The 60948-nt window shown below is 38.3% G+C and overlaps 1 protein-coding gene across 1 annotated transcript; it reads right to left on the reverse strand.

The window, feature by feature from the left end:
- Positions 1 to 19986: 19986 nt before the first annotated feature.
- On the reverse strand, positions 19987 to 49271 carry IFI44 (interferon induced protein 44). The gene is given in 9 exon segments (XM_052638013.1): positions 19987 to 20031; positions 20033 to 20073; positions 34468 to 34642; positions 36702 to 36802; positions 38041 to 38212; positions 44716 to 44862; positions 45015 to 45210; positions 46141 to 46177; positions 48830 to 49271. Coding segments are annotated over 9 exon segments (1356 nt in total).
- Between the last annotated feature and the right edge of the window lie 11677 nt (positions 49272 to 60948).

Consider the following 60948-nt stretch of genomic DNA (forward strand, 5'->3'; position numbering starts at 1 on the left):
GGCAAAAACCACTACAATATTGTAAAATAATTAGCCTCCAATTAAAATTTAAAAAATAAATAAAGAAATTGCAGGGACCTCCCTGGTGGGTCCAGTGGTTAAGAATCCACCTTCCAATGTAGGAGGGATGGGTTCAGTCTTTGGTCAGGGAACTAAGATCCCATATGCCTTGCAATAAAATAAAAACAACAAAAAAAGATAAAACAGAAGCGATATTGTAACAAATTCAATAAAGACTTTTAAAATAGTCCACATTAAAAAAAATTTTAAGGAATTCTCTTGTAAAATATTTCTGAAAAACAGTAAAGAGGACCTACTTTATCTCAAAATAAATAAAAATTAAAAAAAAATAAAATTCAAGAAACAAAGATCAGGGCATCCAGTCCTATCACTTCATCACAAATAAATGGGGAAACAATGGAAACAGTGACAAGTTTTATTTTCTTGGGCTCCAAAATCACTGTAGATGATGACGACAGCCACAAAATTAAAAGATGCTTGCCCCTTGGAAGAAAAGTTATGACAAACCTAGACAGTACATTAAAAAGCAGAGACATTGCTTTCCCAACAAAGGTCTGTATAGTCAAATCTATGGTTTTTTCCAGTACTCATGTGCTGATGTGAGAGTTGTACCTTAAAGAAGGCTGAGTGCTGAAGAACTGATGCTTTCAAATTGTGGTGCTGGAGAAGACTCTTGAGAGTCCCTTGGACAGCAAGGAGATCAAACCAGTCAATCCTAAAGGAAATCAACCCTGAATATTCATTAGAAGGACCGATGCTGAAGCTGAAGCTCCAATACTCTGGTCACCTGATGTGAAGAGCTGATTCATTTGAAAAGAGCCTGATGCTGGGAAAGATTGAAGGCAGGAGGAGAAGGGAACGATAAAGGATGAGATGGTTGAACGGTATCACTGATTCGATGAACATGAGTTTGAGCAGGTTCTGGGAGATGGTAAAGGACAGGGATGCAGTCTGTGGGGTCACAAAGAGTCAGACACGACTGAGTGACTGAGCAACAACAACAAAGTAAAAGATATAAGGAAAATTCTCTATATTGTTTTTGCAACTTTTCTATAACTCTAAAATTATTCCAGAATAAAAAAAGTTTAGCTTTTAGCATAGAAGTAAAATTGAGAAATATCAGTAAGGGGATATGCTGAGCCAATAAAAGCAATCTTAATTGAACAGGAGAATGATGAAAGATGGTAATTGCAAAGAAATAAAAGAACAAAGTCAGGAGAGAAAGAAGGAAGTGGGGAGGGAGGAAGAAAGAAGGAAGGAAGGGTAAAAGGAAGTAAATTTTTCTAGTTTCCTCCTAACCATAGAAATATAGGGACATATTTTCCCTAAAACCACAAACTGTCCAGGTCCTACCGTATGAAGTGTTATTGTTCAGTCGTGTCTGACTCTTTGCAATGTCCATGTCCTAAATTTACTCATTTAATCCTAAAAATACAATGAAGTAGTTGTTTTATTACCCCCATTCTAGAGATGATTGAGCTGAGCCACAGAAAATTTAATTACTTGCCTAAGCTCCTAGGATTTAAACTAGGATCTGATAAATACCAGTCTTTGCAGCAAAAGAATGACTGGCTTTCCTTTCTGTGAAACTCTGATGGACTTGTGCCCTTTAATGATTTACAAAGTGAAGCAATACTTTTCTTTCAGTTTTTGCTTGCAGCCGTTTTAGTTTCCCTACTTATGCAGGAGGCTGAACCCAGAATGGACTTCCTTTTTTTTTTTTTTTTTAATTTTAAAATCTTTAATTCTTACATGTGTTCCCAAACATGAACCCCCCTCCCACCTCCCTCCCCATAACATCTCTGTGGGTCATCCCCATGCACCAGCCCCAAGCATGCTGTATCCTGCGTCAGACATAGACTAGCGATTCAATTCTTACATGATAGTATACATGATAGAATGCCATTCTCCCATATCATCCCACCCTCTGGACTTCCTTTAAAATTGTTAAGTTTTACTCACAAGTATAGCTTTGAGTGTTGCCTAAGATGAAGTTAGGTTGCTCCAGGCAGAAACTGAGAGACTATCCCATTCTGCATATTTTACCACTTAGGACTTCAAGTAAAATCTCACAAAACCCTCCCAAGGAAAGATCTCTTAAGTTTTTTCATTACAGCTCTCTTTCTCTAAAGCTCAGATTTAGTCAAAGAGGCAGGACCAGGTGATAGATACACTACTTTGTAATTAATCCTTTCCATCTTACTGCTTGCTTCATCATTTTCCATTTTCCTGTCTCTCCTACTTCTATCTCTGGATTTTTCAGTTTCTTTCCTAGAGGCCACCTGATCCTCCCCACATCAACAAAAGCAAATTGGGAGTTGTGGGAGCCAACATGTCAATTGACCAGCCTCTCCAAATCTAGGAGTAGACTCAGCTGGGACATCCTCCTTTGTAAGCTAATATGTGGGCAAGCATAAGGTAAAGAAGAAAGGGTAATATTCTTGTGAATTTAAATAACTGTGGTTTCCTAAGAGGCTAAATATCTATGAATAGAAGCATCTTTCTGTACACCTGGAAAAAATTCAGTAAATATCCATTGCTATTTAGCAACTTCAAATTTACAAATAAAGAAGAATGATGTTTGAAAAGGTGCCGTATTTTCCCTAGGGGCTTCAGCTACATAGATACCTGTATTTCCTAACCCTGCTAAAGTAACAAACCCAGGAGACATAGCTCATTAAGTGGTGAAATATATTCACACTTCCACAGCTGCACATGAGCTCAACCCCAGAAGGTCACTGTGAGAATTAAATGAAATGATGTGAAAATACTTGAAAACACTGGAAAGTCTTATCATTGTAAACCATTATTGTTGTTAAAGTACATTTTCTTATCTCCTAGGATTAGTGAGATGGGATGCTACAATGAGATATTAATTGGCAAGTTTTTCTCTACCTTCTTTTTTGCCTTGTGTTCATCTTTCCTTAGGGTACTTTATTACCCCGAAGGTCTCCCCCATTGCAGGCAGATTCTTTACCAACTGAACTATCAGGGGAGACCTGGGTTCAATACTCAGGCTGGGAAGATCTCCTGGAGAAGGGAATGGCAACCAACTCCAGTATTCTTGCCTGGAGAATCCCACAGACAGAGGAGCCTGGAGCGCTCCAGTCCATGGGGTGGCAAAGAGTTGGACACGACGGAGCGACTACACTTTCACTTTCAAGGCCCATGCAAGTGGTTTGAACAACTTGCTGGATATCAGAATAGGGCAGGACTTCTGTCCACTGACACTGCAGCAGCTGATCACTGCCCCAGGACTGAAAATTATAACCAAGGAGAAGAAAGACAAGGGGCGGGGGGGAACCAACTTTAATTTCCTTTTAGTTTAAACTTGAAATGACCTTCAAATAAATCCCTGAGTTGGACTGAATTTCCCCGCAAGCATAAGGAGGAAAATAAAAACCTTCTCTGCCTTCAGATGGAATGCAGCTTGAAATAGAAATTAAAATCAGTTATAAAAAAAGGTAGGGAATTCCCTGGTGGTCCAGTGGCTAGGATTCTGTGCTCTCATCCCTTATCAGAAAACTAGATCCTGCATGCCTCAATTACCACTAAATTTAAAAACAAAAAAGAAAAAGTAGTTATATTCTGTATGAAAGATATTATGTGAAAATTAATATTTGCTATGTGTTGAATCACAAAAAAAGCAAGAGAATTCCAGAAAAACATCTGTTTCTGGTTTATTGACTATGCCAAAGCCTTTGACTATGTGGATCACAATAAACTGTGGAAAATTCTGAAAGAAAAGGGAATACCAGACCACCTGACCTGCCTCTTGAGAAACCTATATGCAGGTCTGGAAGCAACAGTTAGAACTGGACATGGAACAACAGACTGGTTCCAAATAGGAAAAGGAGTGAGTCAAGGCTGTATATTGTCACCCTGCTTATTTAACTTCTATGCAGAGTACATCATGAGAAACACTGGACTGGAAGAAACACAAGCTGGAATCAAGATTGCTGGAAGAAATATTAATAACCTCAGATATGCAGGTGACACCACCCTTATGGCAGAAAGCAAAGAGGAACTAAAAAGCCTCTTGATGAAAGTGAAAGCGGAGAGTGAAAATGTTGGCTTAAAGCTCAACATTCAGAAAATGAAGATCATGGCATCTGGTCCCATCACTTCATGGGAAATAGATGGGGAAACAGTGGAAACAGTGTCAGACTTTATTTTTCTGGGCTCCAAAATCACTGCAGATGGTGAATGCAGCCATGAAATTAAAAGACACTTAGTCCTTGGAAGAAAAGTTATAATCAACCTAGACAGCATATTCAAAAGCAGAGACATTACTTTGCCGACTAAGGTCCGTCTAGTCAAGGCTATGGTTTTTCCAGTGGTCATGTATGGATGTGAGAGTTGCACTGTGAAGAAAGCTGAGTGCCGAAGAATTGATGCTTTTGAAGTGTGGTGTTGGAGAAGACTCTTGGGAGTCCCTTGAACTGCAACGAGATCCAACCAGTCCATTCTGAAGATCAGCCCTGGGATTTCTTTGGAAGGAATGATGCTAAAGCTGAAACTCCAGTACTTTGGCCACCTCATGTGAAGAATTGACTCATTGGAAAAGACTCTGCTGCTGAGGGATTGGGGGCAGGAGGAGAAGGGGATGACAGAGGATGGGAGGGCTGGATGGCATCACCACTCGATGGACGTGAGTCTGGGTGAACTCCGGGAGTTGGTGATGGACAGGGAGGCCTGGTGTGCTGCGGTTCATGGGGTCGCCAAGAGTCGGACACGACTGAGTCACTGAACGGAACTGATGTGCTATTTCTGGTAAGACAATGTTAAAAATGGAATAATAATCTTTCACTCAAAAATTCTGCTTCATATCTCTTGCATGCGTTTCTGTTCTGGACATACTAGCACTACTTTAGCTCATATGGTAAAGAATCTGCCTGCAATACAGGAGACCTGGGTTCAATCCCTGAGTCAGGAAGATCTCCTGGAGAAGAGAATGGCAATTCACTCTAGTATTCTTGCCAGGAGAACTCCACGGACAGACCACAGTGTCCCAAAGAGTTGCATACAACTGAGAGACTAACGCAACTGATGTTTTACCTAGTCTGTAAGTATTATCACATCAGTAGATGAAATTTTAAAAAGGAACAATAAAACGATTACACGGAATTTTCCATGATGTTTATTTAACTAATATTTTGAAAGCCTTGTTCTTCATTTAGTCTCAGCACCCCATCTCCATAATTTAAAAAATTCTCCCCTAAATGTATTCTACTGAAGCCCTCCTTTCTGGAGGCACCAATATATAAAATGGAAACATAAATATCTAGAGAAATTTAATTCTGCTTTTAATCTCATTGGTATCAAGTAGTTATTTTTCTTCCCTGCCCCACTTCAGGAAAAGCCACACAGGATGGTTTTGGGCCAACGGGATGTTAGCAAATGTGACACAGAATGAGGCTGGATGGGACCTTGGGAAACTGGTTTTACTTACTTGTGCTTCTGATATCAACATAAGAAGAGCCTCCCCAGAGTAGCTACTGCCCCTTCAGCCTGGGCCCAGAAAAAACACAGATGGAGCAGATATGGGTTCAACTCTCCAAAAGAGCCAGCTCCAGCTTCATCCACAGCTCAAACTAGAGCCACCCCATTTCTCTCACCCTACACCTGTTCCTTCCCAGGCCACCCATGTGCTCAGTCACTCAGTCGTGTCCAACTCTGTGCGACCCCATGAACTATATAGCCCACCAGACTCCTCTGTCCTTAGAATTTTCCAAGCAAGAATACTGGAGTGGGTTTCCTCCTCCAGGGGATCTTCCTGATCCAGGAATCAAACCCACGTCTCTTATGTCTTCTGCACTGGCAGGTGGATTCTTTACCACTAGCACCACCTGGCAATTCCATGGGCAGGAATAAATTGTTTGGCACCTAAATTTTGGATTAGTTTGTTAAATAACAATAACTGATAACATAAGACCTTAGAGTCACTTGATTCTTAACCCTTTTCTTGTAATTACAGTAACTTTGCCCAAAATAGTTGGGTAACTTGTCCATAGTTGTTGTTGAGACAGTGGCAGAGTTGAGCTCTATGCACACCTGCACTGCTAATGTTCATAAAGCCACATTTCCCAGAACTGAATGGACAGTTTTATTTTAGAAAATCTTAAATAACCAAGGGAGAACTATGTTTCATTTCCCCCAGCACTGTGCATGGGCCTGGAGCCAGCACCACTGCTAAAGGTAGAATCCACATCCAACTCTAATTCCCAGGATCATCTCACATGATGCTCAGTAAGCAATAGAGAGGGGTGCTGCCTCCCACAGTGAAGATTACTCATGCCTTGGCTTTAATTGAAAGGTACAAGTGTACAGTCCTCTCAATAGTGAGCATCAAGTCTTTATTAGGGGGAGAAGGAAAGAAGGAATAGGGAGGAAGAGAGAGACATACAGAGAGAGGGAGGGAAGAATGAGAAGGGAAAAAGAAAGGAAAGGAGAGGGAAAAGGGGGGAGACATAAAGAATACTGACAAGAATATGTCATGGAATTTCCCTGGCAATCCAGTGGTTAAGCAGTGGGTGTGGATTCCAACACAGGGTGTGTGGGTTCAATCCCTGGTTGGGAAGCTAAGATTCACATATGCCTCATGGCCAAAAAAAAAGACAGACATAATATAGAAGCAGTACTGCAATAAAATCAATCAAATCCTTAAAAATGGTCCACATCAAGAACATCTTTAAAATATACATATATATACAAATATAACGTTACCTTTCTCCAGCTCTACTGCTTTGATGGCAAATAAAATGGGTGAAAAGCATGACAGTCATTATTGTATTTTTGGCACCATACTTGTGATTGTGCCCATGTAACAGAAGGCACCTAGGTGCAAGAATCCGTGTGTCTTAAGAGGAGCCAGGAGTGCGGCTGCTCTGGAAACATGGCTAGCTGGAATAGTGAGTGAGTAGGTTGAGACGGAAGGAGAAGGCAATGGCACCCTACTCCAGTACTCTTGCCTGGAAAATCCCATGGATGGAGGAGCCTGGTAGGCTGCAGTCCATGGGGTCGCAAAGACTCGGACACAACTGAACGACTTCACTTTCACTTTTCACTTTCATGCATTGGAGAAGGCAATGGCAACCACTCCAGTATTCTTGCCTGGAGAATCCCAGGGACAGGGGAGCCTGGTGGGCTGCCATCTATGGGGTCACGCAGAGTCAGACATGACTGAAGCAACTTAGCAGCAGCAGCAGGTTTAGAAGGAAAAGGGAATTTGCATTCTAACATGTCTCATGTCCCATGTAAACATAACCCAGAAAGTTCACAGACTTCAGACATTATCAACATACACACAGACATATGCACAAATAAAATAACAATAAAACAGGGTGAAACATATCATGAAATTGGGAGATGGGAGTCTGTAGGTTCTATGAAGATTGTTCTCTTGAACTTAAATCTATCTTTAAACAGATGCAAGCTGTATTACTATTTTCTTAGAAATATGATCCTATACTAACTTTTTTCAAAAATAACAAAGATTCTAAGGTGACTAGTAGCAACCTTATATATATTTTGTAACATAAAATATAAAGAATAGGATGAAAATTTGCCTGATATGGCATCCAATCATACCATAAAAAATGAGTTTTAGAAACGTTCAAGGAAATAACAAAGGCCATATTTTCCCTTTGCCATGTGTAAGGGATTCCCATTGAAGTCAATGGGATTTTACATAAAAATCAATGGCAAATTATGGTCCTTAATGAAAGAGGAAATTATAATTATAGAGCTGCTAGTAGCATCACTAGAGTTAAGGCTGAGCAGTCTTTTCCATTATCACTTATCAGGATTTAATAGCTCAGCTGTTTTGAGTTCTACTTGGCTGGAATGTGATATTCAACTCATCAGGCTGGGTGTAATTAGTTATTATTATTGTTATTACACAAATAAATATTTCAGTTAGTAAAGCATTTTTTAAATTATGAAGCTTAAAAGGAATGTTTTTTCTAGTGACAGGTGCAAGGGTGGAGAAAGAGAGAGAAAGGATACATTCTTCAAAGAAGGTAAAATGTTGGCATATCCCTCAACTGGAATAACTCACTTTCTTTTGATTGTGGCTTCAGTGTGATCTTCTAGGAAACAGTATCTCCTGGGGGAAGGGTCAGCACTACAGAAGACTCAGCGAAGACCATTTGCTGGTTCCTCTCCACCCATTTTTCTATTATGTGGGTAAGTTCATATGTAGCTTCCCTGGTGGTCCAGGGGTGAAGAATCTGCCTGCAAATGCAGGAAACACAGATTCGATCCCTGGGTCAGGAAGATCCCCTGGAGAAGGAAATGGCGACCCACACCAGTATGCTCGCCTGGGAAATCCCACGGACAGAGGAGCCTGGCAGGCTATAGACCTTGGAGTCGTAAAAGAGTCGGACACAACTTAGTGACTAAACGATGAAGTGCATAAAAGAGCAACACACTACGAGGCGCCTAGAAATTCTCAGATTCCCACTTGGCAAGGCCAATCCTGCTTTGCTGCTTTAAAGTACATCTCCCTTGGCTTATACGTGTTCTCCTGTTGCTCACAGGCTGTAGGAATGTCCATCTGAGATGTAGACAGACCTTAGACCAGAACCTTTTGATAGATCCCAAGCAGAGTTGTCAGCATATGTGGCCAGTATCCTCTCACTCTCCCAGGTGGGTGGCCTTCGGAGACCAAGTTACAGACTGCACATCAAGCCCAGTGAGGAAACTAGAGCAGCAAACTCTCTCTTTTTTCTTTTTAAAGTAGTTTTTGTATTCACAACCCCAGAGTTTCTGGGCACTTGCAAAGGCCACCTATGGATCCTTACATGGAAATGTTCACAACCTACAGAAGGGGTGGATCAAGGGAATAGAATGTGAAAGGAAAAAAAAATCTTATGTCTATTATATGCATAATGCACTTTCCGTGCATTGCTTAATTGAATCCCATAACTACTGTAGTGTGTAGCATTTTATCCCCAAATGTGTAGCATTTTATTTACAGAAAAGCAAAATGAAATTCAAAGAAATTAAGTGATTTTTCCCAGATGGTTCAGTTAGTCCATGGCAGGGATGAATGTCAGTCTCAAATCTTAGAAGGCAAATCCAGTACTTATCCTATTTCCTTCCTAACTTCCAAATCCAAACCTCTACTCTCTCTTCAACACGGTCCACTGGGGGTTTCCATCCTGTTCTCTTAGACAAGTGGCTCTTGTCAGGTCTACTGACCACCTCCATTGCCAAATCCAGTGGTCGGCCTCCATCTTCATTCTTCACAACTTCTTGTCAACACAAAGCAATTGGAAATCCTCTCTGACTCTCTTTTCCAAAATGACTGCTATCCTGTGGTAAGTTTTCTTCCTGCCTCCCTGAAAGCTTTTTCTCGGTGTCTTTTGATGGCACCTCCTCCCTTGCTCAGCCTATAAATGCCCCCAGCCTCAACCCTTGGCCCTTTTCTTCTCTTTTGTCTTGCTCACTCCTGCCCTAGGGGCTTCCACTCAAATTCTTCTTTTATCTCCATATAAAAGATAATATCATTCTACACTGAGATGTGGACTTGTATATATAACTCCCTATTCAATAATTCCAGGCATTTCTAATAAGCATCTTACATGCAACATTTCCAAAATAAACTCTTACCTCCCCCACCCAATGGAAAAGACTCTATCCCTTCTCTATTTTTCCCATCTGAGTGAATAGTGCTGCCCCTTTTATTGCTATTGAAACCACAAATAAAAACAGTATGTCATCCTGTCTTTCTCTTGCTCTCTATTATGACTCTATCAATAAATCTAGATGATTCCGCATCTAAATAATGCCAGAGACTTACCCATGCTTTCCAGCATCGATATTCCAGGTCTGCAATTATCTACTAACTAGACTCCCAGCTTCCACTCCATTAGGTAGCCAAAGTGATTTTTTTCAGCAGAAATCAGATGAAGTTACTTTCAGCCTTTAAAGTGTTCCAAAAAGAAATACAAAGTTAAACACACACACCAAAACTACCCCACAACCTTTAGACTATAATCCAAGTTCCTTTCCAAAATCGCACCAGGACCTCACCCTCCTCATTAGCCTGCCTTGTTTCATACATCTCACACTCTTATGCCAGACTGTAAACCAGACACTGGTCCTATTGTTGTCCCTATTCTCTTGTTCCCCGACAAGCAGGATGCCACTTCCACCACCTTGAGGACTTTGCACTTAATGTTTACACTGTCAGGAACACCTTGAGTTTTGCATAATTGGATCCTGCTTGTGATTGATTTCTCAGCCAACTGTCAGCCTCTTAGAAAGGCATTCCAGAATAAGCCTTGTAATGTTGGTCCTGGCACACAAGCCTAAAATATTTATTATCTGCACCTTTGCATTAGTCAGCCCGGGCTGCCATAATAAAACATCATAGACTGAGTGGCTTAAACAACAGAAACATTTTCTCACAGTTCTGGAGGCTGGAAGTCTGAGATCAGGGTACCACTAGGTCACACGCTGGTGAGGGCCCTCCTCCTGGCTTGCAGAAGGCTGACTTCCTGCCAGGTCCTCACGTGGTAGAGAGCACACTCTGGTGTCTCCTCCTATTATGAAAGAGTACTGGTGCTAGAGAATTGGGATTCTACCTTTATGCCATCATGTAACTTAAATTGCCTCCTTAAATGTCCTATATCCAACACAGTCACATGGAGAGTTAGGACTTCAACACGAATTTGGAGGAGCACAATTCAATTTGTTGCATCAAAGACATGTAGTATTGCCCATCTATCTGAGAAGGGAAGTTTACCAATACTTCATGCTGCAGAATGCATGTGCATTTTCCATTAAAACATTTTATAGATGTAGAGCAGAGTAAGATTAGGAACAGTCATGATGTTGGTTATAAAGCTTGAGCCAGTTATTTTAATTTCCTAAAATTCTCATTTTCGTTCTCTTTTTAAAGCACATTGTTTGAACAAGAGAAAACAAACTTAAGAGTAGAATGAACATAAATATCTCCTTGGTTTTTAAACTTGTGCTTGATAAAAAAAAAAAATGTGAAAAATAGTAATAATGAGAATCAGAAAGCCCTTCTAGAAGGCTTAAAGAAACAGAGCAAAGAACTGAAAATGTTTTTCCCAACAACTGTTTCCTCAGTTTCATTCACTGTTTATCACATTTTTGGAAGCCATTTTACAAAGTGTGATTTTTCTAAAGTCTGACCATGCCCTAAGAGAAGAAAAGAGAAAAACAGAAGATTACCCTCAAACAACCAAGATCTAGTTTTGTCCATCACTAAAAGAATAACCAAGTAATATATAATAGGTATATACTGTGAAGAAAGTTGAGTGCCGAAGAATTGATGCGTTTGAACTGTGGTGTTGGAGAAGACTCTTGAGAGTCCCTTGGACTGCAAGGAGATCCAACCAGTCCATTCTGAGGGAGATCAGCCCTGGGATTGCTTTGGAAGGAATGATGTTAAAGCTGAAACTCCAGTACTTTGGCCACCTCATGCGAAGAGTTGACTCACTGGAAAAGACTCTGATGCTGGGAGGGATTGGGGGCAGGAGAGAAGGGGATGACAGAGGATGAGATGGCTGGATGGCATCACGGACTCGATGGACGTGAGTCTGAGTGATCTCCAGGAGATGGTGATAAACAGGGAGGCCTGGTCTGCTGCGATTCACGTGGTCGCAAAGAGTCAGACAGGACTGAGCAACTGAACTGAACTGAACTGAACTGAATAATAGCTAGCAGTCAGAGCTAATAGCAGCTTGAACATTTCTTAGAAATGGAGTATTGAGTGAAAACAAGAAACAAAGATCAATGAAATATTACTATTCATAAAAACTAAAAATATATGCACATGCATCAAACATCACATAGTTTATATGTGTGCATATACCGTCAAGGGTAGGTATCAACTACGCTCCTTGAATACCTATGGGGAAATCTATCTGGAAGTTCAGGGAAAGAAGGAAAATGAGAGAAAGAGACAGATTTTCATCCTGTGATGATGGTTAGCATAAAGTAATTCACTTAGATATTTGCACCTGAGGTTCAGAAGAAGGAATGAAGGGAGAGGAGGAGGGAAGGAGGCAAGAAGGAAGGGGAAGATGAAAGAAGGGAAGGAGGAAGAAAGGGAAATGAGCATAGGGACAGAAGCAGGGAAATTATAATGGTAAATCCGACTCTCTTCTGATCACATCATTTCATTGAGGTCCCAAGTCCCCCGGGATGTGCTCATGGACCCTTCCTGAGTGTGGAATAAAATTGAAGCCATAACTCAGAGGGTCAGATAGGATCAGAGAGGCAAACAGTACAAGCTTAGATCGTGAAAGCAAGGGGTTGCCAAATTACCCTTTTTCTTTCCTTGAGCCTTGAGTCTATCCTGACATATTGATGCCATCTACTGGTCCTTTCAATTAATAGCCTTTGCAAAATTCTTGCTTGACTTGGACAACTTTATATTTATTTGGGAGCCAGTAGTGAGTCTTTTCACTTAAATACTCCATTTCTTGCTAAAGATATCTTCTCTGAAGCAACCTCTTGACCTCATACTGGTATGTTTCATCTTAAGCCTTTTCTTTGTTAAAGAAACTCTGCAGAATTCTTTTGTTAGAAGTACTCTTTCAGGGAAGAAACAGAGTGTAGTTTCAGATAGGGGCAAGAAAATCCATTTCCCAAATTTGCTATAAGCATCAGCTTTGATTTTCCTTTTCCAAAGCTAGAAACATGTCTTGGAACTTAGATGTCCTTAGGTGTCCTATAGACACCTAAAATGTATGTGTAATACTTTCCTGTCTGAATTTAAAGATTTGCATGAACATTATAATCTTGGGGATGAATTTCTGGGTTTTTTAAATTTAATATAAATTTCTGAACTATAACAATCTTACAGTTGAAAGTGTATTATCAAATGTCTTATTATTTTATAGTCATTCCCCCATCTTTCTTTTAATTTATTATTTCAGACCATTCTCTGGTTCAACTCATAGAGCAAGCATAAACATCAGTTTCTATAATGCTGTTTCAGCCAACCAGCCAGTCACTTACTTCAATACTGACGGTCCCCCTGAACCTGGAAGAATCTAGTCCAGTCTTAGACTTGTTCATGAATAGAAGTTATTTATTGTTGTTGTTCAGTCACTAAGTTGTATCTGACTCTTTGCGACCCCATGAACTACAATTGTAAAATTTCAACCAAAAAATCCTGTCTCATTCCACCTTCCCTTCTTAATGGAATAGCATATCATATTAAATCATTCTTCATTCATGTTTCAGTTCAGTTCAGTTCAGTTCATTCCTCAGTCATGTCCGACTCTTTGCGCCCCCATGAATCGCAGCACGCCAGGGCTCCCTGTCCATCACCAACTCCCGGAGTTCACTCAGACTCACGTCCATCGTGGCAGTGATGCCATGCAGCCATCTCATCCTCTGTCATCCCCTTCTCTTCCTGCCCGAATCCCTCCCAGCATCAGAGTCTTTTCCAATGAGTCAACTCTTCGCATGAGGTGGCCAAAGTATTGGAGTTTCAGCTTTAGCATCATTCCCTCCAAAGAAATCCCAGGGCTGATCTCCTTCAGAATGGACTGGTTGGATCTCCTTGCAGTCCAAGGGACTCTCAAGAGTCTTCTCCAACACCACAATTCAAAAGCATCAATTCTTCAGCACTCAGCTTTCTTCACAGTCCAACTCTCACATCCATACATGACTACTGGAAAAACCATAGCTTTGACTAGATGGATCTTTGTTGGCAAAGTAATGTCTCTGCTTTTGAATATGCTATCTAGGTTGGTCATAACTTTCCTTCCAAGGACTAAGCATCTTTTAATTTCATGGCTGCAGTCACTATCTGCAGTGATTTTGGAGCCTCCCAAAATAAAGTCTGACACTGTTTCCACTGTTTCCCCATCTATTTCCCATGAAGTGATGGGACCAGATGTCATGATCTTCATTTTCTGAATGTTGAGCTTTAAGCCAACTTTTTCACTCTCCTCTTTCACTTTCATCAAGAGGCTTTTTAGTTCCTCTTCACTTTCTGCCATAAGGGTGGTGTCATCTGCACATCTGAGGTTATTGATATTTTAGAGTCTGCCAATTAAAGAAGGAGAAAAATCAAATGAATTATTTCTGGAGCATACACTGAGAATAACCACAAAACTGACTAGCCATCATGTCTTCCTTGATGGTGTGGCTCTTAAGTGGCTGAAACTGATTCCAGGAACAGATTGTCCTCAGAATATTTCCTTATATGATCCATAATGTTGTTGTTATGGGAAAACAGTACTGAGTCTCCTGAGGATTCAGAATATCAGGAAGGACCTGAAGCCCTAAGATGTTAGCATGTTAACGTTAATGTGTTAGTCACTTAGCCATGTCTGACTCTGTGTGACCCCATTGATTGTATCCCACCAGGCTCCTCTGTCCATGGAATTCTCCAGACAAGAATACTGGAGTGGGTTACCATGCCCTTCTCAAGGGTATCTCCCCAACCCAGGGATCAAACCCAGATTTCCCATATTGCAGACATATTCTTTGCCATCTGAGCCACCAGGGAAACCCTGAAGCTCTAAGACAAGGATCAGCAAGCAGCAGCCATGGGCCAATTTTGTACAGTTTGCAAGTGAAGAATGTTTCTTACATTTTAAATGGTGGAAGAAAATATCAAAATAAAAATAATATTTCCTGATGCATGAAACTATGTGAAATTTAATTATCAGTGTCCATGAATAAAATGTTACTTGAACATAGCCATCCCCACTTACTTACCTTCTGTCTTTGGCTGCTTTAACAATACACCAGCAGAGTTCAGTAACTGCAGCAGAGAGAACATCATCCATTAAGCTGCAAATATTTACTAACTGGCCTCTGTGGGAAAAGGTTGCTGACTCCTGCCTGAAGGTCACAACTGGTGAAAGTGAGGTACGGTGCTAAGAAGTCCTAGGTAGTGTCTCCAACCTGAGACATCAGTGAAAGGGTTTTCAGGGAAAACATGAGAACCAATTCAGCCAGCCTCTCACTTTCAAAATCTATTATTCTTTATTCCTCATACCTTTAGTCCCTTCATCATCAGAAACTGGTCTCAAGTATCTTGAGGGTGCTTTACTGCTGTTCCCATGGTGTGTTAGTTCGTCTTAAACTACAAATATGAAAAAGGAAGGGCTTATATTATGTATTTCCCTTACTAATCTCAACTCTGGTGGTCTGCGGAGGTTAGGTCCAAACAAAGAATTGAAAAGCTCCAGGTGTATACACAGAAAACAAGCTAAGATTCTTCAAAGTAGTGTTGTTCTTCATTGTATAATGATATGAGGGCAAAAGCCAAGCGTATAGATGGTTCTATTTCTCCATGGTTCTGTTTTCTTCAGGACTTTTCCCATGAAGTGATGAGTTCCTTGGTATCTCTGAACTCCTCTATTTTACATCACTAGCCCAGTGAGACTAAAACAAGCTTTAAGCCTCTGCTTTTATTTGGCCTTTGATTTTCAAAACTGTTAGTTATCAAGGCCCTCCCTCAAGGTGTAAAAGGTGCAGAGAAAGAAGAGCTCACCTTGCTGTATTTTTTCTTATTTTTGGCTGACTTGGTTTCTCTCCAATAGCTGTTTTTACCTATTTATTCTTCTCTTATTGTATCTGACTTTTATTACTTTTTGTTCCAAGACAGGAAGCTTGTTCTGATGCAAGATACTCTCTTAAAACCGGAGGTAGAACTATTATTTTCTCTCTTTTTAAAGGAAATAATGGTCTCAAGTCTCTTTCTACTAGGATTGCCAAATGATAAAGCTCTCTGCTTTGTTCCAACAAAAAAGTGACTCAAAGCTGGAAATCCCAGGAGATGTCTTCCTAGTATAAAGTATATTTTCACTGAATGTTCAAACAGTACACTTTACAGTAGCAGATATAATTAACTGTGTGCCGCAGAAGAGGCCAAACTATAACCTACATAAGAACAGAATTTTGTCCCAAGGACATCTTTAGAAAGTAAAATGCCATTGGGAGACTATAAATCTATGACAACTACTCTGTCAGAATTGCCACTGAGAATCAGAATTGCAGTTGAGTACCATCAACTGCCCCATTCTATCAGGTATTTATGCAAATACTGAGCCCCAAACAAAGTACTCAGAACTGAATTACCTCCACCTTTCTCTCTTCATTATTTCCTCCTGCTTTTCAATAACCACAGCATGTTTATTGCCCAAAAACATGGAAGTAGAAAATGTCAACATGTAATTAGTTGATTTCTTAAAGGCAGACCTTGCTGTAAGCAAGTCATAGTCAATGAATGTTTTGATACATGGAAATTCTAGCAACTCTTTAACCTCATTAAAAGCCTGTTAACTTGAAACAGATTCCAAGAAAAGTAATACTTTCATAGATAAAATAGACCTATTGCTATTTCAAGAAAGGAGTAGGCTCATATATGGTGAGGTAAAAGGAAAGAAATAATAATGGTAAAAGCAGAAATCAGTTAAATAGGACACAAAAATATAATGGATGAGATCAATAAAATCAAAATCTGATTTTTAACAATGACTAATAAAATTAACAAGATCCTAGTGGTAAACACCAAGAAAAGGCAGCATAAAGTAAACTCAAAGTAAAAATAAATAACTAACAAAAGATAAGAGAAAAAATCAATTAAATAGAAATAGAAAAGCAAAGAAGAAAATCAGTAGAACCAAAGCTTATTGTTTGTAATGATTAAATTTATAAAATTAATCAAAATCTAGCTATAATGACCAAAAAGAAAAGAAAAATCAAAAAAGAGATGCATCACTATAGATTTTGGTTCTATTTTAAAAGAATAATAAGGAAATATTATGAATAGCTTGATGCCAATAAAGCTGGCCTATGGACAATATGCTTGAAAGGTATGACTTATGAAAAGATATCCAAAATGAAATAGAAAACATAAATAGGCCTATAGCAATTACAGAATTAAAATTTATAATCAAAATCCTTATCACAAAGAGAGGCCCAGAAGGATTCAATGATAAATTCTATCAAACATTTAAGGAAAAATAATACCAATCCTACAAAAACCATTCCAGAGAATTGAAGAGAGAACATTTTCCAATTCATGTAATGGAGCCAAAATCAGACAAAGACATCTCCAGAAAAAAAGAATTACACACCAAAATCCCATAAACACATACACAAATTTATAAATATACAAACAGAAAAATGTATAATGGCCAAGAATGGCTTATACTGATAATGAATGATCAGTTGGACAATCAAAAATAAATCAATCACCATATAAGTAAAGGAAAGGAAAAAATCCATGTGATCATCGCAATAAACACAGGGAGAAAACGAGAAAAACTTTAACTCCCATCTATGACAAAAATTTTGAAAACTAGGAATAAAAGGGAATTTCTTTAACATGATAAAAGTCATATTTGAAAATCTTGCAGCTAATATCAATCTTGAAAGGCTCAAATCTTCCTAGCTAAGATCATAACTTAGGGAAGGATGTCCATCTCACTTCTGTTCAACTTTGTGATGGAGGTTTTAACTAGCCAATTTAATCAGGCAAAGAGATAGATGTTAGATAGACAGATAGACATACAAACAAAGAGGGGATTGATTGATAAAGGCAAAGCATAAATATTGGAAAGAAAGACTAAAAATTGCCTTTACTTGTCAAGGACATTATCAACCATGTACACAGAAAATCCCATTGAATTTATACAAAAGCTACTAGAACTAAAAATACATTTACCAAGATCACAGGACATAGTCAATAATATAAAGATCAATTTTATTGCTGTAATAATCACAATTAAAAATATTAAAGTAAAATTAGAAACTATCATCATTTACTAAAACATCAAGATATGAAACAGGAGTAAATTTAGCAAAAAAAAGGAGGGGCCCAAATTTGTACAATGAAAACTACAATATATTGCAAAATTAAAGCACATATAAATAGATATACTGTGATATTAACAAAATATTGGCTTTTGTTTTACTGTTTTATCTTTGACATATTTGGAAATTAATTTGATGATGAAGTATGTAAGATACTTTGATGAATTCATCTAGGAATGGGGTTTTATTTGTGGATAGGTTTACTTTTCAAAATTTAAATGTTTAATAGCTTAATTAAGAATTTAGTTAGGCAGACAGGGCAAATCACCCCTTCCTCCACCTTTATATCCTATTGAAACCCTCAACAGATTGAAAGATGACAACCCATATTGGGGAGGGCAATGCACCTCATTCAGTTTATCAATTCAAATGCCAGTCTCTTCTGGAAATAGCCACAGACTTAACCATAAATAATGCCTAATTGCCCAGGTGGCACAGTCGTTAAGAATCTGCCTGCCATTGCGGTATATGCAAGAGGACATGGGCTCAATCCCTGGGTTGGTAAGATCCCCTGGAGATGGAAATGGCAACCCACTGCAAAACTCTTGCCTGGAAAATGCCATGAACAGAGGGGGTCGCAAGGAGTTGGACATGACTGAGCACACACACAAGCACACACAGAGAGACATCCAGACATTCCATGATAAGGTCAGGTCATAAGATAAACTATCATATAGGATATACCACATAAAACACAATTTGTCCACTCGTCAGCTGAGGGGTTTTACTATTATAAACAATGTTGCAATAAACATGAATTTACAAGTCTTTGTATGGACGTATGTTTTCATTTCCATTAGATAAATACCTAGAATGGAATTGCTGTATCAGATCATAAAATATGTTTAATTTCATAAGAAGGGGCTTCCCTGTTGGCTCAGAAGGTGAAGAATCTGCCTGCAACGTACAAGACCCGGGTTTGATCCTTGGGTTCAGAAGATCCCCAGGAAGAGGAAATGGCAACCCACTCCAGTATTCTTGCCTGGAGAATTCCATGGACAGAGAAGCCTGATAGACTTCAGTTCATGGGATCACAAAGAGTTGGACATGACTAAGCAACTTACACTTACTTACTTACACCATATTATCTTCCTAAGTTAATGTGCTATTTTGAATTTCCATATCAAGGTATGATAGTTTCAGTTGCTTCACATCTTTTGTGAGAAGTATTGTCCATCTTCTTGACTTGAGCCGTTCAGATGAGTGTATAGGGATATCTCACCAACATTTTCATTTGGATCTTCTTGATGACTACTGATGTTGATCATCCTCTGTGATTATTGGCCATTTTTGTGAAATATGCCACACTTTTTGCCTTTTTAAAAAATTTTTCTTCTCTTTGAGTAAGAGTCCTTTATATATTCTGGATAAAGTCTTTGTTTACTTTCCTGATATCAGCACTTTATTGATATAGTTTCATTTTTTCCCTCTCAGTGCTTTTCTTAACAAGGTGCTTCGAAGAGAAAACGTTTTTAATTTTGATCTAATCAATTTTTAATTTTTTTCTTTTATGTGGCTTTTAGAGTCTATTAAGAAATCTGCCTTGCTCAATGTCATGAAGATTTTGTCTTAAAGCTTTCTTCTAGAAATTTAATAATTTTAGCTCTAACAATTAATTTTGTAACTCATTTTGAGTTAATGTTTGCATATGGGGTGAGGTCAGGGTTAGAGTTTCTTTTCCCCATTCGTTTATTTATCCATGTGTTCTTGCATAGGTTTTTAAAAGGCTATCTTTTCCCATTAAATAATTTTGGAACTTTGATTGGAAAATCAACTGAACATTTAAGTGTGAGTGCCCTTTATGATGCATTTTCATAGCTCCTGCAAAGAAACACCACATTAGAACAGTGGGTCACCCATTTGAGCCAAGGTGGAAACACTCAAGGATTCCCAGGTAGCTGAAGGGTAAAGAATCCACCTTCTACTGCAGGAGACACAAGAGACATGGGCTCAAGCCCTGGGTTGGGAAGATCCCCTGGAGAAAGAAAAGGCAACCCACCCCAGCATTCTTACTGAGAAAATCCCATGGACAGAAAAGCCTGGTGGGCTATAGTCTTTGGGGTCACAAAGAGCCAGACACAGCTGAGTGAGCACACATGCACACAAATCCTCTTAATGATTCATTTTTAGGAAGAACTCTCAGGCAGTTTTTGTTGATGACATATAGTGCCAAGATCCTACCTGATTCTCCACTGTTTGCATATTCATGTACTTCTTGGCAGGCACCTGAGACAACAAAGTGAACAAAGTTTTTATTCAGATGCTTCAAACTTAGTTTTACTGTGTGCTGATGACTTTCCTTATCTTTGATTTTGGCGAGGGTATTTGATTACCCTTTAAAAATCACTGCAGATGGTGACTGCAGCCATGAAATTAAAAGACGCTTACTCCTTGGAAGAAAAGTTATGACCAACCTAGATAATATATTCAAAAGCAGAGACATTACTTTGCCAACTAAGGTCCGTCTAGTCAAGGCTATGGTTTCTCCAGTAGTCATGTATGGATGTGAGAGTTGAACTGTGAAGAAGGCTGAGTGCCGAAGAATTGATGCTTTTGAACTGTGGTGTTGGAGAAGACTCTTGAGAGTCCCTTGGACTGCAAGGAGATCCAACCAGTCCATTCTGAAGGAGATCAGCTCTGGGATTTCTTTGGAAGGAATGATGCTAAAGCTGAAACTCCAGTACTTTGGCTACCTCATGTGAAGAGTTGACTCATTGGAAAAGACTCTGATGCTGGGAGGGATTGGGGGCAGGAAGAGAAGGGGACGACAGAGGATGAGATGGCTGGATGGCATCACTGCCACGATGGACGTGAGTCTGAGTGAACTCCGGGAGTTGGTGATGGACAGGGAGGCCTGGCATGCTGCGATTCATGGGATCGCAAAGAGTCGAACATGACTGAGTGACTGAACTGAACTTAAGTGTCAGGAAGCACCTGGAGTAACAGGGAAATTTGACCTTGGAGTACAGAACGAAGCAGGGCAAAGGCTAACAGAGTTCTGCCAAGAGAAAGCACTGGTCATAGCAAACACCCTCTTCCAACAACACAGAAGAGTCTACATATGGACATCACCAGATGGTCAACACTGAAATCAGACTGATTATACCCTTTGCAGCCAAAGATGGAGAAGCTATATACAGTCAGCAAAAACAAGACCAGGAGCGGACTGTGGCTCGGATCATGAGCTCCTTATTGCCAAATTCAGATTTAAATTGAAGAAAGTGGGGCAAACCACTGGACCATTCAGGTATGACCTAAATCAAATCCCTTATGATTATACAGTGGAAGTGAGAAATAGATTTAAGGGACTAGATCTGATAGCCTGATGAACTATGGATGGAGTTTCATGACATTGTACAGGAGGCAGGGAAGCAAGACCATCTCCCAAAAAAAGAAATGCAAAAAAGCAAAATGGCTCTCTGTGAGGCCTTACAAATAGCTGTGAAAAGAAGAGGAGCGAAAAGCAAAGGAGAAAAGGAAAGATATACCCATTTGAATGCAGAGTTCCAAAGAAGAGCAAGTAGAGATAAGAAAGGCTTCCTCAGCGATCAATGCAAAGAAATAGAGGAAAAGAACAGAATGGGAAAGACTAGAGATCTCTTCAAGAAAATTAGACATACCAAGGTAACATTTCATGCAAAGATGGGCTCAATAAAGGACAGAAATGGTATGGACCTAACAGAAGCAGAAGATATTAAGAAGAGGTGGGAAGAATACACAGAAGAACTGTACAAAAAAGATCTTCACAACCCAGATAATCATGAAGGTGTGATCACTCACACTCACCTAGAGCTGGGCATCCTGGAATGTGAAGTCAGGTGGGTCTTAGGAAGCATCACTGTGAACAAAGCTAGTGGAGGCAACGGAATTCCAGTTGAGCTGTTTCAAATCCTGAAAGATGATGCTGTGAAAGTGCTGTACTCAATATGCCAGCAAATTTGGAAAACTCAGCAGTGGCCACAGGACTGGAAAAGGTCAGTTTTCATTTCAATCTCAAAGAAAGGCAATGCCAAAGAATGCTCAAACTACTGCACAATTGTACTCATTTCACATGCTAGTAAAGTAATGTTCAAAATTCTCCAAGCCAGGCTTCAGCAATATGTGAACCGTGAACTTCCAGATGTTCAAGATGGTTTTAGAAAATGCAGAGGAACCAGAGATCAAATTGCCAACATCTGCTGGATCATGGAAAAAGCAAGAGAGTTCCAGAAAAACATCTATTTCTTCTTTATTGACTATGCCAAAACATTTGACTGTGTGGATCACAATAAACTGTGGAAAATTCTGAAAGAGATGGAAATACCAGACCACCTGACCTGCCTCTTGAAAAACCTGAATGCAGGTCAGGAAGCGACAGTTAGAACTGGACATGGAACAGACTGGTTCCAAATAGGAAAAGGAGTGAGTCAAGGCTGTATATTGTCACCCTGCTTATTTAACTTCTATGCAGAGTACATCATGAGAAACACTGGGCTGGAAGAAGCACAAGCTGGAATCAAGATTGCTGGGAGAAATATCAATAACCTCAGATATGCAGATGACACCACCCTTATGGCAGAAAGTGAAGAAGAATTAAAGAGCCTCTTGATGAAAGTGAAAGCGGAGAGTGAAAAAGTTGGCTTAAAGCTCAACATTCAAAAAACTAAGATCATGGCATCTGGTCCCATCACTTCATGGCAAGTAGATGGGGAAACAGTGGCAACAGTGGCTGACTTTATTTTTCTGGGTCCCAAAATCACTGCAGATGGTGACTGCAGCCATGAAATTAAAAGACACTTGCTCCTTGGATGGAAAGTTATGACCAACCTAGATTAGCATATCCAAAAGCAGAAACATTATTTTGCCAACAAAGGTCTTTCTGATCAAGAATATGGTTTTTCCAGTATGGATGTATGTCATGTATGGATGTGAGAGTTGGACTATAAAGAAAGCTGAGCACAGAAGAATTGATGCTTTTGAACTGTGGTGTTGGAGAAGACTCTTGAGAGTCCCTTGGCTTGCAAGGAGATCCAACCAGTCCATCCTAAAGATCAGTCCTGGTTGTTTATTGAAGAGACTGATGTTGAAGCTGAAACTCCAATACTTTGGCCACCTGATACAGAGAACTGACTCATTTGAAAAGACCCTGAAGACGATTGAGGGCAGGAGGAGAAGGGGAAAACAGAGGATTAGATGGTTGGATGGCATCACTGACACAATGGACATGGGTTTGGGTGGACTGAGTTGGTGATGGACAGGGAGGCCTAGCATACTGCAGTTCATAGGGTCGCAAAGAGTCGGACACGACTGAGAGACTGAACTGAACTGAAGTATCATATAAATTAATGTGATGATTCAAAGAGTGAATGGGTTACAGTTAGCCCTTGTGAGTTTTTGCTTCATAACCCTGTGCATGCGTGCATGCTTAGTTGCTTCAGTTGTGTCCAACTCTTTGCAACCCCATGGACTGTAACTTGCCAGGCTCTTCTGTCCATGGAATTTTCCAGGCAAGAATACTGGAGTGGGTTGCCATGCCCTTCTCCAGGAGATCTTCCCAATCCAGGGGTTGAACCCATCTTCCACAGCTCCTGCACTAGTGGCAGATTCTTTACCCATTGAGCCACCTGGAAAGCCTCTTAATCCCGTATATTATTCTAAATTTCTGCAATAACTGACATTAAGGGGAAACAGCAATAATAAATGTTTTACAGGGAAAATAAAATGTATTGTGGCTTTATGACTGATACTGGCTCTAATGCAACCAATTCATCTTGTGACTAACAGCAACAAAGAGAAAACATGAAATGAGCAGCTGAACAGAGGGACCCAGCCAACATACTGATCAGCGATCCAGGTGGGAGCTTCCAGAGACCTGGGAGATCATTCCTTCTAAGCGCAGTCAGATTCTCAGTTTCCTCAGTTCTCTCTCCCACTGCTCTGCCTTTTTCTCACTCTCCCCATGGACTGTCATTATCCTCTCCGCCCCCTTCCCAGCTCTCATTGCCAATTATGAACTTATCTCTTTTTAGTCACGGACTTAACCTGGTTGAAGTAATGAAGATATTCTCACTTCTCTGGACATACAGTGTTGTCATTTGAGCCCATAAATGAGAAACTGGAACCGATTACAGATATTTGGTGCATCATGTGGTAATCTTAAATGATGTATGAAAATGGTATAAACATGGATCGATTTTTATAACCTACTTTGATTCTACTTGGCTGCAAATGGTGATAAAACTTGTTTTGAATAGAAAACTATGAAAAGGTGAGAGAAAAGTCACAGAAAAAGAGTTTGAAACTTATAGGGGCCAATGTCCTTATTTAAAGATTTCTCCCACCACTCGTACAGCGAAGATACTTTCAAAATCAAGTTTAATTGCTTAGAACTTCATGTGTCAGAGGGATATACTTTATAGAGTTTTAACTGCCTGTCCCATATATGCAAATATTTACATCAGGATTTTTATCATTATAATATCATAGAATTTCAGACCTGGAAAAGGGCTTAGAATTAATCTTGCGAAGTCCAAGCTCTTAACTTTACAAATGAAAAACCTAAGTCTTACAGAAGTAAAGAAATTAAACTCAAATCTTAGAGCTACTTAACCACAAAGCAAAATGTTGACTGTATGCTTCCAGAGTCCCGTTTTAATGCTACACTCCCCAAACTCTAGAATCGGGGAAAATATGGTACACAATGGGGATTCTCATGAATAATAATCATGAAGGTTGGAAGGAATCAATTTTCTTGAATACAGCTAAGAGCCCATTCTTTTAACACAATTTACATGATTTTCAGGATAAGCATGCTTTCCGTGCTTATGGAATGCAAAGAAAATGTAGCCCAGATGACTGCTAAGTTTTAAAAGCAAAATATGCATGGAGAAGGAGCAAAATTAGAACAGTAAAGGAGTAGATCTAAAAAACTCATAGCTTGAGACTTGAAGAATATCTCAAGTTTGCAGAGACTACAAAATATTTGCAAGCTTCTAGATATTGAGATCTTGGAATGACTGAGAATGATACGTTGAAATGCATGTTTTTGGCATTGCTATGATGCAGTTAAATTGTGTCATTTTAAATCAAGAGCCCTCCATAGCCCCAGTCCACATCCCTGAAAAGAACTGCCTCGCCATCTAGCTATCGTTGTGCCTAAACTTTGTGCAGAGTGACCCTTCTCGAGACACTTGCATAGCTCACAGTACATAGATATTCAATAAAGAATGGTGTTAAGCAGGTGAACTTATCTCCTTCCGCAGTGCTGGGAAAGTTGTTATCTGATGCACTGGAAAATATGTGGTTTGACATACAGATACAGCAGATACTGACCAAGCCTCACATTTGTGTTAATAAGTCATAACCACTGGTAAAGGAAAAGCATCTCACCCTCTGCAGGCTTATCTTGAAAAAGAGGTAGAAACCTTTCTGTCTTTAGGAGAAAATGATCTTTCAAAAGAAACTCAATGTACTTTTCTCCTCTAAGCAAATTAGAATCATGCTAGGATAGTGAATTCTCCAGAGAAAGTGAAGACAAAATCTTGACATCCATTGCAGTTTGAAATTCTCCATGCCTCAGGAAGAAAGTCCTTTTCCTCCCATTTCTGAGTTAACAAAAGTCCTCCCTGGTGTCTAGAGAGAGAGACTATATACTGGGGTCCTTGAGCTGTTAGTAGAGGTAAGACCATATTAGGCAATGTTTTCACACTAATTTGAGCACTAAAGGAAGTGTTGAGCCCATGGGGACTTTTCATCAAGCAATAGCCAAATTTGTTTTCAATATTGAGAGAAAAGGACCCACACGTGAAACACTTAGTGTGTTAGTTGTTCAGTCATGTCTGACTCTTTGCGACCCCATGGACAGTATCCCACCAGGCTTCTCTGTCCCTGGAATTCTCCAGGCAAGAATACTGGAGCAGGTTGCCATTCCCTTCTCCAGAGGATCTTCCTGATCCAAAGACAGAACCCAGGTCTCCTGAATTGTAGGCAGATTCTTTACCATCTGAGCTACCAGGGAAGCCCTACTGTAAGGCAAAAATTACTGCTGCAACAGAAGCATAAGCAAAGATAAAGAACCAATAGAATTTTAATATTTAACTGACAGTATGAGAAATGTTTTTAAATGGTGTGGTATACCAGTTGGACTTTGAACAATTGGTTACATTTTAATAGGACAAAAAGCATAGAGATTTTGTTGTGTGCTGCTGGAATAGTGGTAAAGGCATGAATATGCATCCTGTGTTTAGGAATAACCAGAAAACCAGAGATAGGAATGTAATTTGTGGGAAAGAAAAGAAGTTAGAGAAGGGTCAGCTGCACTTCTGCCTCCAGATCTGTTCCTCAGGCTTGCATCCCATTCCACTCCACTTCGCAGACAAGCCCATTCCTACAGACTGTTTCATCCAGGCTTCCACCTCATCTGATTTATGGCTGAGTTTGGCCAGTGGGAGTTACCAGCTAGAGACTAGAAGGTGGTTTGTAGTGCAGAGATGGGGGCTCTGCCAGCCCCTTTCTTGCCCTTGGGTGTGACCTCCAGCAGCAACTAAGTCCTTCTTCTGGCTCCAGCTTCCACGGGACAGTCCACCCTGTGCAGTCTCACTTCTCATCAGGAAGCTCCCACTGTAGTTACAGTTTCCTCCAGAAAGCTTTGGCTTCTTGGTTCTGGTATCACCATCTCACCACGTTGTCCTCTCTGCCTATGTAGGGAGGCAGCAGCTTCCTCTTTCAACAGAAGGAAATCAGGATATGTCACCCCAAAATATGCCTCTCTGATATAAAACTTATTTTGAGGAATTAACAGAATATGAACACTTAGGTGACAATGATGAAGACACAAAAATATCTCCTATGGTTCTTGTCCTACAGTTATTAGATTTTCACATGAACATACACAACAGATAAGTTTATTAACTGTACAGCATGATGACCATTTACTGTTCATTAAGTGGAAGTAGATCATCATAAAGGTCTTCATGCTTGCCATCTCCGTGTTAAGTAGGCTGCAGAGGAGGGTTGGTCTCACTGTCTCAGGAGTGGCAGGGACCAAAGAGGGAGAGGAGGTGGAAACGGCAGCAGGAGGGGCAGGCACACTTAGTGTAACTATGGAAATATATCATAACTTCTGTCTGATTCCACTTTTCATTTCTCTCAAAATGTTTCTACACAGACTCAATCCTCCTACCATTCACTTCAGTGCCCAAAATCATAGAAGGGATCATCCATGTCATAAAAGAATGCAAAAGCAGTCTTGCAAAGTCAGAACCCTTCTGACTTTTGTCTAACGTTAGTTTTTTGTTTTTGTTTTTTTCTGGCACTGCTCCTTGTGCATCTTCTCCATTGTCTGGCACTGGTTCAGAAGCATTGTCATCTTCTGGTAATTCCTCTAGTGTGGTGTCTATTAGCTCTTGAATTTCTCCAAGATCCATAATCTGAAACCCTTCACAACCACCACCCTATCTTTTTTTGCCACATCCACAGTCTCTTTCATAATTTCCTTGGCGAGCTCTGTCATAAATCCTGAGAAGTCATGCACAACATCTGGAAACAATTTCCTCCACAGGAACTTATTGTTTCAGGCTTTATGGTTTTCGCAGGTATTTTTTACAATAATGATGGCATCTTTTGTGGTGTAATCTTCCAGACTCTCATAATGTTGTTTCCATCGAGGTTCTCTTCCACAGCATTGACAATCCTTTCCATAGAGTACTATGTGTAATGAGCTTTAAAGTCCCTAAGAGCCCTGATCTGGAATCTGAATCTGAGACACTGTGTTTGGGAGCAAGTAGACCACTCCAGCACCTGTGGTGCTGAACTCATGAGGTTCTGGGTGGCTAAGGACATTGTCCAATATCAAAAGATCTTTAAAAGACAGTGCCTTACGGGAGAAGTATTTCCTGATGTCAAGGACAAAGCATCAGTGGAAGCAATCCAGAAAAAGACTTCTCATTGTCTGGGACTTCTTGCTGTACAACCAGAAGACTAACAGCTGGTGTATATTCTTTCCTATCAAGGCTCAGATGTTAGCAGCTTTATAGATACAGGCAGTTCTGATCATAAACCCGACTGCATTTGCACAAAATGGGAGAGCTAGGCTATCCATTCCTGCCTTAAATCCTGGTGCTCATTTCCCTTCTGTATTAATAAATGTTAATAATCCCTGGAGATACTCTTTCCAGGAAATTGTCTGCTGCCTCTTGGTCAGTGGAAGTTGCCTCTCCTGTTATCTTGATATTTTTAAAGCCAACATCTTTCTAAAACTATCAAACCACCCTTCACTGTTAAATTCTACAGCTTTAGATCCTTTACCTTCCTTTGGCTTTCCATTGTCATATAATAACTTCGCTTTTTTTGAAACACATTAGTCTATAGATATGCCTGCACCCACATAAAAGCTGCATTTTCAATACAGGATTAAAAAGATATTTTGCAAAAAGTACTAAGTTTTCCTGCTTGCTAATGTAGATGCAGTTATACCTTCATGGATTTCCTTTTTGGGGTTTTTGTTGTTGTTGTTGTTGTTTTGTTTGTTTGTTTTTATAATGGTCCTTATGCTGGATTTGTTTATCTTGAAATGGCAGGCAACAGAAGCTGCAGACCTCCAGCCAGGGTACATATCCAGCAATTAAACTTCCTCTTGTAATACCGTCATGACTTTTCTCTGCTTCTTGGGAGCACTTCCAACCTCACTAGTGGCACTTCATATGGGTCCCATGGTGTTAGCCAAGGTTTATGGTATAGAACTAAACATGATGAAAACCACGCAAGAACTGAGAAAGAGCACTTTCTACTGTGATGCACAATTTACTGGAGAGAGGAAAAGCACATACGGAGATGATTAGCATCACACGGCACTTTACACAGACTCACAACACCTAAACTCACCTAAACCGCAACAGGAGTTGCCTGTACAGTAGTACAGTGTGTCTTGCAGCTAATTTTAGCTGTGATTTAATACTGCATTGTTACATTTTTTTACATTGTTTTTTACATTTCTCTCAGCTATGAATGGTGCCAAGTATGGTTTTTACATGTTTTAATGCATAAGTTTTGATAAATTTTAAGTTTTCATTATAGATTTGTACATATTTTATGACCATAAATGATAAAATAGGCTAGTATATTCATATATTTTATGCATTCATGACATACCTACTTTTTCTTCACTCTTTTTTTTTTTAATATTTCTAGGCTACATGGGGAGAAGGCAATGGCACCCCACTCCAGTACTGTTGCCTGGAAAATCCCATGGACGGAGGAGCCTGGTAGGCTGCAGTCCATGGGGTCTTGAAGAGTCAGACACAACTGAGCGACTTCACTTTCACTTTTCACTTTCACGCATTGGAGAAGGAAATGGCAACCTACTCCAGTGTTCTTGCCTGGAGAATCCCAGGGACAGGGGAGCCTGCTGGGTTGCCATCTATGGGGTCGCACAGAGTCAGACACGACTGAAGTGACTTAGCAGCAGCAGCAGCAGGCTACATGGATGGTTTATCGGTCATTTTTTCAAACCAGTGCAAGTCTCCAAAATTTTGTCCAATATATTTACTGAAAAAGATCTACTATCAGTGGGCCCATAGTTTAAACATGTGTTGCTCCAGAATCAGCTGTAGATTTTTTATGTTATTCTCAGCTAGGTTTTCAGGTATCAGGTTCACATCCACATAAGTCTTCATATGTTTTCTAATCACTTCATTTAATTCCTTCAAACATTACTGAACATCTATTATTCACAGAAACTGTACTAAGTGAACTGACCACAAAAAGCAGTGTGCCCATACATGACCATACAGCTAAATAACATATAGTGTGATAATACTTGAACAGTGCCTACAAAGAGTCAGCAGAATGCAAATGACAGAGAAATCAGTTCCTGATTGCCAGGTGGTAGAGAGGTATATGAGATGAAATACTACAGAAGGGAAACACGAATAGCATGCCTAGGCTTCCCTAGTGGCTCAGTGGTGAAGAATCTGCCTGCCAGAGACATGGGTTCAATCCCTGCATCTAGAAGATCCTCTGGAGAAGGAAATGGCACCCCCGCTCCAGTATTCTTGCCTGGGAAATCCCATGGATGGAGGAACCTGGCAGACTACAGTTCCTGGGGTCACAAAAGAGTTGGACATGACTTAGCAACTAAACAGCAACAGCAACAACATTTACTGTCTACTGTGTTTCTGACACTTCAAAAAGTACTTTAAGTATACTTTTATTTAATCCTCAAAACAATTCTCTGAGGTAGGTACTATAATTATTCCCATTTGCCAGATGAGAAGACAAGGTACATAGAAATTAAATAACTTCCCCAAAGTAGAAACAATCACATGGAGATGGGCAATGCATAAAACAGTTAGGAAGAGGAAGTCACTCAGTGGAGCACTTGTTTTAGTGTTTGAGATCAAGTATGTCCAGATTAGGAAAAATATCCTAAGAAGTTTGGACATAATGCTGTGTAGGCAAAGGAATTCATCATAAATCTCTGAAAGAAGCATTGGTAGGGAACCAGCGCACATCGTCATGTTTTTGGAGCACTGTGCTATTTTAACTAATTTGCAGACTCTTCTTTCATATGGAATAATATTAAATCGAATATAAATGCACATTGAAGGAACATGAGTCTTGAAGCATAATGTTTCTTCTGTTCTACATGAATGTAATTTGCCTGCACAAATTAACTCATGTGAAAGTGGGTTCGAACCTCATTATCCAAAAGTAATGAATGTCATTGGGAATAACATTGTTTTAAAGCAAAAGACAAAAGTTCCCATTATATGTGTTTATTGATCACCATAGGCCTTGAGCATTATACATTCAAATTTATATTTAAATATGCTAAAATAGGATATGTTAATAATACCTTAGTTTGCAAACATGCATAAACAATGTCTGATATAATGACAGGAATAAAAAAATTCTAGCACAGAACACAGCATTTCCAAAAGCTGTCATATATTCAACACCAGGAGAAAATCATCTTCCATTCAATAATGAACACCTTTAACAAAATTATATGTTAAATTTTTTTTCTGCTCTGATGGTTTTCCTTTAAAAAAAACAAAATTAGAAGCCTTAGTTTTTATTTGAGCTTCCAAATTCAACCTTCACCGTTTTCTCCATTTAGAGCATTGACCACTAGGGGGCAGAAATGACCCAATCATTTAGTTTGTTTCTGTTGACTGTTTCAGATTTTGAATCCGAGACGTATGCTCCTAAAGCAGTATGCTCCTAAAGCTAAAGGTGTATCTTCTTTAAACTGCATATCAAACAAACAAACAAAAAGAAAGAAAGAAAATTCAATTTAAGTCTCTTTCATTTTTTATGAGTTACCAAGTCCAAATCTTATGCTTGTTTTCAACTACAATAAAATTAAATTTACAATAGAGAGATTGATAGTTGATTATTGGTCTGTTGTAATATAAGACTAGCAATGTCCTTCCGTATCTGGGTTTATGTTTCTAAGTGCCTACACTAATGATTAATATAGTTATGAATATCACCTAATTCACATATATTATTAATTACATATATACATATTATACATTATACATATTAATGTAGTGTATATTATCTATGTATGTGCATATATTATCTAATTACATATATTATCTAATGATTTAGTTATGTATATTATCTAATTTAGTGTTTATGACATATCTATGTAAGATGGGAAATTAAAGATTTTTTAAAAGATTGCAAATTATGTGGAATAATAGGGATTTAGATCCAGTTCTGCATAATTCCAAAAGTTTTCTATGATATTAATTTTTTTCTGTGTTGGTATGGAATATACAATACATGCAGGAAAGTACATTAAATACAAATATTCAACTTAAAAATGATATAAAGCAAATATCCATTTCACCACCATTCTGATCGAAACAAAGGACACTTATAGCTCCTGCAGAAGCACCAGGTGGCTACTCACTCTTCACAAACCCCCTCCACCTTGGGAGGTAAAGAAATAAAATAGTCTACCTGATTTGTGTATGTTTTTGCCTGTCCAGACCAGCTCGACAAGCAGGGTTTCCAAAAGCGTGAGAGAATGAGAAACAAGACACAAAAATTCAGAGAAAAGCGAGGATCAGGGGACCAGCACCGCTCCAAGGTGAAGGTGCCAAAACCGAATCCAAGCCAGCTTTATTATGCCTTCAGCCGTGAATGAAAGAATATGCGGGGAGTTAAACTATAACTCATGCGGCCTTCAGGGACAAAGAAGAAAATGATCATTAACCATTGAATAATTAAGAAACAGTAACCAATAGCAAATCAGTAACTAAGACTGATATTCGTATCTATAGATTTTTCACCAGATATGTAGAACATGTGATTCTGAGAAGCCAGTTGAGAAACAGTCTGGGGTCGCAGGATCATATCTTGTTTTCAAGATTATGAACTGTTCCCTCTGGACTTGTTCCAAGAGTCTCATGCCTTATAGCATCCAGTTTATCAATAATTACAAATTTATTTTGTGGCCCTTGCCAGGGCCTGCTTTTCTTTTATTCTTCCTGTCTCCTACACTTGCCTGTAAAAATATTTCCTTCTTTTTATTGCTGAGTAGTATTCATCTTTTTACTTATTCACCTGTCAAGAGGCTTTTGGATTGTTTCCAATGAGGTTGAGGATACATAGACAGACCCAATGAGCTAGCAATTTCTCAGTTATACATCTTAGGGACGCTTTTTATATGTGCCTCAAAAGATGTGTATAAGAATCTTTGTAGTAGCATTATTCATAACAGGCCCAAATTGGAGATAATCCCCAGGCCTATGAATAGTATTAACAGAACAGATAATAAATTGCAGTATATTACATACAGCCCCTCTCCACCTTGAAATATCATCACCATCTTCATTTTTATGACCATCATCATTTTTAAGCTTATCATTCCCTTTGTTTTACTTAGAACTTCTGTGAGATTTATATAAATCTATTCATCATGTATAGATTCATTCATATCTTTCTCCTTTTGGTCAATAGTATATTTTTAATATTTATTGATACTATTGTATATAGTTATAGCTCTTTAATTTTCATTGCTACATGAAATGAAATCTCTATATAATATTAATTTGCTACATCCTTGAAGAAGTGTTCAGATATTCAAACAAAAATGGCTTTAGGTTAAAGAATACAACATTAATAGGGACACAAAGAGAATCAAGCACTTTAGAAATAACATAAGAAGGCAAAAATTAAGACAATATGGGTGAAGGTCAGAAGATGTTGACAAGTTGTATTAGAATAATCTTTTCCAAAATCACACACATATACCACACACACACGTATGCACACACTCGTTAGACTTCAGTTTTACAAGAAGAAACTTTAATTTTTCACAGATACAGTACATAATTTTTAAAGAAATTATTAGTCTTTTATATAATTAATGACTTAAATTGTGCTGTTCCTCTTTATAGGTATTATGATTTTGTATGTAATTTCATTCTAGATTTAGATAAAATATCCCCCTCGGGTTCAACTGCTTCCTTTTTTCCCGTGTTTTCTCATTTCACACTTTTCACTTTTCTATGATGAAATTAAAAGCTTTAATATGCAACGTGCTCACTTATTTTCTTTATTCACATTTGATCATTTCTTTCTTCTGATCTCTGAGTAAAGGAAAACAACATATTCTTAATGGGTTATCCAGGGAAAAGCACGGAGAAGGCAATGGCACCCCACTCCAGTACTCTTGCCTGGAAAATCCCATGGGTGGAGGAGCCTGGTAGGCTGCAGTCCATGGGGTCGCTAACAGTCGGACACGACTGAATGACTTCACTTTCACTTTTCACTTTCCTGCATTGGAGAAGGAAATGGCAACCCACTCCAGTATTCTTGCCTGGAGAATCCCAGGGACGGCGAAGCCTGGTGGGCTGCCGTCTATAAGGTTGCACAGAGTCATACACGACTGAAGCAACTTAGCAGCAGCAAGGAAAACCAACCAGTAGGAAGAAGAAATATTGGGCTATAGAAATATTGGGCTAAGCCAACCCTAACTTTGGGAGTGCATGCCCCACGAGGAAGAGAAGGAATGGAAAAACCAAGATGGCAGAGTCAGAACTGCAAACGTAGTAATGTGACAGTTTCCCAGGGGTTTGCAAGCGAGAGAGCCAGAGATAATATGATACTCTGATTTCCCACAAACTGAAATAAGTTTTGAGTTTAGGTTAACACTCCTGCCTTATCTTTGATTGGAACAGTACAGCATGTATTATACACAGGTTGATAATAGGAAATACACATAATACTAAAATCTGAAGTCATAAACAGGAAAAGCACCCACCTCTACCCAGAACTGATTACACTGCATTAAGTCAGGCTCTGATAAGGGAAAGCCACTGAAAAGTCAAGTCAAAAAACGGGCATAAGGATAAAGCTCCAAGGAAGGACCAATAATCAAAGATCCCATCTGATCAGAAACAATGCTGAGTCAATCCATTTCTGAGTCCCAGGCAGCAAAGCCCATTTTGACAAAAGAGAACAAGGATACTGCTTGGTCTGTTAAGACAGAGGTGAATCATTTCAAGTTTTCATTTTAAAACAAGACAAGAAGGGGAAGAAATAGTGTAGGTCCAGCATACACCCAAACTGGAAGTAGCCACATAGTGGACACCTTGAAGCTTTCACACCATCAAACACATCTACCTGTTTTCTCAAGAGGCAAATTCTCTAAGAAGTCATCTGCAGCCCACAGCATCTCTTTCAGTGCAGAGAGGATCAGGACATCTATGACAGGCTCCAGTTCCCACTCTGAGGTATAATTACTAACCACAAAGATGTCAGAAAGAGCGAATCCAAGTTTTCTGTGAACTGCCTCTAGCTGCAATAGAGAATGCAAAGCCCAGAAATCTTAAAACAGTGCAAAATACAATTTTATGTCAATATAAATTATGAAAGTACGAACATAAAGTAAGAACTTGGCAATGCTTTGGCTGTTGGAGAATGTAGAGACAGAGATCTGGCCCCATAAAGGGGTTTCTTCAAGAACTTCACAAGTCAAGTTCTAATATCATTGCTAATTTTCACTTAGAATACACATAATAGACTCAATATGAATTAGAAGTGAAAGGTACCTAATAGTTTCATACAAACTACACTGAAATTCAAGCATTTTAACCCCTTATATTAAAATCTATCATTTCCTTTCATTTCTTTTTTAAATTTCTTTTCAATTTTTATTTGTTTGTTTTTGGCTGTGCTAGGTCTTTGCTGCTTTGCACAGACTTTCTCTAGTTGTAGCGAGTGGAGGTTAGCCTCTAGTTGAAATGTGCAGCCTTTTCATTGCAATGGCTTCTCTTGTTGCGGATCACAGGCACTAGGCACATGAGCTTCAGTAGTTGCAGCACGTGGGCTCAGCAGTTGCAGTGTGTGGGCTCTAGAGGGCGCAGGCTCCAGTAGTAGCAGCACTCAGGCTTAGGAGTTGCGGCACATGGGCTTGGTTGCTCCAGGACATGCGGGATCTTCCTGGACCAGGGATCAAACACGTGTTCCCTGCACTGGCAGGTGGATTCTAATCCACTGTAGCACCAGGGAAGTTCCCTTTCAGTTTCCTTTTAAAGGTTATTCTCAGGATAAGTCGGTTTTACTAGACTAATTTAATGTTATGCTTAATTCAAGCTTAGCCTAGTTTATTTGTGGAACCACACTTCCTGTGGCAATCCACTCCAGTACTCTTGCCTGGAAAATCCCATGGACAGAGGAGCCTGGTAGGCTACAGTCCATGGGGTCACAAAGAGTCGGACACGACTGAGCAACTTCACGTTCACGTTCACGTTCACACTTCCTAGGTTCAAAATAGGACTCTGTCACCTCCTAGCACCATCAGTAAACTAGCAATTGCTTTACTCTGTGTGCTTCTGTTTCCTTATCTATCAAATGTGGTGATGACAGTGCCCATCTCATAAAGTTGTTATGAAGTATTGAATAAGAAAATACATCACATATTTAGTGCTCAATGGCCTTCCCTGTTGGCTCAGTGGTAAAGAATCTGTCTATAAAGCAGGAGACCCGGATTCAATCCCTGGATTAGGAAGATCCCCTGAAGGGCATGGCAACCAACTCCAGTATTCTTGCCTGGAGAATCCCCATGGACAGAGGAGCCTAGCGGTCTACAGTCCATGGAGTTGCAGAGTCAGACATGACTGAAGCCACTAAGCAGCAGCAGTTCTCAACAAATATTAACTATCTTTATTTCCTCCCAACTACGGTTCCCACCTCCATGTTCCCTCGACTCCAATCTATTCTGCACATGGGTGGCAGATTTTTATTGGCTTAACTTTGGTCATACCATTGCTCTTTCAAAAAAATTGCTGTAATTCCATATAATGCACCTAATTAATAGAATCATCTCATGCAAATGTAACTTCCTCTCTCTATCACTCCAAGGATTCAGCCCTCCCCTAAACTAAACAGTGCCATGCTTCCCGTACACACTACCTTTTCCCTTATTGATGCATTTCTGTTTATCACACTCAATCATATCACATTCTTTAGTCAATTTCTTCTTATCCTACCACCTCCCCCAGTCTCTTTACCTCTTCCTACAAAATCATAAGCTTTTTAGTGCAGGGAAATTATTTTTGTTATCTGTGTATTTGATTGGAGACTCTCATATTTGCTTGATCATCAAGGTAATTGATATAAGTTGAATAGAACCTAACTGAATTAAATTGTAGTGAATGGAAATATCTGTGTCAGTGTAAAGATAAATATATATTTAATTTTTAAAAATTGGAAAATGAACCTGAGTTATCCCAAGCAATTGTTTTAATTCTTCTTAAACTCAATAAGTATTTGTTTTTATTTTTATACACAGTAATATGTGATTAGAGTGATATAATACCCCAGAAAATATGTTTACAAATGGCATCACCCATTACCTTAAGTTTCACAGGCACACATTTGTATATGTCTATGAGGTCACCTTTTGTAATCAGATCCAAGGTATCCACATGAGTGAGCAACACCACATGGACCACATCTATGCCAAAAAGATCCATATTATTTTCATTATTAAAGACAACACCAATATTTTTCATTTAATCAGCTATCAGTTGTGCAATACTCTATCTATGGAGCAATTTCAGAGACTTGAGAAGGTTCCGTATCCCCCACAAAAAATGTCCCCCTTAACTACTCATTCATACTTGGAATTCATCTAACAGAGGAAATATCCTTCATTGCCTCCTGGGGGAAAAAACAAGACTTCAAAAGAAACCACCTCTTGGAAGAGGTAACTAAAAAACACTATAGCATTATTGATTGATTTCACATCCTATCCAAACATTTGTGTTTTTATGGAGATTAGAGAAAACCGAAAGAACTGTAACACACAAGATGGGGGAAAAGACGCCTCAAGAAGGAGAAGGAATTTTAGCAATCACCTTCCTGCACACCACCCTTGAAAGCTTTTAAATTTCAGTGAGCAAGTAAATCAATCATTCTCTGCTTCTAACTTAATCAAAGTTGTGACAAATTGGCTCATCTGCAAACAGAATGGAAAACAGATCCTAGAAAAACCATTAAGGCACTCTAATTCCCTAATCCTATTTACCTTCTCCGAAGCCTTGATGCTACCTCTCCCTACTCAACATCTTACTTTCCTACATCTTTTTCTTACTGAAATGTTCTTTTCTACTTTCTAACCCTTTAAGAAACAAGGGAGAATTTAGGATTGTTGGTAAATAAACACATGCTAGAATGCCGAGGTAGCAGGCAGTGAGGATTATAGTAATCTCTTCATCTATATTGATTTGTTTAATCTTTGTAATAAATCTCTGAGGTAGGCTCTATGATTATACTACAATTTTATAGATCAGAAAATTGAGGCACAAAGTCACTCAGCTTGTGAATGATTAATTTGATGGAATCACACTGATTAGCCAGGGGAATATTCACCTATGAGGGCTTCCCAGGTGGCGCTAGTAGTAAAGAACCTGCCTGCCACTGAAGGAGACATAAGAGACGTGGGTTCAGCTCCTGGGTTGAGAAGATCCCCTGGAGGAGATGACAACCCACTCCAGTATTCTTGCCTGGAGAATCCCATGAACAGGGGAACTTGGTGGGCTACAGTCAATAGAGACTCCAGGAGTCAGACACAACTGAAGCCACTTAGCACACACACATTCACATATGCAATTTCTTAAGTTCTTCATCCTGTCCCCAAACCACCCAGCAATATAATCATTTGCCTTAGAAGTAAAGTGGAAAGAGACTCACCAGACTTAATCAACTCCCTTTGAATTTTTTTGATCTTTTCCACCATCTCATGGGAGAGCTCTCCAACAGAGTTGGCATTGAATACAAATGCCACACAATGGATTCTGTCCTTCAGCAATGGACAGCCTGAATGGTTACCAATGCCTTTTGGCCTTAGTTTCAAGGAATTAAACTGTAAAGTAAAGATAAAGCAACATATTAATTCAATGAATATTTATAAGCACACACTCTGCACCAAGCACAGTTAGAGTGACTGAAACTGAACAAAACAGGCATGTCTCTAACATTAAAGGGCTAACAATCTGGTAGGGAAGACAGTTGTTATGCAATTAGATGGCTGTCCTTTCATATGGTCAGGTAAAGCTTCTGTGAGGAAAGGTCATATATTCAGAAAGCTAAAATGTTGGGGGAGAGTTAGTCTGATAAGGGGAATAATGAGATGGTAGAAAGCATTCAAGACAGAAGAAGCAATGTGGATAAAGGTGGAAATGAAAGCATTCAGAAAGAAATCTGGTACCGGCAGAATACAAGGGGGAAAGTGATTAAAAATAGGATGTGTTTACTCTTGAACTAGCAATTCCTATGCTGGGAATCTGTCCCACATATATACTGGCAAAATACAAAGTGATATATATATATATATACACAAGGCTATTAACTTCAGGACTATTTGTAGTGGCAAAAATCTGATTCATCAGTGACATATAGTATTTTATCACCTCTCTGAGAAAGGAGAAACCACAAATAAACTACAAATTTTTATATGGGTACTTATAAGGAAAGAGGAGGAATGTATGTTATGAGTCAGAGAAGAGATGGATTCTTTGAGTACATCTTTTCTAGATTTGACCTTGTATAGATGATAAACATAAATATAAAACTAAATTTTAAAAGCTATCTTTAACTTTAAACAAATAAGCTTTTACATCCAGTGGGATCATAACCACACAGAGATAAATAATTTGACTCGAAAGCATAGTCATTTATATATTTCTGTTACATATTTCCTAAATTGAATATAAAAGTCTGCTAAAAGACTAAATTGTTTCCAGCTTTGATTGTATTTATATTATGTTGGTATTAAATATGATCATGATTAGACTGTTCATAGTAGTAATAGAAATTTTGCTCTGAGACCACAGTGAATATTATGTGCAATAAAGCAAATGAGTGGTAATATGATATTCTGCCACCTCTGATGCACTTGAGAATAGGGATTCTCTGCTTGGGAGAAATGTGATACAAATGTAAGATTGCTGTTCAGTGGCTAAGTCATATACTGCAGCACACCAGGCTTTCTTGTCCTTCACTATTTCCCCGAGTTTGCTCAAACTCATGTCCATTGAGTCAGTGATGCCATCCAACCATCTCATCCTCTGTCACCTCCCCTTCTCCTACCCTCAATTTTCCCAGTATCAGAGTCTTTTCCAATGAATAGGCCCTTCACATTAGATGGCCAAAGTTTTAGCACTTCAGCTTCAGTATCAGCCCTCCCAGTGAATATTCAGAATTAATTTCCTTTAGGATTATGTGAGATAGAAAAGATTAAGTAAAAATTCTCTAGCCCTGAATTTGAATGGAAATTTTCTTCATGAATTCATAATATATTTTATCATAAGTACATATATTATATATGTGTGTGTGTATGTGTGTGTGTATGTGTATATCTTAGCCCTGTCTACAGAAAAGGGCAAGAACCAGTGGCCAACTAAGAAGCAATCAACAGTTCTAACGACCCAAGCAAAGACTCCTTAGAGAAATCATTGATTTAAAATCTAGAACTGGAAATATATACAATGTGGTTTGAATATCTAGTATATCATAAATAAGAAATATAGAAGATTTTTCAGGTTTCTGTCAAAAAAAAAACCCACTCAGTATCCAAAATGTAGAGGCTTCCACTTGTCAAAAATGGTACATTTGGCATCAAAATGGAGAAAAACATAATAAATAGAAGCACATCAAGTATGTTCAATTCATGAGTTCATATGGATAATAAAATAATAAATGGTAATTGTTGGCAGATACAAAGAACTAACTTATTGTTTCAAAAGTTTGTAAAAAAGAGAATAAATGGAGCATGCATTTCTACCTTTCCTATATAAGCTCTACCACTAAATAATCTGGTAATAGAAGAGGGGAAGTTCCTCTTTCGTATGTGAAATGAAGGAGTGATAGAAAGAGAATACCACTGTTTTCACACTTCAGTAAAGGGTCTAGACATTGGACACTGATGAATATCTATATTAGAAAAATGAGAAAACCCAAAGTTGTATGCCTCTTCATGAAAGAACACAACACCACCTATGAAGTAGAAGCTGAATTTAAACATGCCCCAGGCATAGTTTTGGAATTTTTTCCATGGTTTTGGAAACCCACATCAATTGAAACAAACTGCAAAGTTCAGACCATAGGTTAGTCTAGAGAACAAACAACTAGATTTCTCAAAAAATTAATTTCAAAGAAGAATACCAGAAGATATAGAGGCAGAACATACAGACTAAAAGAGGCTGGAGAGACTTATTTGAATAATGTTTCTAAGAAACTGTTAAACAAAAAAGATACATGATAAAGAGAAACGGGTAATAGTTTGCCAATTAAGAACAAGTATAACTTTTAGATGTGATAAGCATGTTATGGCTATATTTAATAAAAGACACATATGTGCCATGAGTGTGTATATTATATATATATATATACATACATATATAAAAATTTGACGTTAAATATAAATTAAATATATATATTAATAATAAATTTTAAATAGATATATATATTCAAATAAAAGTGAAAATGTTAGCCTCTCAGTCATGTCCAACTCTTGGGAACCCCATGGACTGTAACCTGCTAGGCTCCTCTGTGCATGGAATTCTCCAGGCATGAATACTGGGAAGAGTAGCCATTCCCTCCTCCAGGAGGTCTTTCTCACCCAGAGATCAAACCTGGGTCTCCTGCATTGCAGGCAGATTCTTTACCATCTGAGCCACCAGGAAGACTAGAGATCTCGTCAAGAAAATTGGAGTGATCAAGGGAAAAATTCATGCAAGGATGGACGTGATAAAAGACAGAAATGGTAGTACCTAACAGAAGCAGAAGAGATTAAGAATATGTGGGAAGAGTTCACAGAAGAGCTCTACCAAAAAGGTCTTAATGACCCAGATAATCCGACAGTGTGGTCACTCACCTAGAGTCAGACATCCTGGAATGTGCAGTCAAGTAGGCCTTAGGGAACATTACTATGGACAAAGCTAGTGGAGGTGATGGAATTCCAGCTGTTATTTCAAATCCTAAAAGATGATGCTGCTAAAGTGCAACATTCAATATGTCAGCAAAATTGGAAAACTCAGCAGCGGCCACAGGACTGGAAAAGGTCAGTTTTCATTCCAATTCCAAAGAAAGGCAATGCCAAAAAATGTTCAGATTCCTGTACAGTTGCACTTATTTCACATGTTAGCAAGGTAATGCTCAAAATCCTTCAAGCTAGGCTTCAGCAGTAAGTGAACCAGATAAACAAGCTAGATTAGAAAAGGCAGAGGAACCAGGGATCAAATTGCCAACATTCATTAAATCATAGAGAAAGCAAGGGAATTCCAGAAAAAATATCTACTTCTGTGTCACTGATTATGCTAAAGCCTTTGACTGTGTGGATCACAGCAAACTGTGGAAAATTCTTAAAGAGATGGGAATACCAGACCACCTTACCTGTCTCCTGAGTAACCTGTATGCATGTCAGACATTGAACAACAGGCTGGTTCAAAATGGGGAAACAAGAACATAAAGGCTGTATATTGTCACCCTGCTTATTTAACTTCTATGCTAAGTATATTACACAAATGCCACACTAGATGAATCACAAAGATGGAATCAAAATTGCCAGGAGAAATATCAACAACCTCAGATATGCAGATGACAACACTCTAATGGCAGAAAGTAAAGAGGAACTAAAGAGCTTCTTGATGAGGATGAAAGAGGAGAGTGAAAAAGCTGGCTTAAAACTCAACATTCAAAAAACTAAGATCATGGCATTCGGTCCCATCACTTAATAACAAATAGAAGGGGGTGGGGAGGAATAGAAGCAGTTACATATTTTTCTTTCCTTTGGCTCCAGATCACTGTGGACAGTGACTGCAGCCATGAAATTAAGACACTTGCTTCTTATAAGGAAAACTATGACAAACCTAGACAGCATATTAAAAAGGAAAAACATTACTTTGTTGACAAAGATTCATATAGTCAAAGCCATGGTTTTTCCAGTAGTCATGTATGCATGTAAGAGTTGGACAATAAAAAAGGTGGAGTGCCGAAGAATTGATGCTTTTAAGTTGTGGTGCTGGAGAAGACTCCTGAGAGTGCCTTGGACTGCAAGAAGATCAAACCAGTCAATCCTAAAGGAAATAAATCCTGAATATTTATATGGAAGGACCAATGTTGAAGTTGAAGCTCCAATAATTTGGCTACCTGATGCAAAGAACTGATTCATTGGAAAAGATTCTGATGCTGGGAAAGATTGAGGGCAGGAGGAGATTGATGGGACAACAGAGGATGAGATGGTTGGATGGCATCACTGACTCGATGGACATGAGTCTGAGCAAACTCCAGGGGATAGTGAAGGACAAGGAAGCCTGGTGTGTTGCAATCCATGAGGTCCCAGAGGGTCAGACACAACTTATTAAATGAACAACAACAATAGCAACATATATTTAAAGGCATATTCATTTATGGGTGAAGTGTTATGATGTCTCATATATTCTTCCAAATAATACAGGAGAGAAGAATGTGGGTAGACATAGATGAATCAAGTTTGGCTATAAGTAAAAAATTTTGAAGCAATGTAAAGGAAAAATTTGTTAAATAGTTTTGTCCACTTTGACATAGGTTTAAAATTCTCTATAACAAATATTTCTTCTAAAGAACATTTTAAAATAAACTTAGCTACCTCTATAAGATAACCTGACACTAAAGAATGAAAGAATCTTGCATGAATTTAAAAATGAAGTATTTTCTGTTTCTGGATAAAAATACTGGATGTGCAAAGATGTATATCGACATGCAATATAAAGTTTTCACATCATCCCAATCAAAGCACCAACAACTCAAACATAGAAACAACAAAATAAGGCACAAACAAGTTCATTTGAAAAATTGTATGTACGAAATAGTCAAAAATCTGTGAGAAGTGAATAATGAATGATGTATCCAGTGAGTTATCAAGACACAATTTATTGCCATGGAAATTAAAACAATTAGACAATATAATAACAATATCACAATGGAATTGAAATATATATTAATAAGACAAACTATGGAATAAAAATTAATATGTATATTTAGAATGAAAAATACACAAAAACATTCAATGAAAGATGTTGGCACATTTGACTATTCATTTGGAACAAGATGAATTGATAATTAACTTAATTATATAAATGTTTATAAAAAGGAATACGAACTTTGTTTTTTTTTAAAGGCCAACTGAAGTAGTTCTTCTCTTTAATCTTTTCCTTTTTCTTGCCTGGAATATTGACAGTGCTTAGCATGATCATCTTGAGAACACAAAGATTAAAACCACATGTTTTAGTCATCCTGGCCTGCTGTCACAGGTTAGAGAGAAAAACTTCTATTTCTCATAGTTCTGGAAACTAGGAAATCCAAGATCAAAATGCTAGTAGATTTGGTGTGTGGCGAGAGCCACCTTCTTGCTGTGTCCTCATATGGCTTCTAGAGAGGTCATCTCTTGTGTTCTTTCTTGCTGCTGCTGCTGCTAAGTCACTTCAGTCGTGTCCAACTCTGTGTGACCCCACAGACAGCAGCCCACCAGCCTCCCCTGTCCCTGAGATTCTCCAGGCAAGAACACTGGAGTGGGTTGCCATTTCCTTCTCCAGCGTAGGAAAGTAAGAAGTGAAAGGGAAGTCGCTCAGTCATGCCCAACTCTTAGCCAAGGATACTAATTGCATTTATGAGGGCTTCACTGTCATGATCTAATCACCTCCAAAATTCTCTACCCTCAAACCTCAGCACATAATGGATTAAGCCTTCAACATATGAATGCTGGGTTGGGAGGGCAAACATTATGCCTTATGCTGAGGGATCTCAGAAACAAAAGTCAGAAGCACTCTTGAAATTAATAACCTGCCACACTGCCTACCTTCAGACTTCCTGTTACATAAGAAAAATCACCCATGTGAGTATATTTATGTAGTTAGATTTCTGTTTCACATAACCAAAAGCAAGTGAACATAAAATAGCATTCATTGTTATAACAGCTATGACAGAAGAGTCCTTTGGATGCTTTGTGTGCTAAGTCACTTCAGTTGTGTCTGACTCTTCATGACCATATGGACTGTATCCTCTGTCCATGGGATTCTCCAGGCAAGAATACTGGAGTGGGTTGCTATGCCCTTCTCCAATGAATCTTCCTGACCCACGGATAGAACCCAGGTCTCTTGAGTTTCCTGCATTAGCAGGTGAGTTCTTTACCATTAGCACCACCTGGGAGGCCCCTTGGATGTTTTAATTCTTTATAAAATAAAATATCAAAAAGCAGAAAAGGATCATGAACAAGTATAGTTTAACACAGTAAATCCCAGTGCACTAGAGTTTGATATTGTCAATTGTGAGCAAAAATAAACATTTTAAGTATCAATTATACATTCTCAATAATGAGCTAAGTCATACCTGGTATCTGTCAGGAAAATGGCCTTCTAAGATATAGGGTATGTCATCCACATCCAGGCCTTCTTTCTCACTCAGCCCCATTGAGTCACACAGAATAAATGGCAGAGTGTTGTTATCCTTCCCATCCTTAATGAAATATGTTCTGTACTGCAAAGGGAAAAAAGCAGCTTTAAGAACTCATTAAAAAAAAAAAAAAAAAAACACTGTAAATTGAAATGAACTCTATGTGTAATGAAATTGATCAGCAAAAGACATTTCAAACGAAGAAGCAAAAGCTGAGTGATCTAGCATGGACTCACCTTTTCAGATGTCCCAGTTGGATTAGAACCCACCAAAGCCTGGTTCGTTACATGGCCTCGGAAAATAGACCTCACTGAGTTGAAAAAGCTAGACTTCCCAGCTCCAACTGGACCCAGGAGCAGAATGCGAATTTTGTGAACCAGGCCTCCATATGGTACGTAACTTCTGATAGCACACAATAAGCTCTCCTTGAGCCTGTTTAGATAACACAAGTTTAAAAGTTGACTAAGGTTAAATCATAAGACCCTACCATAAATTTTCCTAGAATTCAGTCTCTTTTCTTCTGTGTGATTATTTATTTCTAACTAGCAATTTGTATAAAAAGACATGAAACTATCTTATCTCAAATCCTATTGTAAAAGAAGTAAAAGTAAAAATAACAGTTTTAACTAAAACCAATCAGACATAAAGGCTTTTGGACTTAAGTATATATAAATCTTGGAATAAACAGCAATTATGCTAAACAAGAAGATAAATTATCAATAATAGACTTCAAAAACCACAACACAATATGTGACTTTTGAAGTTTAGAGAAGTAGATGGTTTCTAACATGTTCTTGAAGTTCATCATAACTATTCCCGCCCTGCCAACCACCCCTGCCCTGAAATAGTTACAACTATAGCTCTAAGAATTCTAAGCAAAAATATAGACATTCAGCCAAATAATAATTTCCCTTTAAGTATATAAAAACATTAGAAATGCCTTTCATCCACTCAGTGCTCTTTTTGCTTTAATATTGAAATTATGAAATATTTTATGATTATAGTTTGTTCTTCATGACACACAATTTATATGCTATAATTTACACTACCAATTTTATTGACAGACAGTATAGTAGAATAGGGTTTTCCAGGTGGTGCTAGTGGTAAAGAACCCACCTGCCAATGCAGGAGACATAAGAGACACAGGTTCAACCCCTGAATCAGGAAGATCCTCTGGAGGAGGGCATGGCCAGCTCACTCCAGAATTCTTGCCTGGAGAATCCCATGGACAGAGGAGCCTGGTGGGCTGCAGTCCACGGGGTCGCAAAGAGTCGGACACGACTGAAGAGACTTAGAGGAAAGGAGAGTAGAATAATTCTCAGATAATGAACAGAATAATAGAAAGTTAAAACATGGACTTACACAGTAATTCCATTCATCCTCCTTTTGTCCAATAAATCTAGAGAAATAATCAAGGAATAATGAAGATTACAGGTTGTTGAATGATTGGAACTGAATGAATGTCAATGAAGTCACTAGAAAAAAATGCAAAAATGGCCTTTCTGCGGAACAGCACAGTATGGTAAAAAGCAAGTAGAAAATTACAGGAAATCTCCTTAATGTATTTCATTTGACGAGTCCAGAGCTGGTGGGCACTGCAAGATCTTTTCTCACCAAATTATTTAGCAATAGTGTGTGACCCACTCCAACACGAGAGATATGAGCTGGGGCCTCTCTGAATCAGAGTAGCAAGGCCTAGAGGCATAGACAGGCCAGGGAAAGACTCGAAATACTCCTAAAATGTCTTCTCCATAAATCCAATAGATCTGAAGGGGATAGTGTACAAAGACACACAAATAAAAAACTACAGGCACCAGATTTTCTCTAAAACCTACTATCAACTGTTGGGCCTCTTAGAACTTCCAATCCAATTGATTTTCTTCTTGGTGTAAAAAGGAATGTAGTACTTGTGCATAAACAATGAGTGCACAATAAAGGATTCAAGGGCAGACTTGCATCTTCACTGAACCAGTGAGACTCAGGCTCAGCATTCTTTTGTTTCTTGGAAAGGGTTACTCTTTTTTGGTGGATTTAAAACTGAAAGGATTAGATGTAGTGATGCTGGTAACTCTAAATAACAAAAGAATAATACATTTATAGATATAGCTAAATGCATGGTTATAAAGCAATATTCTTTAAATTACCAAAGGCAGAAATATTTAAGACTGTGTTCAATGACTACAATATAATAAAACTAGAAAAGAATGAGGGTAAACAAAGAGAAGGGCAACCTCTTAGGATTTCACAAATCACTTTTTAGATAGCTTTAACATCCAAAAGGAAATAAAAATCACAATTGTAAATGTATAGACTATAAGAATAGAAATACTTAATATCAACTTGGGATGTGTATATTTCATGAATAACAAGAAAGAAGGAAAGAAACAGAAAATAGAAACAAAAGAATAAAGGGGAACAAATCTTAGAAATATAAGAATATAACAAAAATTAAAAGGCAAATTTCCATAAATTGAAAAAGAATAAATTAATACAGTAATTAATGTAAAATATGAAATAAATTACTAACTAGTCTAATCAAAAAAAGCCAAATTCACAAAATGTCACACCACAAGTTGCATACCAGAATGGCTACAAATTGTAAAATCAGTAATAAAAGATTTGGGGAAAGTTTTAGAGAGACAGAAAGTCTCATACACTGCTTATGGTAATGAAAATGGGTATGACAATGTGGGAAAACTTTATCAGTATCTACTGAATATGCACATACCTGATGACCAATTTCATACTTATATTCTTCAAAAAAATTATATATATATACATGAACAAAAAGACATATACAAGAACATTTATAGCAATATTATTTGTACTAGGCCCAGACTGGAAAACCCAAATGGTCACCAAAAGTGACTTGATCTTCTTTACAGTGTGATGGAATCATTACAATGAATATTATAGGAAAATAAAAAGGAAAAAATTACTACTATATATAATATTGTGGATATATCATTAGGGAGGTAGAAGTTAAAACAACTGACCTAGGATACATTCACTCTCTTTACCAGGGAAAGAAAAAAAGTAACTAGGTCTAATTTTCTTATAAATATGCTAGTAGTCTTATCTCCTGGGAAATAAACTAGTGATATTTGCTACAAGGATGGTATTTTTCTCTTGAATATCTTTAACAGTATGTTCCTGGCTAAGAATTATGTGCTAAGTTACTTCAGTCATGTTAAATTCTTTGTGACCCCATGGACTATAGCCCGCCTGGCTTCTCTATCCATCGGAATACTGGAATGGGTTGCCATTTCCTTTTCCAGAGGATCTTCCTGACCTAGGAATCCAACCCAAGTCTCCTTCATCCCCTGTATTAGCAGGCAGATTCTTTATCACTGAGCCACCTGGAAGCCACTTCTAATTACAAATTGATATATTGACATGTAACTAGCTAAAGATTAAAAGGCAGCATAGTATTATTTTAGAGTCCGGAGCAGTATCTGGCCCATAAACAAGCATGTCTACAACACTTTTGTGGGTAGCACAGACAACTGAAGCTTTTGGAAGGTATCTATCCAAATGCAAATGTACATAGTTCTTAAACAGCAACTCCACTGTTGGGACGTTACCATAAAGAAGTATTTTTGTGTACTTATATGCATACAGATAATACAGGAGCATTGGTTGTAACAGTAAATATAAGAAACAATTTATGTCTTTAGTAGAACAATGGGCAAACTAACTTTGGTCTTTTGATGTGATTGATATAATAGGAGACTGCAGCAGAAAGCATCGAGTACCAGCCAAGAGAAGCTCAAGCTCTGGTTTCTTTCTAACAGTCTCACAATCTTCAAGTTTGCTTTCTGTTCTCTCTCTCTCACTGCCACAATATCTCCTCCTCCCTACCCCTTCCCCACACCCCAGAGAACTCTGAATATGCGACTTTTGATCATGTTTGTGTTGTAGAAAACAATTTGGGGCTAGTTTTCAGTCTGGACTTCCCGATGATAAGGACAAGTATAAAAAATTATTGTTCCTTACATGAATGGGTCAGCTAGAACCCTCCAAATGTGAAGGGTTATCCGGTTAAACCTACCTTCACATCGAAAAACTTCACAGTCCTGGAAGGAAATGTAATTTTGAAATAGTCCAAGTTTTTCCTTTGCATTTACACTAAAATACATGGTTTTTTCCTTTAGATGCATACTGACTTCAAGATTTCCACCAGGGTCTTTATCAAATGACATAAGTAGTTTAAATGGTCCTACTTTGCATTCTGTAGTTGTAGTCTCTTGAAAGACAAAAACAGTGATTAAATAGTTTCCTTCCCCATAGTTCTTGTGCATATATGCCACAACAATCCGATCTTTACTGTAAATCACTGTTAGAGTAGGTCCTTGTCTAGAGCATATCTGAAGCAAACTATTAGTAGAGAATCCATGGACACTGGCCTTATAGAGAAGGCTAAACTGCTTTTCTCCAAAGTAATTTTGCAGCTTTTTTTCTTGCATCCATGTCAAACGAGTTGCCACTGCCATACTTCTCAATCTGGTGGAAAATCAAATACATTTTCCATTAAGTATTGAAATTTTTGCACTGCCAAAACATTTGCATTAATGCTTCTTATTTACTTTGTGTTACAAATGAAATATGTAAACAGAGGGTGAATAAATAGCAAGAAAAGTCATTAGCTAGTTTTTCATTCTAAATGATTTCTTTTTTAATTAAAAAAAAAAAAAAAGACAACCGTTTGCAAGAGGCTAGGAAAAGTGGAAAGCCATTTACCTGTTTGGAGGATCTCTTCAAGGGCTGAAGCTGAGGGTAGCCGCTCTGTCTGACAGCTAGGCAGGCACAAAGTGAGACCAAAAACCTTCTCAGCAACCTTGAGGCGTTGGAGAAGCAGCGAAAAGGAAACTGAAACTTAGTGAGGTCCAGCCCAGTTGGCTCTGTGCTCACTTCCTCTAGTAAGTAAGCATAAAGGGATCCAGTTAATTTTAGATAGTAAAGTCAAATAAAAATTATATTAGAAAAATCAAGGAATTGAAGTCAGAAGGAAGAAAGCCTAATAGCTCACTACCTTTTTTAATGATTTAAAAAAAATTTTAAGGACAATTCAGTTTCTAAACATGGACCCACAAAAAAAGCAATGTCTATTCTACCTCCAGCATGCATCTCAAATATGTTCATTTCTCTTCATCTCTGCTATCAATATATTCTAAACCAACAAATGCAGATTATTTAAACAGTTTCCTAACTGGTCCCTCTACTTTTCTGTTTGCCACCTCTCCAATACTGTCTCTTCAACGGAACCAGTCATTTGTAAAATATTTACTGAATAATGTAAATTTCACACTAAAACCCCTTCTCTGATTCCACATTGCTGGGGGTCAGAAACTTGTGTCCTATAGGCGAAACACAACCTGCAGATTTGTTTCATAGGGACAACACAATTCCTTTTCCTTCTTCCATTGTTTTTTTTTTTTTTTTCCCCTTGGTGGGAATGGGGTGTAGGGGTAGATTTTAAGTTTGAATGTTTTTATATCATTCTATTTCCAATTGTCCTCATAAATCCACTAATCCTAGTTCTGAAAATCTGTAATTGTTTGCCTGGCCTAAAGAGGAATTCAAGTTTTTTATTCTATTTTAAAAAGCACTGTAAAATAAAAATATTTTAGGTAGCTTTTAGGTATTACTTACTTAGCTAAAAAAGTACCAGAAGCTATCATATACTTATTATTTATAAGGCACTATCCATGTTAACTCATTTATTCATTTCAATAATTTTGTGGGAAAAATACCAATCTTGCCTCCAGTTTTCAGATAAATAAACTATTGGAGTTCAATAACTTGCCAAAATTCACTCTGCTGCTAAATTTTAGAGCCAAGATTTGAACCATAACCTAAGTGAAAGCAGAGTGATAGGGGTTTCACAGGTATATACATTTGTCAAAACCAGTCAAATTATATACTTCCAACAGGTACAATTTTATGTATCTCAATTATATTTTATTATAGCTGCTAAAAATGTCAACAAGTTCCAAACAATATATTATCCTGTTTTCCTGTACAGTAAAAAAGTTTGAAATACAGTTAAACTGCCTGGCCACAGTTTAAGGGCAATGACATACATAAATACACTTAAATAATTCATTAACATGAAAATAAAAGTAAGAAAGATGCTCTTTTGCAAAAGCCATTAATTATCTGTTAACTCCAGGGTCTTTAGCTATGCAAGGCAAGCTTCCTATTTGTGTTGTGAACTGAGATTCTTTCATTCATTCTTTCTTTCAATATTTATCAGATACTTGCTATGTGCCTCCACTGTTTTGGAGGCTAAAGATATAGTAAACAAGACAAAGTTCCTGTCCTCATAAAACTATAGTCTTTAGAAGGCAGGCAATCAACACAAATGTTATCTAGAGAAAAAAGTTGTGAGGAAAATAAATGGGAATAAGAGAGAGAAGAATAACGAGAGGTGTCTGCCACTTAGCAGCAGTAAAGTAGGTATGGAAGAGATTAATGTCGATGATCACTCTAAAAAGAGAAAAAATATAGGGCAGCAAGAAGGCTATTGCAGTATCAGGCGAGAAGTGAAGATCATGTAGCCTAGTGTGATAGTGAGAGAAGCAATGAAAAGTGGTAAGAATCAGCATACATTTAAGGATGACAAAAAAGCGGTGAGAACTTATTGTAGGACTAGTTGTGATGGGAAGGGAGCAGGAATGGAGGACAGAGGAGAATTTACCCTTTGGAGAAAGGAGAATGGCCCTCATGGATTTTTGTCTTGAGACTGGATAAATGATGGAACCACTTGTTGAGATGTGTATACTGGAAGATTTCTTGAGGGGATATCATATATTCTGTTTTATACTGAAATCTGTAAGTGCATAATACAGCTAGTTGGGTTTATGAGATCAGAGACTAGGAAAGAGGACCAGGTTGAATATTGAATTTGAGAATCATCAGCATAAGTCTACATCTATATATCTGGAGAAGGAAATGGCAACCCACTCCAGTATTCTTGCCTGGGAAATCCCATGGACAGAGGACGTGGTGGGCCACTGTCCATGGGGTCTCAAAGAGTTGGACATGACATAATGATAAAACAATGACAGCAATATCTATATTTATCTATCTAGAAAGCTAAAAGTGACTTTAAATTAATGAGAGCAGTCCTATAGACCAAGACCTACCCCTGTCCCCAACATCTAAAGGTCATATTTATTAAAAGGGTCTATCCAAGAAGAATGTGTGACCAGAAAAGAGAAAAGCTGGAAGAGTAAGTTATACCAGGAACCACGTGAAGAATGAGAAAGTCACTGGCTGCATCAAATAGTGGAACACTTTCCTTCAGAGCCTCCTGCATCTAGATATCTGAAAAGACTCACTCTGTCTCTCAGGATCTGGGAATTTGAGGGATAGTCTCGTCTCACTGTGGCAGAGGCCGTTAGAGTAGTGGCAACTATCTCTTGTCAGGGAAAGGTTGGAAATTGTTAGAGAAGGTAGCTCTGCTGCAAATACAGAAGTGAATCTTCAGAGAAGCTGTCTCCACAGAGCTGAGTGAAGCTGTGGTCTATGCTAGCAACAGAGAGGAAGGCCTCCCGCCCTGGCCTCAGTGAATTGCTCAAGCAGTTCTATTTGGTAAGCAGTTCTATTTCCCTCTTTTCATGCTCAGTAGAGAGGACCTCTTGTCAAACTGGCCAGTCCTGAGGGTCCTGAGTTCTTAGTGCATCAGGGACCACTGTTTTATATGCTGTTGGTGATAAGGAAGACTTTAAAGCTTACTCCAGCAAAAAAACATGGGAAGGTTTCTGAAAAGCTGTGATGGGAGGAGCAGCCTCAAGCGGAGATTATTTGATAAAATAAAAGGCTTTCAGAGATTAGTGAGGGTTAAATGCAGTGTCACCATGATCTGAACTTCTCCTATGTTCAGGTTCCACTGTTCCCTGACAGGCTCTAAGAGCAGAAGATCCTCTCTCCTTCCATTTTGAAGACTGCCTTAAGAACTCAGACTGGAGCGAAGTGGTCTAATATCACCTGGAAGATGGTTGTCAGCTCAATTAGAAAGATGAGAATCTTAAGGTAATACTTGACACATTCCTTGTATGATCAACAAAACCAAAATAAATAAAGCTTAGCTCTGTAAAAATAAAGAAAACAAGACATGGAGATGGCAGAAGAAATCATTTGGTAGTCAGCACTAACCTCACATTCTTTTGAAAGATGCTGTAGAACTGGCATTTATCAAGATGCAGTTTCAGACCTGCCCTCCTACCCACCCCATGCACACACATTATTGGTGTTCAGTTGCCCAGTCATGTCCGACTCTTTGCAACCCCATGAATTGCAGCTCACCAGGCCTCCACATCCCTCACCATCTCCCAGAGTTTGCCAAGTTCATGTTCATTGAACCAGTGATGCTGTCCAACCATTTCAACCTCGGATGCCCTCTTCTCCTTCTGCCCTCAATCTTTCCCAGCATCAGAGATTTTTCCAATGAGTAGTCTATTCACATCAGATGGTCAAAATACTGGAGCTTCAGCTTCAGCATCAGTCTTTCTAGTGAATATTCAGGGTTGATCTCCTTTAAGATTGACTGATTTGATCTCCTTGCTGTCCAAGGGACTCTGAGAAGTCTCCAGCACCACAGTTTGAAGGCATCAATTCTTAGGCATTCTGTATTCTTTATACACACATACAATAACCCAATAACTTAGACAGCCCTTACTCACAAATTATGTCATTTAAATGAATCAACGCCTTCAAAAAGTTGATATTCTCAGCTTTCCTTTCCTTGAGACTTTAAAAAAACTTATTAATACATGCTCAATATGAGCTCAGAGTTGGGATAGATCCCACCCAAAAGCCTGTGTTGGTGTCCCCTCTATCCCCCCCACCTTGCATACTCCCACCGGTCCTTTTAGCAATAAGGATCAACCCTATATGTTTGGAGTATTTTGAGTGTCTCAAGTCTTTATAAAAAGCTATGCTCCAACTGTTCAGACAGCCTCAGACAGCCTGAGCCTCAGCCTCACATTTTAGAACAGAAATGTGTCCTTCCATTGGATAATCTACAGATAATTAGATTACCTGTAGGTTACATTATTATAATCAAGCCATTATTAATGAAAGGCTCACAGGCCACATTGACAAGATTGTCAGATACAGTTTCTTCTTTACCATGTAAAGTGTGGGACTTCTTCAAATGGGAATGAAGACTTTGGACACATTGCCCTGGCTTCTAGTCAGTGTCTTAACTTTCACATGGTACTGAGAATTTCCCCCTTTGCTAATGAAACCCTTCCTCTGGTTCTCTTCGATTCTATTTCTCTTGATTTTTCTACAAGTGTTATGGCCAATGTCTCTTCCCTCTTTCTTCCCAGGATCGGTGACTACCTTGTAGTTTCTACATAACTGAGTCCCTCTATTACCTTTTTAGTACATAGCAATTCCATAAATTCTGTGTTCACATCCTTTCATTGCCTGGACTCCCAATAGTCTATATGGAAGTTTAAAAAACTCAGATCACTGTTTCAGGTTTGTTTGGGGTTTTTTTTTAACCCCTGTTCTAAATAATCTTAATTCTTAAGAGGAAAATGGACATGACTCTGGGAAATAAGGGATGAAATATACACAGGAAAGTCAAATAACTATATATATAGTTATTTTAAGAGTTTATTCTAGCTGCATGTGCAACCCATTTGAAATATCTGAAGTCCTACCATGTAGATGAGTTATTTTTTCTCCCTGGACTGGTCAGTCATGGGGACTTGACAATTCTCCCTCTATAAATCTACACTGAGAATAGAACCACTGATTGCCTATCAGGCAGAACAAGGTCTGATACACTCAAAATAACATACCTGTATTTTTATCTTATTAATGGTAAGCTTATTGAAATTATAGTGATCCATTCACATTTGAATTGCTTCTACAACATAACACCAAAATAGAACACAAATGTGCTCAAAAACTTAACTATGTGTGGTTTTCTTTGCATTTTTTATCAATATCAGACTGGCATTCTCATGAAATACTCCAAATAAATAAATCGTTTAAAAAAATTATAATGATTTACCCACCTCTGTTGAGCTCAGCTTGTCAGTCTTTTCCCTGCCTCTTGTGAGTTCCTGCCATCTGTACTTACAGTTTTGCTTACACCAACATTTCTTCCCTGGGGCCTGGAATAGCTTGAATCTATCCTTGTGAGGGGTGTGCAGCTAGATATTGACTATTATCCTAACTATTATCTGACTGACCCCAGTGTCCTGCGTTTTCTCCAGCACCAGAAAAAATTTTTGCAGTGGTTTGGTAGGCTTGATTCCATCTTGCTTAGACTGAAGGCAAGAATCAGATGTATTTAATCTACTCTCCTCAATAAATTAGTACAGACATTCATCACTTTAAACATGGAATTTGGGGACATCCAAATTCTCACAGCTTTAGGAATGCCTTAAGACTTTGATCAAGCTTCCCTTGTGGCTCAGGAGGTAAAGAATCTGCTGCAAAGCAGGAGACACAGGTTCAATCCCTGGTCAGGAAGATCCACTGGAGAAGGGAATGGCTACCCACTCCAGTATTCTTGCCTGGAGAACTCCATGGACAAAGGGGCCTGGTGGGCTATAGTTCATGAGTCTCAAAGAGTCAGACTCAACTGAACAACTAACACAAAGACTTTGATCAGCCTTGCTATCAAGTGGCCACTTTAGCATCAGATGGAGTTATGTCCCTACAAGATGATTAATCATCAGGTGGTATCTGAATCATCTGAGGCTTACGTGAGTCCCCGTCAGTTTTACCAAATTAGTTATTAGCCTCCCTTTTTTATGAAGAAGCAACATGATAATCTTTTAATATTAGGTTTCTTTTTTTTGTTATTTTGTTTTGTTTTTAAATTTTTATTTTTACTTTATTTTACTTTACAATACTGTATTGGTTTTGCCATACATTGACATGAATCCACCATGGGTGTACATGCGATCCCAAACATGAACCCCCCTCCCACCTCCCTCCCCACAACATCCCTCTGGGTCATCCTCGTGCACCAGCTGCAGCATGCTGTGTCCTGCATCGGACATAGACTGATGATTCAATTCTTACATGATAGTATACATGTTTCAATGCCATTCTCTCAAATCATCCCACCCTCTCCCTCTCCCTCTGAGTCCAAAAGTCCGTCATACACATCTGTGTCTTCTTTGCTGTCTTGCATACAGGGTCATCATTGCCATCTTTCTAAATTCCATATATATGTGTTAGTATACTGTATTGGTGTTTTTCTTTCTGGCTTACTTCACTCTGTATAATCGGCTCCAGTTTCATCCATCTCATCAGAAATGATTCAAATGTATTTTTTTTAATGGCTGAGTAATACTCCATTGTGTATATGTATCACAGCTTTCTTATCCATTCATCTGCTGATGGACATCTAGATTGTTTCCATGTCCTGGCTATTATAAACAGTGCTGCGATGAACATTGGGGTACATGTGTCTCTTTCAATTCTGGTTTCCTCGGTGTGTATGCCCAGCAGTGGGATTGCTGGGTCATATGGCAGTTCAATTTGCAATTTGTTAAGGAATCTCCACACTGTTTTGCATAGTGGTTGTACTAGTTTGCATTCCCACCAACAGTGTAGGAGGGTTCCCTTTTCTCCACACCCTCTCCAGCATTTATTGCTTGCAGATTTTTGGATCGCAGCCATTCTGACTGGTGTGAAGTGGTACCTCATTGTGGTTTTGATTTGCATTTCTCTGATAATGAGTGATGTTGAGCATCTTTTCATGTGTTTGTTAGCCATCCGTATGTCTTCTTTGGAGAAATGTCTATTTAGTTCTTTGGCCCATTTTTTGATTGGGTCGTTTATTTTCCTGGAATTGAGTTGCATAAGTTGCTTGTATGTTTTTGAGGTTAGTTGTCAGTTGTTTCATTTGCTATTATTTTCTCCCATTCAGAAGGCTGTCTTTTCACCTTGCTTATATTTTCCTTTGTTGTGCAGAAGCTTTTAATTTTAATTAGATCCCATTTGTTTATTTTTGCTTTTATTTCCAATATTCTGGGAGGTGGATCATAGAGGATCCTGCTGTAATTTATGTCGGAGAGTGTTTTGCCTATGTTCTCTTCTAGGAGTTTTATAGTTTCTGGTCTTACATTTAGATCTTTAATCCATTTTGAGTTTATTTTTGTGTGTGGTGTTAGAAAGTGATCTAGTTTCATTCTTTCACAAATGGTTGACCAGTTTTCCCAGCACCACTTGTTAAACAGATTGTCTTTACTCCATTGTATATTCTTGCCTCCTTTGTCAAAGATAAGTTGTCCATATGTGTGTGGATTTATCTCTGGGCTTTCTATTTTGTCCCATTGATCTATATTTCTGTCTTTGTGCCAGTACCATACTGTCTTCATGACTGTGGCTTTGTAGTAGAGCCTGAAGTCAGGCAAGTTGATTCCTCCAGTTCCATTCTTCTTTCTCAAGATTGCTTTGGCTATTCGAGGTTTTTTGTATTTCCATACAAATCTTGAAATTATATGTTCTAGTTTTGTGAAAAATATGGCTGGTAGCTTGATAGGGATTGCATTGAATTTGTAAATTGCTTTGGGTAGTATACTCATTTTCACTATATTGATTCTTCCGATCCATGAACATGGTATATTTCTCCATCTATTACTGTCCTCTTTGATTTCTTTCATCAGTGTTTTCTATATATAGGTCTTTAGTTTCTTTAGGTAGATATATTCCTAAGTATTTTATTCTTTTCGTTGCTATGGTGAATGGAATTTTTTCCTTAATTTCTTTTTCTACTTTCTCATTATTAGTGTATAGGAATGCAAGGGATTTCTGAGTGTTGATTTTATATCCTGCAACCTTACTATATTCATTGATTAGCTCTAGTAATTTTCTGATGGAGTCTTTAGGGTTTTCTATGTAGAGGATCATGTCACCTGCAAACAGTGAGAGTTTTACTTCTTCTTTTCCAATTTGGATTCCTTTTATTTCTTTTTCTGCTCTGATTGCTGTGGCCAAAACTTCCAGAACTATGTTGAATAGTAGCAGTGAAAGTGGGCACCCATGTCTTGTTCCTGACTTTAAGGGAAATGCTTTCAATTTTTCACCATTGAGGGTGTTTGCTGTGGGTTTGTCATATATAGCTTTTATTATGTTGAGGTATGTTCCTTCTATTCCTGCTTTCTCAAGAGTTTTTATCACAAATGGATGTTGAATTTTGTCAAAGACCTTCTCTGCATCTATTGAGATAATCATATGGCTTTTATTTTTCAATTTTTTAATGTGGTGAATTACATTGATTGATTTGTGGATATTGAAGAATCCTTGCATCCCTGGGATAAAGCCCACTTGGTCATGGTGTATGATCTTTTTAATGTGTTGTTGGATTCTGATTGCTAGAATTTTATTGAGGATTTTTGCATCTATGTTCATCAGTGATATTGGCCTGTAGTTTTCTTTTTTTGTAGTATCTTTGTCAGGTTTTGGTATTAGGGTGATGGTGGCCTCGTAGAATGAGTTTGGAAGTTTACCTTCCTCTGCAATTTTCTGGAAGAGTTTGAGTAGGATAGGTATTAGTTCGTCTCTAAATTTTTGGTAGAATTCAGCTGTGAAGCCATCTGGACCTGGGCTTTTGTTTGCTGGAAGATTTCTGATTACAGTTTCAATTTCCATGCTTGTGATGGGTCTGTTAAGATTTTCTATTTCTTCCTGGTTCAGTTTTGGAAAACTGTACTTTTCTAAGAATTTGTCCATTTCTTCCACGTTGTCCATTTTATTGGCATATAATTGCTGATAGTAGTCTCTTATGATCCTTCGTATTTCTGTGTTGTCTGTTGTGATCTCTCCATGTTCATTTCTAATTTTATTGATTTGATTTTTCTCTCTTTGCTTCTTGATGAGTCTGGCTAATGGTTTGTCAATTTTATTTATCCTTTCAAAGAACCAGCTTTTGGCTTTGTTGATTTTTGCTACGGTCTCTTTTGTTTCTTCTGCATTTATTTCTGCCTTAATTTTTAAGATTTCTTTCCTTCTATTAACTCTGGGGTTCTCCAATTCTTCCTTTTCTAGTTGCTTTAGGTGTAGAGTTAGGTTATTTATTTGACTTTTTTCTTGTTTCTTGAGGTATGCCTGTATTGCTATGAACTTTCCTCTTAGTACTGCTTTTATAGTGTCCCACAGGTTTTGAGTGGTTGTGTTTTCATTTTCATTAGTTTCTATGCATATTTTGATTTCTTTTTTGATTTCTTCTGTGATTTGTTGGTTATTCAGAAGTGTGTTGTTCAACCTCCATATGTTGGAATTTTTAATAGTTTTTCTTCTGTAATCGAGATCTAATCTTAATGCATTATGATCAGAAAAGATGGTTGGAATGATTTCAATTTTTTTATATTTATCAAGGTTAGATTTATGGCCCAGGATGTGATCAATCCTGGAAAAGGTTCCATGAGCACTTGAGAAAAAGATGAAATTCATTGTTTTGGGGTGAAATGTCCTATAGATATCAATTAGGTCTAACTGGTCTAATGTATCATTTAAAGTTTGCATTTCTTTGTTAATTTTCTGTTTAGTTGATCTGTCCATAGGTGTGAGTGGGGTATTAAAGTCTCCCACTATTATTGTGTTATTGTTGATTTCCCCTTTCATACTTGTTAGCATTTGCCTTACATATAGCGGTGCTCCAATATTGGGTGCATATATATTTATAATTGTTATATCTTCTTCTTGGATTGATCCTTTGATCATTATGTAGTGGCCTTCTTTGTCTCTTTTCACAGCCTTTGTTTTAAAGTCTATTTTACCAGATATGAGTATTGCCACTCCTGCTTTCTTTTGGTCTCTATTTGCATGGTATATCTTTTTCCAGCCCTTCACTTTCAGTCTGTATGCGTCCCTTGTTTTGAGGTGGGTCTCTTGTAAGCAGCATATAGAGGGGTCTTGTTTTTGTATCCATTCGGCCAGTCTTTGCCTTTTGGTTGGGGCATTCAACCCATTTACGTTTAAGGTAATTATTGATAAGTATGATCTTGTTACCATTTACTTTATTGTTTTGGGTTTGGGTTTATACACCCTTTTTGTGTTTCCTGTCTAGAGAATATCTTTTAGAATTTGTTGGAGAGCTGGTTTGGTGGCGCTGAATTCTCTCAGCTTTTGCTTGTCTGTAAAGCTTTTGATTTCTCCTTCGTATTTGAATGAGATCCTTGCTGGGTACAGTAATCTGGGCTGTAGGTTATTGTCTTTCATCACTTTAAGTATGTCTTGCCATTCCCTCCTGGCCTGAAGAGTTTCTATTGAAAGGTCAGCTGTTATCCTTATGGGAATCCCCTTGTGTGTTATTTGTTGTTTTTCCCTTGCTGCTTTTAATATTTGTTCTTTGTGTTTGATCTTTGTTAATTTGATTAATATGTTTCTTGGGGTGTTTCACCTTGGGTTTATCCTATTTGGAACTCTCTGTGTTTCTTGGACTTGGGTGATTATTTCCTTCCCCATTTTAGGGAAGTTTTCAACTATTATCTCCTCAAGGATTTTCTCATGGTCTTTCTTTTTGTCTTCTTCTTCTGGGACTCCTATAATTCAAATGTTGGAATGTTTCATGTTGTCCTGAAGGTCTCTGAGATTGTCCTCATTTCTTTTAATTCGTTTTTCTTTTTTCCTCTCTGATTCATTTATGTCTACCATTCTATCTTCTATTTCACTAATCCTATCTTCTGCCTCCGTTATTCTACTATTTGTTGCCTCCAGAGTGTTTCTGATCTCATTTATTGCATTATTCATTATATATTGACTCTTTTTTATTTCTTCTAGGTTCTTGTTAAACCTTTCTTGCATCTTTTCAATCCTTGTCTCTAGGCTATTTATCTGTGATTCCATTTTGATTTCAAGATTTTGGATAATTTTCACTATCAATATTCGGAATTCTTTCTCAGGTAGATTCCCTATCTCTTCCTCTTTTGTTTGGTTTGGTGGGCATTTCTCCTGTTCCTTAACCTGCTGAGTATTCCTCTCTCTCTTCATCTTGGTTATATTGCTGCGTTTGGGGTGGCCTTTTAATATTCTGGTAATTTGTGGAGTTTTCTTTATTATGGAGCTTCATCACTGTGGGTGGGGTTGTATCAGTGGCTTGTCAAGGTTTTCTGGTTAGGGAGGCTTGTGTTGGAGTTCTGGTGGGTGGAGCTGGGTTTCTTCTCTCTGGAGTACAGTGGAGTGACCAGT

The sequence above is a fragment of the Budorcas taxicolor genome, chromosome 3, assembly GCF_023091745.1.
Source record: "Budorcas taxicolor isolate Tak-1 chromosome 3, Takin1.1, whole genome shotgun sequence".
Lineage (NCBI taxonomy): Eukaryota > Metazoa > Chordata > Mammalia > Artiodactyla > Bovidae > Budorcas > Budorcas taxicolor.